This window comes from Lytechinus variegatus, chromosome 19, assembly GCF_018143015.1.
Source record: "Lytechinus variegatus isolate NC3 chromosome 19, Lvar_3.0, whole genome shotgun sequence".
In the NCBI taxonomy this organism is placed as follows: domain Eukaryota; kingdom Metazoa; phylum Echinodermata; class Echinoidea; order Temnopleuroida; family Toxopneustidae; genus Lytechinus; species Lytechinus variegatus.
Genome location: NC_054758.1, coordinates 9,499,436 through 9,571,524, shown reverse-complemented (window position 1 = coordinate 9,571,524; position 72,089 = coordinate 9,499,436). Strand labels below are relative to the sequence as shown.

Genomic DNA, 72,089 nt, shown 5'->3' with positions numbered 1-72,089 from the left:
CAATGTGAACATGGTCGCAATGATGCAAGCATTCTCCGCCCCTACAGAGCAATCAATTACACCAATCTAAACCTATATAACTCAGAACAGGGGGTTGAGACAGCTGCAACAGAGTGTGTGCCTATCCCAAGATGCATTTCATGAACCATTTTATCATTGACTCATCACTGACTATGTTATAAGCTACTGAAATCCTCAAAGCTGATTGGCTGAGAGCAAATTTGTGAGTGAATATCCCTGACAAAGTATCTTGTGCAATGCATCCATGATGTTACCTGGAGGAAGGATGTGGATGTGTGTACTGTGAATTGAGTGATTTTTTATGAATAAAAGGAGGATAAATAATTTCTAGCAGGTAAAAAAGGTGTGAATTACATACCATGAGAAAAGAGGGGAGAGAAGTGAGAGGAGAGAGGAGAAGGGAGAAAAGTCAGAAAAGAGATAAGAGAGATGAAAATAAGAGATATGTAAAGAAGAGAGTGAGGGAAAAGAAGGATAGAAAAGAAATATAGAGAAGAGTAGGAGGAGGGGGTAACAAAAGTTGGGTGAGGGAACAAAGTAGCATCAAAGAAGAAGAAAAAGAGGAAAGGAAAAAGAAGAGGGAAGAAATCAAGATCCAGAAATGTCTGAATTCTGTTCATCATCACCATGGCAATGGAGCAGGTGCATGATTTCTTCTTCTTTTTTTTCTTCTTCTTGCTTCTTCTTTTTTGAGACAGACATGTCACTTGGACAGTGAGATGTAGTCTAGATACAAGAAAAACATCCCAAGAAAATGCAATGTTCAGAGAAATTACATTTTAAGAAAATTGCAAAGATTTAGCATCAATTTTATAGAGCTTGTTTTAAGTGCAGGTTGAAACCAGAATTGTTTTCTTTTAACAAGTGCACACAAAGATACTTTAGATTGCATAGCATTTTCATTTATTTGAATGTACATTAAAAGAGCACTGTTGATTTTCATAATGCCCTGCTCTCGGACGTATATGTAAGTGCCATGGCCGGGATTGGAACCAGATACTCTCGTGTCTAACCAGGCACCTAAAACCACTCGTCACGGCACCCCAATCATTAGTTTATGATAAAAGGCGGTTTCAAACCGCCTCGATCACAAGAATCCCCGTTAAATTACGAGAACTTTTTAAGGCTAAAAAATACCCGTTAATTATTCCTGCATTCACACCGCCCCGAAACACATCCTTCGGGATAAGTTCCCGAAGTTACGAGCATGCGCAGTGTGGTCTGATAAGCAGGCAAGGCGGGAGATTCAAAATCACTAGCCCAGCAGCCACCCACGCCGCCGCGCCCAACGACACGCTGGGATAAATGTTCCCGTAATTTGCTTTCACATCGCCAAAATACCTGCGACCTTGGAAAAATCCCCACGAAAGTTCTCGTAATTTCGCCAAGTACCTACTATTTAGCGGGTATTTTCTTTCGGGGAGATTACGCGTAGTTTGCTTTCACATTACCAAAATACCTGGTATTTTCTGATCGGGGTAAATTTCCCGATCAGAGAATACCTGGAACTGGCGAACTTCGAGGCGGTCTGAAACCACCTATTGTGAGTACAGATAAATGGTAATTTTGATACAAGAGAATCCTTTAGAGCTAATGATGCAGTGCTCAAAGGGGCCACAGAATGATTTTGAAAGGGGGGGGGGACAGAACATGAAAAACTCACAAGCAGTTGGTACTTTTTACATTTTTGAACAAGGTTCTAGAGGTTTTCATGAACTCATATTCACAAGATTTTTTTTCTTCCTCCGATACAGGTGGTCACACCTAAATCAAAGTTTGATGGTATGTTTAACATTTATAGCAATCAAATGAAAATAAGATACATCTATATTCTTCTCTAGTGTCCACTTAAAGCCTTGTCAAGTTAGATTTACTGCCATACCAAGAGACCAGTACTAGCTCCATAAATTTGGGTAGCCATTGAAAAAACAATTTGTCCACTACCTCTACAATATTTAAAAAAAGACAAAAGATTTACAACTACATACATGTTCAATACAAAGCTCAGGTCCACCAAAAACCTGGTATTGAAAGATTTATGACATTGTACAGTAGTTTGTGAAACTAACCATTTTTGGACCACTTTTAAAGCCACCAGATTGCATTACATAAAAGCGGAACATATTTTATGGGTTTATTTTTCCAATTCCCAAGAATAGATATCAAATTGTAAATAAAATGGTGCAGTCATCATTCATTCCTTCAACCAATCGGTAGATTATATTCCATTGTATTGAATTCAAAGATGAACAACAAAATATGGTAGGCCTATGTGACCAAACAATGCAGGGTAGGAGATCATTTTCTCAGGGCTACAGTATATTATTTGTTTGAAATTCTGGGGCTATTTCTTTCATTTAAAGGACATTTTAGTGCAACAAGCAATTATGCAGTAAATGCAAATACCATTCTTCTTTATATGTTCGAGGTGTTCTTAGATACTGTTGTGGCAGATCTTAGGGCTACTCTGGAAAGATTAACAACCAAAAGCATTACATTTAGAGAATTTCAACATTAGGGGTGATTTTAGCTTTAATGGGAGTGAAATTGCCCAATGCCCCATGTATTTCCCTACACTGCCAAACATGTCTGCTAACAAAGCAACAATAAGCATCCATTGTTTTGAGTTTCATACAGACTACGCTACAGTAACTAAAAAGGGAAACGGAATTAATTCTTTTTTCAAATGAAAATAATCCAATGCATTACTAAATGTAAATGATATCATTCTTTAAAAACTATCGCCAGACCTCCCTGTAACCCGAGCATTCCCAAGTGAAAGTTGAAATTGGCGGATTTACGCCTGTACGCCAACTCAATGACAAGAAACCAAGCCAATGAACTTGGAAGAAAACAACCAACTCCAAAAGAACTTCCCTTTATGGCCTTATTAAATCCAGCCAGAAAAACATGGATCCATGTCATGAGTGTGTGATGTTGCCATGGTAACAAGTATTTTAATCACCAAGGGATATTTGGGTTGACTTTTGGGGGCAGGAGCAAGGAGGAGGGTTGTTGAAAAAACAAAATGGTTTGACCCTATAGGTCCTAGTCAAAGGAGGGTGAAGTACACATATAACGCAGAAAAGGGCACTAGAAATTCCACTTTCTCCATGCTTGACAAGTTTGATTTTGGTATTTTATGAACCAAGTTTCCCAATATGTGAGCACCCTTCTTGACCTGTTACTATTATTTAAAAAAACAAATTGAAAGACAGCTAAAAGCGTTGTGGCCCAGTGGATTAGTCTTTGGACTTTGAAACAGAGGGTCGTGGGTTCGAATCCCAGCCATGGCGTAATTTCCTTCAGCAAGAAATTTATCCACATTGTGCTGCACTCGACCCAGGTGAGGTGAATGGGTACCCGGTAGGATTTTTCCTTGAACGCTTTAGCGCCTATTAATATGGCGGCTCAGCTACAGCCGGGGTAATAATATGATACCAATTATCAAAGCGCAGTAGAGTATATGCACATAGTAGCTGCGCTATATAAATGGACCTATTATTATTAGTATTAAAACAAAATAGAAAATATGCTTACTGTCAAGGATAAGCATTCAATGTAAGTGAAAGCGTAATATCTCTCCAAAAAAAATTCTGTAAGCTATAATGCTATAATACCAGAAGGATAATACACCAAAACTTCTTTTCAAGCGACAAATTAGACAATAAATGGATGAATGATTTCCTAATATTAGCTAAGATCTAAACCAACGAACAGCTTGAAAATTATTCAGAAATTTCTTTTCTGAGACAGCCACATCAATTCAATTCAATTTTTCAATTCAATTTATTTATTAAACCATCATCACATACAATTACATAAATACATACAAATATAAATAATCATACAAATACTAAATATAACAATAACATGATGGTTTGGTGACCCCGGAGAAAGCAGAGCTTATAAAAAGGGGCCACCGAGTTAAAAAAAAAAAATGTACACTGAAAATATATACAACGAATAATAATTAAACTAGGTACACCGATGCAACAGCCAAAAAAAAAAAAAAAAAGGTGGGGGGGGGGGGGGATTATCAATGAGATAAAAACAAATTAACTGAAAGTTTTTTAAGTACGTGTTAATAATAATTTTCAACGAAACTGAGCCCAGACCGATCAAAGCTATTTCGTTATTACCAATGACATACCATCGGTCGATTTAGAGTCAGTTTCGTTGGTGTGACTCTATCATTAATATGAATACCCCATCAAACAGCCCTACTACAAAGACTACAGTGTCCCACAGTATGTGCCACAGTGTGTTCATAGTGTAGAACACAGTGTCAAATCACCTTCACAGTTCACACTGTTAATTTGACCATTTTAACAGTGTGAATCACATATCATAGTCCACAATGTGAACATGCTGTGCAGTCAAACTGTCAAGGTGTCCACAGTGTGAAAATATCTTACACTTTGATCATTCTAACAGTGTGAATAATTAATATTTTCACATAGTCGACCATGTGAACACTCTGTGAGCGGTCACACTTTTGAGGTGTCCACAGTGTGAAAATATCTTACACTGAGCATTTTAACAGTGGGAATAGTATTTTCACTTAGTAGACCATCTGAACACTCTGTGAGCAGTCACACTGTCGAGGTGTCCACAGTGTGAAAATATCTTACACTGAGCATTTTAACAGTGGGAATAGTATTTTCACTTAGTAGACCATCTGAACACTCTGTGAACAGTCACACTGTCGAGGTGTCCACAGTGTGAAAATATCTTACACTGAGCATTTTAACAGTGGGAATAGTATTTTCACTTAGTAGACCATCTGAACACTCTGTGAACAGTCACACTGTCGAGGTGTCCACAGTGTGAAAAAATCTTTACACTGTTGAATTTGAGCATTATCACAGTGTGAATAATATTTTCACATCCACTCTGTTAACACACTGTGATCACACTGTATTCTTTCCAGAAGGGAAGGCTCATCTTTTCAAACAAAGAGAAGATGAATAGGCACACAATATTTCCATATTCGTTTTTTATATTAGGTCTTTCTCTCTTGACCCTAGACAAACACCCAACGACAAAACAGACACAATAAAGCTTCAGATCAAATTTGCTAAAGGAAGGCTCTGTATTTGCCGTTTGTCACCTCCCTATCACAAGTATGATTGTGTTATTACAAGCCTATTCATAGAATGAAAGTGCACATTTTATTCCAGCAAGCTTTTTAACCTTCATGATCAAATGTCTGATTTTTCTTACGTTGTTGAAGGTAACTTTCAAGCAAGAGCAAACCTTATCAAAATTCAATGATTTCATTGTTATCTAATGATTAAAATCTCAGAGATTGAATCTGCTGACAGCTGATACATACTTGTATGTAGCCATTTCAAACTTTTAATTTTCAATTTATGCGGAGAGCATAGTATATCCAGAAATTATTTGAAAAATTCCTCCATGAAGTCAGGTCATAGTCATGTAGGCTCCCTGCACAATTATAATCTTAATAATTTATTAAAATAATAATTATTTGTTTATATAATTCATATAACTGAAAAATATACTGATATAATTCATGTAATTATTACTATAATCTTAATATTTTCATGCTTGTTATAATTTGTATCCACGTGGAGCATGGAAACCAGGGGCCACATTCCTCTTCTCTTTTTTTCTTTCTTTTCAATCATTATCTAACCAAGCAACCATATCCAATAAATAATCCTTATTGATTTTGAATATCAAAAATATGACGAGATTTACCCACTTTATTTAGAAACAGTGTTGAAGAGCTTTTTATAACACCACAAGATTCCTGTGACCCAGCGCCCCCCACCCCAATCTCATGAAATCCTGGCTCTAACTCTATTCACATCAGAATGAGCTTTCCCCCTCTCAACAACAACTCAAATGCCTCTGACTCTGTGCACGCTTGGATACCACCATACAAAATGCATAGCCACAAAATAAGCTCTCTCGAAAACCCCAAGAATCATGCATGGACCAGGCAAGAATGGCACTAATGCACCCAGAAGTCAGGGTTTTATCGACTCATTTATTCACCGAACGTGTTCCTAGGTCTGACAATTGCACAGTCAGGGAGCCATCAGAGCTGGCTCCTCTGCGCTTCAGGTTGACTGGTAATCGTGCTATTTCACCAGAAAATCATGACTTTTTAAAAAAGGAGGTAGGCAGTACCCGGTCGCTAAGATTCAAATCGATTCCTGTGTGCATCAGGGTGGAGTCGAATCTGACTATTTTCTATGAACCGCCAAATACACTTCTGAATGCTAATTACTTATGCGCAATATATAAAACCATGAAAAATAGAATTGAAAGGGCGGTGTAGCCAACTGAAATGTTTAAACGGCTTAAAATCCCATGAGAATTTCCTGTCTATCAAATCTTTGCTTATTGTATCAAGAAAAAATACAATTGTTGTATTTTGCTTGGTATTATGATTGTTAAACGAAGAATGCATAAAAGATATAATGCAGGCGACAAAAAATTATTTTCTCCACAGAATAGATTTTGTGTTGACTTAGCCAGTACAACTTTATAAAGAATTATTCAATCAATCTGTTATTCAACTGGTGAATGAGTTTTTTTTTATTATAATAAGAAATGCCCAAACATTTCTGATATTACTGATCACTAACATCATATGCAGACAAAAAAATATTCATTAACCACAGAAAAGTGGTACTCAACAAATAATTTCCAAAATCAGAAATTATCTCCAGGTCCAAAAGTCTTTTCAAAGTGAAAAGTTAAATATTTGATTTAACACCCCTCTAGACAGCTTTGATGGAACATAGAGATCATGGCTTCTGTGTGTGTTTTCTTATTTGTGTTAATTTTATCTTTTTTTCACAACATGGTTAGAATATAGTGCCACAACATACTGAATCCTTACCCGGCCTTGGGCCAGCCGGGTTGGCAACTTGGAATTATTTCAAGTAGTCTGATGTTAAAGTAAGAATTCTAAAAATAATTTGTGCCGGTTATTTTCATTTTTCAGTTATAATATTATAACTAACCACCATATTCTTGAGGTCTACTCAGATCCTGGCTCAGAATTTTAATGAAAAGAAAGAATGCACAACCCAAAACAAAAATAGTGGATATTCTGCATATCACAATTCATTTCAAGCATTCCTTGGGGAAAACAAACACCCAAATTCTCATGAATATTTAAAGAAGTTAGTGTAAAATACACCAAGCAAATTACTGCATCAAATTTTCAAATAACTCCACCAAAATATCAAACCGTTGACACATCTAATCATTTGCTATTTCTTTTAGAACTCCAGCCGAAATGACATTTCAATTTCACGCTTTTCAACATTCGAAGTGCAAGGGGAATTTAACATCAAATGAAACATGAAGAAGTTGGACCAACATTTGCCAAGGCACTTCAAAGAACCCTACAGTTAAATTTGATAATCAAAACATCATTATATTTACGAAGAGAATGAATATATGAATAAAAATAAATATAGGCTTTCTCTGTATTTCGCCTTTCCAATTTCACGCTTAGAAACCCCCACGCACCCTATGGTCTAGGAGTATTGAATTTGTTCCGCCCCTGCGAGTATGTTTGCATCCTCTCAACCAAGGGATAATGCGGGCCACGAAGGGGGTGGAAAATTGCCGCCTTCAGTGACGATAAGACCAGTTATAAAGGAATAAAGATTATTTTTTGTGAGAGAAGCAAATATCTTGCTCTCACATTCTCCATTTCACACCTTTGTTCATGACATTAGTTACAACATTTGAATACTTAGCTCAAAAGTCAAGTTGAAATCAAATTTTATTTTTTTAATACCAATACACTGAAACTGACATCAATGTAGTTAAGTGAATTCTGTATTTTGACGTTCTTGCCACATTGGTGGTGGTGGTGATTTTTTTACCTGATTGCTAAGAAAGCATGAATGCTTGTAAGCAAGCAACCAGAGGACCAACGGCTTAAGGTCCTCTCCATAGGACCTGGTAGGCTGGTACTGAGGATTAATGCCTTACCTAAGGGCACTAGCGCACCAAGTGGGAATCAAACCCGGGTCACCGGAATACGAATCCCCGCTCTACCAACTGAGCTATCACGCCTAAAAAGATGACAGTCAAATGATTTCCTCAAGAGCCAGTATCCCTGTGCCTAGTCTTTAAGAATCACAGATTTCAGTAGTCAATCGATTTTTACCAGTTTTGTTTAAAATCAGTTTTCCTTAAAATCATATATGCACACCAAAAGACCTTTTTCTTTGAAAAATGGTAGTCAATCGATTTTTACCAGTTTTGTTTAAAATGTGTTCTCCTTAAAATCATTATGCACAATAAAAGACCTTTTTCTTTGAAAATGGTGAGTGGAAAAGTTTGCCATTCAGTTGAGTGAAATAGTTCAAGTACAACAAAACGTCTTCCTGTGCATAATGTCCACAATCATAAATAAGATGATCAAAATATAAATACCATACAGCGACACTTTTCGAATCGACTATTAAACCTTTATTTTCAACTTTTAATGCGAAAAGTTCAACTTGCAAGAGAACTTACAAATAATTTGGTTACGTGGGAATGAGCACGTTCCACCAATTCGTCGAACAAAGGAGAAATAAATTTCCATTTTTCTTCCAAACCAGGACTAATCCCCTTACAAAGGTACTTATTAACGCCCCAAATGCACCTAAAATGACACAAAGAGTATAATACTTCCTGTTTATGAAAAACCCTACACCATGAGTTTATAAATGTCAATCTTCATTATATATGCAGAAATAAAGCATCAATAAAAAGTGCAGACATGAGAGTGAAAAGATGAACAACTTTGCACCACTTTGTATTTGTTAATGTATAATTTGTTTGTTTGTGGTTTAAAGAAAAAATAAATATTATAAACTAAAAGAGAAAAAAGAAGAGCCAATAAAATTTGCTCATTCATGCTTTAGAAGTGTGTTTCACAGTTTAAGTGTTCGGTATGATTTATCATTATCAACTATGTATAGCTATCTTAAACTGCAAATGAGTTTCTGGATTATATAAGATAGTATCTGACATATATATATGCAAAATGTAATTTTCATGAACAAAGACAAGTTCATGTTATGCTAATCATAAAAAAGTACTATAAACAAATGCAAAATGATGTTATTTTTACAGTACATACAGTATGCAAAATTTAGTGCCATTTACATCTATCCACTTCCCAACTCCCCCCTTTTCTATACAAACCCCCCCCAAAAAAAAAAGAGAGAGAAAGAAAGAAAGGAAGAAAGAAAAGGAAACAGATAAATACACATGTAACTATACACAAAGATAATCTGTCTTCAAGGAGAATTCTTTGAAAAAAAAGTTTATGTGGCGGCGCTGTGCCACCTGGCTCTATGAATACCCATGCATGCGCTCCAGGCTATAAACCGATACTGAACGCTTCTTCGTGTCTCCCTTCTCCTCTTCGGCACAACAAAAAGAGCCGCGAGGGCACATTACGCGTATCTCCTTTCCACCCCTGCGAAACCCCAGCACCGTGCCCCACGTCGGGGATTCAGAGTACTCGTAATCGCAAAAGCCCCGAACTAAAATCAATACATGTGGCGCTGCTAGGGTGAGGCGATTATGAGATAAAGCATTGAATCATATTAGGAACAGATAATTACATGTTTTGTTTTAATACTTGCTGTAAGTACTGCAGCACTGTTTTTATTTCATTTTTACACAAGCAGTTTAGCTTGTTTTAGGCCACATGAGCTTTCATTTAGACCGGAAAATTAAAGTAAGATGAGAAGAACATATTATAATTGATTTGATTGGGGAAGTGTTGCAGGCATTTCTTATTAAAACAATTCATTAGCCAGCAAATAGACCAATCAATTTCATTTCAGCTTCAACTAGAGCGCAAACCTAAATATATTTCTTTTCATATTTGTATTGAATTCCTATTTTCAATACATCAAAGTATTGATAATGGATGCATGGACATAACCATGCATACGTGTGTCTAAAATGTATATACATGTAATTGTAAAATCTATGTAATAATTGATTATGTTGTATTATGTTGAACATGTTGAACGCAGAAATAAATTTCAAGCAAACAAAAACAAACAAACCACAGTGGAGACCTCATAAGTTCCTTCATTAATTACTGTAAAGTGTAATTATCAAAAAACAAATGATTTTGATTGTTTAGAATGTCCTAGCACTGATCAATGCAGTGTTGGGGTCAAATACTTTCTTCAATTACAATTATGTAATTGAAGAAGAAATGTTCAATTACAATTACTTTTCAATTAAATTACATTTTTTTCAATTTCAATTACCAATTACTTAAGTCAATTACAATTTCAATTACTTTCTAGAAAAGTCATACCCGAAACCAATTTTTACTCTGTGCATATTACCACCTGTTTCAACATAATTTTAAGTTACAGAGAAACTGAAAAGATGAAGGCTAAGGTTAAAGCGCACAGATTCTGTATGTTACTCTCTTTGAGGCTAAAGCATTTGACATGAAAAAGGTTATGAAATTAAATCATAAATTAAGTGAGGTTTATTGTAAAGTAACTGAATGTAATTAAAAGTAACCGACAATAATTGAAATCAATTACATTTTTTCAATTACAATTGAAATTACTTTCCCAGTCAAAACCTCAATTACAATTACAATTACTCATAAACGTAATTAATTACATTTACGTCATTGATCAATTACCTTGTAATTGAGCCCAATCCTGCCGATGCAGACACATCATTCAAAGGGTTAATAACTTTTAAAATCTAATCAAGAGTGTAGAATAATGAGTATGATGAAAGCCATCATACAAAACAAGCAGAATAATAAAAATATAGTTGTATAACATTCCTATCGCAGCATACAAATGGAAAGCTGCAAGAAATTCTAACAGAATTATCAAAGGAATCATGATTCTATAAACAAAAAAATATCCCTTCGTAAACAGAAAATAGGTGTGGAACTCATGCAAGTCGCAGATCTATCACACTTGAACTGGAAATTCACTTTGAAAAATCAAATTGTTGAATCAAAATGCAATACACAGATGTGATGACAAATTGGTGTGGGAACTTGAAGGTTCTCAAAGTAAAGAATTTTTGAACTGAAAGGAATTGGTTTTGAAATTCTGACAAATAGGCCTGGGTATAAATTTGCAAAGGCAACCTAATAGTTCAACAATTTAACTAATTGATTTGCAAAGATTATTGAGCACTCTTTGCTCCCTTATGTTACTGTCAAACTAACTGAGTCTACATGCTAAATATAAAACTATTTGATTTATTTTTGTTGATTTCTGGATTGAAATGTATTCCCTAGCAAACAGATAATTGATAAAGTTAATTCCTTTGAATTAATCAAATCAAACTAAATTTTGACGAAATTTCAGCCTTGATCGTTTTTATCAATGATTTGTGGGACAGCTTTTGATTGCATGATGTCAAAGAGGAATGCAATTTAATCATTTTATCACATGATGATGTCCATCTTTAAACATTCCATTTTCCCCAATTTAATAAAAGTAGTTTAGTTCTTTAAATAGTACATATACATGTACCACAAAAATTAAAGGGGGAAATAATAAACAAATATATGAAAGTAAAAATATGCATATATCCCCTCTGCATAACATAAAACAAAATATATACAAGGAATTTTTTTTTTTAAGTTGGAAAATTTTACTTTTTTGCAGCGGGGGGGGGGGGATAAAGCAAGAAAAATAGTAATACTTGAAATAAACTTTTTTTGCATAGGATAAAACAAATTCGTTTAAGCAAATATATTAAAAATAGGCCTATTCTTAAGATATCCCTTTTGCATACATGTAGGATAAGATAAATATGTGTAAGAAAAATATAGTAAATATATACACCTTTTGCCAAGGATAAGATGTGAAGAGATATTGGCTGTAAGTACCATGAGATGTTTGAATGTATACAGAAGTTGCATCACTTGCATTTACATGGTAGTGTGGCAAGCGACACAAACCAAAAATGCAGACGAAATAAAGATATTAAACAGATGTGAGTGTCAGACAGATAATGGGGTCAGCTGATCTAAAGTATACAAACTGAGCCTTTGACTACTTTGACCTTTGACCTTGCCTTTTCCTTCTTTCCTGAGGATGATTTTTTTTTAAGGTCAGGAAGAGAGGGATGGGCAAAGGGAGAGGAACAGATTTAGAAAAGTTTTCTGGGGGAAGAGATTAGAGAACTTGCTTGGATTATCTTATTACTCACTAGATGTATTATCTCAGGAGTAGGATAGTGACAAAACAACATATAATCTATAAAAAAAATATACATAAATGAACCAAATGGTAAATAAGCCCCCAAAAAGGCAAGAAAACAAGTTCAACACATGTATGGAAATATAACAGCATTTTTATGTCATCATTATATCAATGTCAATTGTCTTTGACAGATATATGGCGCTATACAAATGCTGTGCATCATTAGCAATATCATAAAACTTGAACTTGACTCTATTAGCCATTACGCTTTGTCAGAACTGTAGACGGTAAATGTTTTGGAGCACAAATACTACATGGAATGTGATTTAAAACATATATGGACATTGACATATATATATGTAATACCCCTTTCATAAACCCAATTAAAATGAATTAGGCGGCTAATAGCAGCATAATTTGGTCGTAAAATTGGAGGAGGACAAGAGTTATCCGCATTACTCTGATGCTGCTATTATCCGCATAAAAGCGGCATCGGGATAAGATTTTGAGTTTATGAACGCATTTCCAAATAATGCGGATAATTGCCATGGTGCGGTCACAAGGTCACCCTTTTCCAACACAACCGCATCGGAGGGGGCGTGTCCAGTTGTCATGGCGCTCGTAAAAATGATGCGGCTTATTTTCGGAGTTAATGAACGCAATTTTTATTGAATTATCCGCATTACTCTTAGGCGGCTAATTGGAGGATAGGTTTATGAAAAGGGTATCAGAGGGTTGGGACAGGGACCTTGAGCCATGTTCATACACATCTGCCCCTATCTATTTCAGAACACATTTTCACTATAAGTCAGCATTTACATATACATGTATAAACAAGTGGATACCTGCATGAAAACTTGAAAAGGGGCTTAAATTCCCCCAACATCATAATTGAAAAAAGGCAGGGGGGCTTGGATACCCTAACATCCCCTCCCCTACACTTAGGCCCAGCCAAGTGTACTTTCGTCAAATGTCATGCTTAAAATGAGAAGAATTGATGATGAGGATTAGATCACGACCTTAGCTGAGAGTAACAGAAAAGTATGAATTCTCTGTGAAATTGGGTCATTAAAATTGATGAGATATGTGAGGGAATCTGACAGTAGAATGGATGATAGGCCAAATCTTTCACCTACCCCGTATGTTCACAATATTTTTGTATTAAAAAATGAAGTGCAGCAATAATACTGAAGCAAAATTCCATACTTTCATTTTTTAAGGATTTAAAATAGGCCTAAATCTAGAGTACCTATAAATAGTAACCAACCCAAAATTGAATTTGTTTTGAATCCTGATATTTAGGCCTACTCTTAAACCTCAAAGGATTAAGATTTAAATCTTTTAGCTTTAAATTCAAATCCACACAGAGGTTTAAAAATATATTTAATGGTTGGCAGTCACTTTTTACAGTAGTCTAGATCTGGACATTAGTAATTATTTGTTTGGAAAAACAAGGAGATACTTAGAAAATACATCAGCCCTCTCTTTTTTTACCTTCTGCTACTAAGTAGAAAATTAAAAGTACTAATGTCCACATCTAGACTATATTTACAGCTGATCTAGATTTATTTTAAAACCTTGAAATTTACAAGAGTTATGTTCCCCTTTTAGCTACTAGATGTTCAATAGTCAGATTATCTGATAGCATGCTCTAAGCCACACTGTGAAGGTAACACAATTCACAAATGGCTCGAATCTAAAAAAAAAATTAAATCAACAAATAAAGAACGTCAGGTTAATGAAGAGAAAATTAACAATTTCCACAAAGATCTATTAAATTACCGCAGTGTCAATTCACAATGATTGGCAGGTAGCAGTCCACATTATGGCCTTAAAATGAGAGGAGGGATATATTTCATTGAAGTCCTAGGGGACCCTTCCTATTTACCGTGTTTACACAGTGACACGGCTCGGGGGTTCGACACGCGAGCCGTGCTCAACACGGCAATTTTATGCTGTGTAAACGCGATCAGTGTGATCCGCGAGCTGTGTCGAACACGGCTTTTTTGATCCGCCAAAATCGTAGGTTTCAACCCGCGAGCCGAGTCAGACTCGGCAATTTTTTCGTGTGTAAACAGAAAGCCGTGTCGAACTCTCTTGACCAGGTCACTGCGCGCGCTTTCACTTTTGGCATTGTTGTTGTTCGCACGGACAAGATTCGATTCCGGCGGTGAATTTCCCGCGTTTAATTTGCGACGTCATAATTCTTCTTCCGTTCGAGATCCGCGAGCCGTGTTGAACTCGCCTTTTTATATGTACGTATAAACGCGATCTCTGATCCCTTCTTCGCAGTGTTCAACCCGGCTCGCGGATTCAACACCCGAGCCGAGTCAATGTGTAAACACTGTATAAATCAATTAATGGAAGGACAAGGGTCCATTTTCAAGTGCAAAGAATGAGCTATAAATATATTTTGACACCCCTTTTCCCCTGGATTCCAAGTTGTGATGTTTTTATGACCTCATAAAAGGCAGAGATTGACTCCTTTTCCCAATGGGGAGGTCCTTTGATCTGTCAACAATCGCACTGATGGTCAACAGAGGTCAGACACCTAAACCCTAGATGATACAGGTATCACATGCAGGCCCAAACTTTTTGTGTGTTACTTTTGTGTGGCACTTTTAAAAAATTCATTAAAAAAAAGGATGAAATGGGGGGGGTCAAATGTTTACTACCAGAGGATAGGATATATCTGACAATCCATATCTGGCCAGGAAAAAGTCCCTCGACCCCTCCCCCCCCCCAGATTTAAAGAATAAATCAGCCATTATAAAGGAATCTCCTGAGGGATCAAATTCATCACCTGAAACAGTAAAATAGCCCTTATCCTTCCACCAGTCAAAATATAGTTCCAAAGTTGGTGATTTTTCTTCCTAATTTGGGGAAAAAAGTTCATTAATTACCAAAAAATATAATCAGTGTTAGATGGACAATCATATTCGTACACCTTGACAGTCAGCCATAAGATATCATAATAAAAAATTTGAGAATAGTTTGGCTTGAAAGAATATCTGTTGCCTTCCTGATCATAATAATAGCCCAGTGCGACATAGATTACACTCCCCCTAAATAAAACCATAAATTTCCACTCATAAAGATATGGATGTAATTTAGTGGTAAGCATTTTGGTGTAAATTTCTAATTTTTAAAGCACATTAACTAGTATGATTTTGACATTACTTATTCTTTATTTGTACATTTGTATATTTCATATTGATATATATACTGTAGAAAAACAACAGTGATGGAATGCACATTTTTTCTAAGGCAAATATGCACACATGTTTGTGCTTAATTCTATAACAATATCTAATGAATCATATGTCGATTTTTCAAACATTTCTGAGATTTTTTTTATCACGTAAAAAATCAGTTAATTGATAAGCCTTGGTCATGAGTTGAAATCAAAGTTACCTACATGTATGTTAATGAGAATTGCATTTAAAATGGGAAAAGGTATATAGGCAGACTGCATGAGCAACCCTTCCAAAGTAGGCCTATAGGGGGTGTTGCAAGAAAATATTTGCGATTGATTGCAAATATTCTGTTGCAATTTTACAATCGATTGACCACTTTTAACTATATAGCAAATCAATTTACACTTCTTGTTTCATGGAGCAGATTAGCAATCAATCGAAAATTTACATTTAATTGCATGGCATATCATGCTTCATTTGGGGACTGAAAATTGACTTGCAATTCATCGCAAGTTTCTTGCAATACCCCACTAGACTTTTGTTTAAAATGATTACTTCAGGAGAAATTAAATTGACTGACTGATGATTTTCAGTTTTTAACACCATCATATTTTCCCTGACACAATTCTCCAGATGTTAACCCTATCATAAGTTTATGATATGCCTCCTGAGAAATGACCACTGAGACCGTTCACACATTCTTCCAATATTATTCTCATATTTCTTAGAAGGAATTTTAATGAAATATTTTACAACATTCAGAGGGCAGAACCCTAATCACAATAATTTATGTTTCTATAGTTTAAAGCATGATAATGAATATGTAAAAATTAATTCAAGTTTGCTTTTACACAATTGTACCGCTCACATTATCATTTTGAAGCAACTTAATGTTATTTACTCCTATCCGTTCACTTTCACAATTGATTTCTCATGTATAGTTTCTGTTTGTTTTTTATAAGCCAAACTTTTTTCCATTATCTAAATATTGTATGAATATGTTTATACCTTGTATCAGTATACATAAATACTGTATGTATAAAATAATAAGTAAAAAAAACATAAAATTGAATATGGAAAGAATGTATAGCATTCTTTTTTATAACATTTATGCATGTTTATTCTTTATTCTCTGAAATACAACCCTAACATATATTTCTCTCATTGAGACAAATCTTCCAATAGAATCACTGAAATCACATGTGTCCGCCAGTTAAAAGCCAGAAACAAAATAGTTCAAAGGTTGTAACAACACTTATGTAAAAGAAATGGTTCCTCCTAAAGGAAATCCCTTCTTCTTCTACCTCATTTATGATATAAAAACAATAAATCAGTCCCTAATGGATCATTAACTATGCTATTGACCCCATATATATGGTCACCGTCCTTCCCCTTTGCTATAAATTGACCCTCCAGAACGAGCATTATTTTTTTATCCTAAATCTATTTCAACTTTCTCCTGTATAAGTGACTTTCTCAGTCACTATACAATGTAATTCCATCCTGTCATATATACATGTAGGCCTAGCTGCATTCTAAACTGTAGGCAAAAGAGAGGTTATTCTGTAACATGATAACTGTGATTTATGAAAACAAATGTTTTGTTTCAATTAATACTACCAATTTAAAATCTTGCCTAATTTCTATAGCGGGCCATGTTTTGCAATTCTAATCAATTCAGCTCCATAATTTCTCTTCCCTAAAGAATCAAACTGCAACTACAAGAATTATTCTTTAATTCATCAACTAAAACCATATATATCTCCATGCAAATACCCCTTTATCAAATAACCAAGGTGATACAGAATACACTGTACTTTCATCTGATAAATTGGGAACAAAAGTGCTTTTTCCTTTTCCGCAAAATCGGTTCATTAGGCATCCCCCCCCCATAGTGCACTATACCTAAGACAGGTAAGCAGGCCTACACCAATAGTACATGTACAGCATTTTATCCTAGTCCATCATATACTATCGGGGACGATCGGGAAAAAGGAGCCCTCGGAAATTATTTGAAATGTACTTCTACACTCACATGCCTGCCTCTGCAATCTGCGACGGTGCACTCAATATGTACTTCAGTATCCTTCTCAAGAGAAATACAAATTACCAAGTAATTGCGAGGAATTGAGAGAATGGCCCATGCTATATGTGCGGGGAGATGCGGAAATTACAAGCAAAGTATTTGTACTTTTGGTTTTAAAACCTGTACTTTAGATCTCATGGGAGGTGCGCTGTCAGTGAATGTACGATGAACCGGAATGTACTTCAATATTGCACATGAATTGAATTTCTGGAAATTTGCATTGTAGGAGTGCAGCTCCCTGTAAATTGCGAGAATATATATCACAATGAACTAGTCTATAAGTAAGGCATTGTACTTATATATAGGCCTTTAATTCAGAACAAACAGAAATAATTTCAAGCTATATTTAACAGATGACAAAAACACGTAGATGAATATATCCAAACATAAAAAACATACAAGTATTCCATGTTAATATATAGGACTAATTTCCGTGGCTTAATATTATGGCTGAGAGTAGGAATATGGGGACTGTATGTGCCAATTGTATAACATTTTTACAGCTTTACATTTTTTTAACTCACTTTAGGCCTATAGCAGAAGAGGATTCTTGTCTTCAAAAACACAAATGTATTAATTCACTGAAAATCTTATTTAGACAATATCAAATGTTATTTCATGTTGATACATAATTTATGTTAATGTTGATAAATATAGGATTATTTTCTGCTGCTAATGGATATTGATATCAATTGTTATGCCCAACTGGTGCAATAAGATATTTTGTTTTGCACATTTTATATCATAGGTATATTTCTATATATTTTTTTCGTGTGGTACTGTACAAGAGGAGTGCCTTTTTCACAAAACAAGAAGATATTCATCATTAAATCCTATTTAGATAATATAATATCTTTTAAAGAGAATTGAGCAAACTTATCCAATCAGTAGTTGAGCAGCATAATGCATGCAAAGTGTAATAATATTTGTTTTAATCTGTAGGTTGAACAAAAGATAAAACACACAGATAACCATAATACACATCTGCTGATCGACCAGAGCTAAAATTGAAACTATTATTAATTTCCTTGTTAATTATGTTTGTGCAGCCATAAATGTGCTGTAGCAAGATCTAGAGCACATGGGAGTGTTTCACAAAACAAAAAAGCTAGTGATTTTCACTGACAAATTTACGCTGAGCCAATCAGAAGCAAGGATTTCTAGTAGCTTACAACAACAGTCGGTAAAAATCACTGACTACTTTGTTTCATGAATTGCTCCCAATATTTAGATAAATATCGCATGAGCAAAGCAGCACTGATCAAAATCATGATAAGATTCATAAAAATATCACCCGTCCTGTTGAGTGAGATAGGAGGATCATAATACAGCGGTAGAATCTCTCTGTATGAAATCTGATTTGTGTGCACACCTATATAAAATATCGATATAAAATCTTTTCAATGCAAAACGGTGAAAATCTGTCCATCTTTCACTTCTGTGCTATTCAATAAATAACATTCATGAAAGGAAATATATGATCCGAAGTGCAAAGATATTGTCTGCTTCATAAACATATCAAGTGAAAATCGAATGAAATCATACTCAATTTTCACACAGGTGTCCTTTGATGTCAATGTTGCAATGTCTTTTGACTGAAAGGTTTTTTTTCTTTCTTTCTTTTTGGTTATTTTTAACAGCTTTTCAGTCATATATGACTAAGCAAAAACGGGAATAGCAGAATTTTTTATAACTAAAGGATATCACTCCAAATTCAAAGTTAAAAATAAAATCAATAATCTATTTGATGAGAATAATCACTCTACAAAGTAATAATGTACCTTTCATGTCAAAATTGTCATAAAAAGATGAACGGAAAGAGGTAAAGAATATGTTTGATATAAAATAATGTAGAGATCTAGACACAATAATTGATTGATAAATAATAGCCTTGATTCATCCAATTATTAAGGTTGAAGTTAATAAATATATTTTGATTCTAAATCTTAAATAAATTTTGTTGGCAAGTAGAAGCTAATTAGCTGATTCATCAAAAGAACAACTGTTGCAAGAGTAATTGTCACAGAAACAAATGCAACAAAATGTTACATAACACGAGGACATACAGGTGTTGTCATCACATAAAACTACATTCTAAATTTCAAGGATTTGAAATAAATCCAGATTGACTGTGAATGGTGTGACCAGTCTAACATTGGCTTTATTCCTAATACCAAAGATAAACTTTTAAGCCTCAAAAGATTTACCATAAAAGATTCTAGCTTTAAATTCAATCTGCAAAGATTAAATCCAAATCTAATATTCAGTGGGTTATTATTCACAACTAATCTGGATTAATTTGTTAACATTATACAGTGCTTGGTAACAAAGTATTAAGCGCTATATAACCGTTGATAGGCTACTATTATTATTATTTTCATTATTATTTCAAATCTTTGAAATTTCCTACACACACGACACCACCAGTGTTTACAAAGGAAGACATTAAGCATTTTACACTAGTGCAGGCCTGCACTAGTGTTAAATTTATGGTGTTGCTTCAGAATACATTAGTGTTATTGTAACACAGTCTGTTTATGTAAATGATATTTGGTGTTAAGTTGAATCTCCATAGTGTTTTAACACCTAGGTGTGTATTCCTCTCAAATACTGACTGGTGTTATTTAACACCACAGGTTTTTTTTACAATGTTCATTTATATGTATTCCTAAAAATTATTATTTGACAATGCAGTCAAGACAAACATGATTAGAAAGGGGAAAAATCTGCTCCAAAAGAATTAGAAAAGATGACTCAACGGATTAAATGTGCACCAAGTCAGGTGCATAGGTCCATGGGAGCATCAAGATTGTACTTTTCTTTGTGTCAAAAACCCTTTCTCAATCCAAGGCAGCATAAATAATGCTTTAAAACAAAACCAAACAGGTCGACTCGACCAAACCAACATTTCACTTACATCCGACTTCATGGCTTAAGTCAACTCAACCATTGTGAGCCAATGCAAAGTGACACAGACCAATCCATCTTTATTTGGAGAGCGAAATTGCGCTCATCATCTTCCATGCTACTCCAGAGGTCTTCTGGAATATGTGCATCACTTGCACAATCTCAAAATTCATACATTACATATTTGTGTGCATCCCTACAGGTACAAGTAGCTCAAAATGACTGTGATTCAATATTGACAGATTCTGAAATATCTTTAAAAATCAAATAGGTAATATCAAATTAGTAACCAAAAAAAAATTATTTGACCCATGAAAATAACATTCAGCTACATGTACCTGGTAATACATGTAAGTAGGCTTATACAAAAAAGGGCAGCAACAATTCCTTCTCAAAATATCTACCAGCTACTTACTTTGTCTTTGTACCTAATTCAAGGTCAACATTTTTCATTGCAGAGCAAAGATGACAGAATTACCCAATATACATGTACCCGGTACAGTACATGTACAAGCAAATAAGCAGACATTTTCAGACTGCATACAATAGGCTCAACTGACCTATGGCAAGACAAAATATCACACAATAAAATCTGATACATTTAGTAATTAGCATGCTCCAGCACTATAGTTTAAAAGGAATCTGAATATAATCACATTCAGCTCTTTGTCAAGTCGTTTAAAAATCTTTGCAAATATCTTTATATCCCACTGAAATATATGGAAAGCGAACAAGACTCTGGAGTGTTTGGGGGTGGGAGGGGGTGTAAAGCTTCAAATCGTCAATATACTTAGGTTTAATCACAAGAGACACTTATCCCTCGTTTTGTTGAGGTATTGCAAGCCAGAGGGGGAAAGAGTAACAGATCTTGCCTAATCTCTGCGTTTGAGATGATATCATCACAACTTGGCCAGCAGGTATTCGTAGCACGTATTTTAATGAGTTATGCGATACACCGACAGGGTAACAAATATTAGTCGAGAACGAGATAGCGTGAGGGGAGCCCGCGATGGGGGAGTATTGGGATGATAGTAGTGGTAGGGAAATAAACATGAACAGAGAGGATAAAGGTTTATACAGAAGGAATGTTTTCATTAGATAGAGTTTTCAAAAAAAGATAAAATATCAAAAAAAAAATATCTAAAAAAAAACCTGAATCATCCTTTAATAGTTAAGGATTTTGTCACTTCAGGCACAAGTTTGGAAGATGTTTAAATATTTTACCCGAATTTCATTTTCATATAGGCCTAACAATATTTACAGGATAAAATATGAAAAACTATTGATTAATCAGGAAATTCTGTGAAATAAAATATGTAAAGTTATAGATTTATCAAGAAATTTCTACATAAGTCTGTAACTCCTGGATTCATGATAACAGTCAATCATACTTTTTATAATCTGAGAAAACATCATTTTTAGAACCAACAAAAAATTATTAAATGCACCTAAACATCTTTGAGAGTAATGCGACATTGATGGTCACAGTCTCATAGAATTAAACGGTGGGCAAGGGAAGATTGTGTGGCCTACATAAAAACAGAACAGGTACTTATGTAGCGCTTTACCAAAATATGATCAAAGCGCTGTACATGCATCAAAAGAAGTCAATAGCATCAGAATTTTAAGGAGTTTTAAGGCTTAGAAATTCTGATCAGAAAAAATATTTTGATAAAGTTGTGTATACATATGACAAAAAGATCGCTTGAGTATTGGATTTATTTAAGTGTATTAACCCCAAGTCAATCTCTATGCTTTGCAATCAAAATATCTTTTTCTCAGCAATCCACCATTTTCTGTGGTAGGCCTACTGGTACATGTTTTTTTTTGTTGGCCTCCTAGCAAAAATGTAGGCCTACATGTGTAAGTACACATATTAGCTTAATAACATTTATATAATTGTTATTTAATTTTATTAAAAGCAGTTTCTTATATGGCCTGTGTAACAAGGTGTATGGAAAACTGATTTTTTTTCTTCAGTAGCACTGCATGGGATCACACAAAGAATATGGTTTAGAAAGAGAGGAAATAAGGCTTCTAAACATGATTTTGACACCATTGCTAATATTGTATCATTTTTTTAAAGTAACATAAGTATATTTCTTAAATTATTACATTCTTTGAATAGGTAATATCATTGAAACAAAACAAAATGTGATGAAATCACTAGTTTAGAATTTATGGCATTTCACGATTGCCAAAAGACTTATTGATTTATTATGTATTATTTAAAGAAAATATTAACTTTGATTTATATCTACTTTTTAGACTTTGTAAGAAAAATAGTCTGCTAATTTGAGGAGATAGATCAGATTAATGAAGACCTTTGATATTTGAATACAATAAACCTTTATGGGCACTAGCAAAAAAATGGGGGACTCGGGTCTTCAGGGTACTTGACCAAGAAAAAAACATCCATCATCAAAAATAAACAAACAGTGCATTAAAAAAAATGGTAATGAGAAAGAGTGAGACATGATATAATTTTCAGAACATTTATGTCAAAATATATCAAAATAATAAACTTCAATATTTTGGCATTTTGTATTTACACCACAGTAAGGGCTAACAAGTTAAATGATGTTCTTATCTATGTGAACACTGCTTGAGACTGGAAATACATTTTAAATGGTTTCAAAGTCGCAGGCTAGTTTCTTTTCATTCAAAACATAACTCAATAAATAACCTGGTCTGGCAAGTGTAAATTTGATTTGGAACCAGAAATTGGATGTGATTAGAAATATGTAAACAGTTTTCTTAAAATAATTTCCTGTCTGAGTAATAAAAGAGTGTATAAAGTCAAATGTGACCAGGTACTGAGCGATAGGCCTACATAATATGTAGCTTTAAATCTGTTCATTTATGGTGTAAAGTGAATTATAACTTGTCATATTTTTTTTTATTTGGGGGTTGGGTGGAGGCTTCAGAAGTTCAGGAAGGATGTGTAAAAATAGAAAACACATTTTAAATCCTAGATCTATGGTTTTCATGAATGATAGGGGTAAAATACAATAAGTACCATTTAATGTGAGATGGATTTACAATTGATTTTTTTTCAACATGAACAGTGATGAAAGAGCATCAATACTGATCAATATGATTAAGAAGGATAGTTTGGTCGTTTGAATTTTTGATGGAAGTATTGTTTATTTTTGTTTTGAGAATTAAACACAAATGATTTGTTTAAAATAGACCTGCAACTGATAACAGGTATTAACAATTGTTTTGATAAGAACATTAAATTACATTCAAACATGATTAATTATTATTTAACATTATATTATATACTATTATTATTATTACTATTACTATAACTACTACTAATATCATTATCGTTATCATTATTTCATTATTATTATCATTATCATTATCATTGTCATAATCATCATTCAATATTTTAAGTTTTAATTGCAATTTGTAAATGATAGAAAAATTATAAAATATTTTTTGAAATAAGCAGATGAGGTATCAAAAAAAACAGAGGGATTGACTAAGTAAGAAGAAGGAGAGCTTTTAAGATTTCCAACTCTAGGAGATAACCATAATCATTAATAGGATTGTCTGATAATATTTAAAGGGAAATACAGAATCATACATACCTACTTGTAATTTCATATTACAAGCAATAATAATAGTATTTTTATGAATAATGAACACCCCAATGTAGTCCCAACAAAATGCAAAATCAATAATTTTTTAAACTACAACTATTTCATTCCTTTTTTATTCTATACATTCAAATCACATCTACCAAGAATAAAGACCTATAATAGGCCCAATACAAGGATAACTTAGTTACTCAAGTGATATAAGTTTATACTAAGTAATCAGGTGATATGACAAAAATATTTAGTACAAAGTTTGGCAAAAAATATATAACATGAAAGGTTTTTGACCCTATAGAAGCAGAGCTGGTGAAAGTGGCATCTTAATCAAATTCATATGATAACATAACAAGGCAAAGGAAGTTATATAAAACATCAAAGCAAGAATATTGATGAAAAAATCATACAAATAAAATTACAATGATAAACAAAAGATTAATTAATCTATCTAAAATAATAACTCTTCTCATTCACTAATGGATACAATCTGTTTAACAGTTTAGCTAAAAAAAACAAGTCAATGATATAAATATGAATTTACACTAACTGAGATTATCCATTGAGCAAACGGAAGTTTTAATGCCGTTTGAATGAGGTCTACAAAAATGTTTTTGAAGAGCCGCGATCGGTACCAACGGAAAACGAGCGAGTATGTCCGCCGAAACCCTTGGCACATGGAGACATTGGCGAGAGACGTGGGCTGGGCATGTTACGCGCCGCGGAGCATATCATAAGGGGCGAATGGATGGCGAATGATGTAAACAAGAAGTAAATAAAGAAAAATCGTGCCAGATAGAAATAAGACACTGAAGCTCTTGGCTAAAGTTCAAACTGGCACTTTGTGAGGTTTTGAGTTTTAAACATCATGCCAAACATCCAATATCTGACCTTTTATAAGGGAAGGGGCGATGAAACTATTTTTGACCGTGAGCAATCCCGGCGATAATACACCTTGCGGGAAGCTCAGGCACAAAGTGGAGTCACAAAACGGTGATCAAGGTACTGTACACCTGCGCAGAATCCTTCTACTAAATTATGTCCCAGATTTAATCAATAAAGTCTTATAATCTAAAGCAAATTACAATATATTAAGGAAAAGATAACATAACTTGGACTGTTGTGTTTGTGAGAGTGGCGTAACGATGGGTGTCATTTTTTATGATCATTCAAATGAAAATGGTTGGATGAAGAAAGGGTAAAATTGGTAGGAATACTTACGAATCATCATAAGCAAAGTCCGCGGACAGGGTATTGAAATACAGCGCAAAAGCTGCAAAACAGCATATCACAATGTCATACATGTTGATATTATTCCTCACACATCCAAACTACACAATGGCCTCCAAATCATCCGAATTCCTTGAGCGAAATACATCGAAAATAGCTCATATTCGACAATGTTTTCCAATCCCCGCATGCACAAATCTCCGTTGCACCACTGCCGACGGTTTCCGTAGCGCAAGTGTTTGTTGGCGGCGCGGGTTCGTGTTTCGCACGCGTATAAATTTGGCACTTGGTCGTCTGCTAAAATTCGAGCGTGGAATGTGAGATTTTGCCTGCATGTCGTGTAAACAGGAGGGGCGACATTCGATAACGCTGTGGACCGAACGCCCTCGCGGGCAAATGCATACAGAATCCATTATGGGGAGAGGGACTTGCTCGTTCCCGAATGCTAATAAGTATGGGGATTCCTAGTTTCAAGGCCAAGTTTAAATTTTTGCACAAAGAGAACAGAAAATGTTGCTATTTATCAACATTATCAACATCATCCACGGGACCATCCGCACCATATTCATCGTCTTCATCGTCATCATCATCACCATCATCACCACCACCATCACTACCACCATCATCACCATCACTATATACCACCATCATAATCACCATCATCTTCATCATCATCACCAGCATCATCACCATCGCACCACCATCATCATCATCATCACAATCATCATCACCTAAACATCATCATCTTTATCATCACCATCATTATTATCTTCAACATCACCATCATCATCATTACCATCATCACCATGATTGACATTACTATTATCCTTTGCTAAAGATTATATTTATACTTTTTATAGGCCTATATTGTTTTTTTTCATCATATTTACATTTATTTCTCACCACCCCATCCTTAATACTCCCCTCCCAGCTTTTTATATATCGTGACTGATTTAACATATTCAACCTTTCCTATGGTAAATTCACGAAATGAATTTGATTCTCGATGCCAAATCACTATTTCATCATTTTCAATATTTATATTCACCTACTTAGTTTCATTACCTTCAATAACCATAACACCATCACCATCAAAATCATCTCATTATCACCCATTTTTTCATTTCTTTTTGTTATTTGTGGTTTATGCATGGGTTTGGCCCACATTGCATGTATTAGCTAGATTTTTTTTTATATTTGGTTGTTTTATTCAACAAGGCAAACGGATCATATTCAATGTTTATACCATTTGATGACCACCAACCACCCACACTCCCCTGCCCCCCCCCCCAAAAAAAGAAAATATAAGAACATAAATAACACTCTTTTTATCATCATTATCGGCGTCATCGTCGTCATCATCATTGAAATGAACCCTTGTTTTATATATATAGTCTTCACTGAGCCCATACCCATAATCTTTAGGCGCCATCGGAATCCTGGCCCCGCCGTGCCCCCTTACCATAATGTTATATCGTCTTTTTCTTATATTCCCGTTTTGATATCTGGCCCATGCCCCTTACAAAAGCAGGTTGTTGATCCCGCTATATTGATTTAATCAACAAAACCAATATCCTTTTTAAACATCATGGAATCACTTGATTTTATGAACCCGCGTCCTTCTCAACTTCGACTAATCCGATGATCAATGCATGGTTTAACATGTTTATAAAAGGTGTATCGATTTACGGGGTTTTGATTTGTGACTGGTGCCGTGCCTTGGTTTTGACTACATTGTCATATAATTTATAAAGATCCTGTCACATCTCAATGTTTTAGCCAGCCTACACCGACGTACATAAACCAAGGCAAGCATCTTTAATCCCATTTTTAATATAAAGATTTGCCTTTTTAATAACACATCTGACCTTTACATTATTATGAAGAATGTACTCTTGAGGTATGTGAGATGCATGTGAATATATAGGATTTTCATGTCCATGTAGTTTTGAATGCCTGCTGCATGCGCTTTTTTTCAAGATAGGTTAATGCATATAGCTATTACAGAGAGCTCGATGGTTAATGAGACTCCTTGGTCGAAATGAAAGGTGGAAAAGGACCTCCCTGATCTTAAGTACCCCAAACTTAAGCCATACGACTTTGTCCCAGAACAATTGTGGTTTTACCGTTATTTTGGTATCACGTTCATGGCTGCATTATGCGCGTTAGACATTAAAGGGATTAAAGACCAATTAAAAGGCTTAACAATGTCAAGCTGGGCGAGTGTCTTTGCTCCGAACTTCTTCGTCTGACAACAAATCTTAATGCGCTGAAGAACTTCACAGGTTTGACTACAAATGTCATGGGAGTTCAGAGTGGCGTCACCGGGGGTGGGGGAGGGGGTATATTTCTGAACAATAATTTTTTCGGAAGTGATTTTAATCTACATTTCATTATAAAAGGAAATTGTATTTCATAAGAAAGTGAAAGAATATATTTTCAATTATTATCCTATAAGTTTAGAAGCTTCGATTAATACACAAATACTTTGGATATCATAAATATCATTGCTTCTTTAAGCAAGGTGCAATCATGCACTATTGCATCAACTCACTTTTAAAAGTCAAGTCCACCTCAGAAAAATGTTGATTTGAATCAATAGAGAAAAATCAGACAAGCACAATGCTGAAAATTTCATCAAAATCGGATGTAAAATACTGAGAAAGTTATGACATTTCAAAGTTTCGCTTACTTTTAACGAAATAGTTATATGAACGAGTCAGTTACATCCAAATGAGAGAGTCGATGATGTCACTCACTATTTTTTTTGTTTTTTATTGTTTGAATTATACAATATTTCAATTTTTACGAATTTGACGATTAGGACCTCCTTGCCTGAAGCACAAAATGTTAAAATAATGGAATTCCACGTGTTCAGGGAGGAATGAAACTTTATTTCACATGACAATGACGAGAAAATATAGAAATATTTCATATTCATATAATAAACTACAAAAGAAATAGTGAGTGATGTCATCAGTTCCTCATTTGCATGCCGACCGAGATGTGCATATAACTGTTTTGTGAAACGAAGCAAAACTTTAAAATGCCATAACTTTCTTATTTTACATCCGATTTTGATGAAATGTTCAGTGTTATGCTTGTTGTATTTTCTCTATTTATTCAAATCAAATTTTTTTGGGGTGGACTTGTCCTTTAAAAGTGAGTTGATGCAATAGTGCATTATTGTACCTTGCTTAAAGAAGTAATGATATTTATGCCGGTAATTTATGATATCCAAAGTATTTGTGTATTAATCGAAGCTTCTAAACTTATAGGATATAATTGAAAACATTTTTTTTATACTTTCTTATGAAATACAATTTCCTTTTATAATGAAATGTAGATTAAAATCACTTCAGAAAAAAATGTTGTTCAGAAATATACCCCCTCCCCACCCCGGTGACGCCGCTCTGAACTCCCATGACATTTGTAGTCAAACCTGTGAAGTTCTTCAGACATTCAGACATTTTAGGAGAGTTTTTTTTTTCTTTGTTATTATTCATTTATTGGTGATTGTCATAATGAAAGGAAACAGATTCGTTTAGTAGAAGCAAAAATCTGCTCGCGCCTGTAACCATGATAATAGCTAGGTTTGCTGCTGCTTCTGAAGTAACCCTTCTGAAGGGTTAAGGGTTACTTCAGAAGCAGCAGCAAACCTAGCTATTATCATGGTTACAGGCGCGAGCAGATTTTTGCTTCTACTAAACGTAGAGGGCGCTCTTCAATTTTGGATTGAAGAACATCTCGGTTAAAAGTGCAAACCATATATATGTATACTAATTAGTATACATCTCTATGGTGCAAACATATCCTGAATAAATTACGGGGTGTTGAGACCTCGATTTGTCATTCTATTATGCTGATATCTTGCATATTTTTGAGGTACTAAAAATGTATATCAAAACTTTCTCAACTTGAAGTTAGCAGTTCATGTAATTTAGAATTTTAATGACTAATATTGCTGCTTGAAAAATTAATGATATAAACATTATATGAGCTACAGCTTTAAAAATGTATCAAAGTCTCATATTGTAACTGGGAAATATTGTTCAAGAGCTAAATGTTTGACCGAATATTTGATACATTTTGGCAATGGTTGGTTCAGGTAATAGCTGTTGAATATACTTATTATTTTAAAATAAAAAAATACTTTGGTAACCAATATAAATAACTAGTTTTGTATCAGAGACATTTCTAAGCCAGAAGTTAAATCAGAAACCATTTCTATGAAGTTAAATTTAGACAGTGTTGTTTCATAACAGTATGCAATAATTGGTACTCAATGCTTATTTAATTCATGCAGAATTTGTATACAAATTAAATGCAGAACTATATATAATTGTCATTATTTTGATGAAGCTATATTATTTGTGCTTGTATAATTTTGTAAATATTGATATGAGAAATAAAGAAAAAACTTAGATCTGAAATGACTTGTTAGATCATTATCATAATTATCATAACTCAATCAAAACAAAGTTAATCCAGTGAACATATCTCTCTTTCGAAGAAATATTTTGATGGGGAAGAGGGGGTGGGATGAACATGCATGAAATCATAATTAGCTGGTAATTTTTCACATTTTAAAGATATATGGAAGGGTGGGGTGTAGTCTGCAGGCACAGACCCTGATTTACACTTTGATCAACAAGTGTGTCTCCATGCAAAGACTAGCACATACAAAACTTGCTGTTTCAATTCAGGGCCTTCACTACACAAGGCATGAGTAGGCTGCGATTCAGACCCTAACTTGAGTGAAGGGTTTACACAGCAGACGGGGGGGGGGGTTGAACATGGATGAAATCAGAATTAGATGGTAATTTTTACATTTTCTAAAAACGTGAGGGTCTGACCCCCCATCCACCCCCTCCCCTTCCAGTTCTGGGGCCCATTGCATAAAACTTTTTACCTGAGAAAACTCAGGTTGTTTTTACCGGAGTTTTTGCCCTGTGCTAAAGTCAATGGCGGAAATCAGACTAACCTTAGTTTTCAGTTTTTACCAGAGTTTTCTCAGGTAAAAAGTTTTATGCAACAGGCTTCTGGGGCCCCTGTGCACAATGTCATGTGGTTTGTGCCATAGAAAGTTTATATCATTTTACATTGCTGCAAACACATACATCGCATTTCTCTGAAACATATTAATAACAACCTCAAACACTAAGGAATTAGAGTTAAGATTCTTTTTATTTACAGCGCAGACATATACAGAGAATTGATTTGATTTGTTAAGCGAATAACATGACAGCAAATACTCAAAGAAATCTACAAGCATTCCATTGTAATTCAAGTTAATATCACTCATAATGGAACTAGAGAATTAAAGAATAACAAAACCACCACTGAATTTATGATTTCAGTGAAAAACTATTTTTAAAGTAAATATCCCCCTTTCATTGATCAATCATATTTTCTTTCTGTAATGAAAAAGAAAAAATGAAATCAATCAATTATCACTCAATGTCATGGCAGCGGGAATGAAGATGATTCCAAGAAAATCATGTTTCTTGCTGGATCTAAGAACAGATTGGATGTCTATCGAACAAACTTCAGGTGGGATAATAATAATAGTGCACCACGGAATAGATTATTTTGAGATAGACAATACTACATTATAATGATGATGATGATTATTATCATTATTTCTCTATTATTATGATTATTAGTATTATTATCATTATCATCATTATCATAATCATTACTATTATTTCTATTATCATTATTATCATCATTATTATCTTTATTATTATTTCTCATTTAAAAGAAATTAATGACATATTACAATATATACATATATGCAAATGTAGCATAAACTACATAAATATAAATTTGATAAGAATTTTAAGGAATATTCTAGCTTTAATCACTAACAGATGGAGAAAATCTAAAGAAAATAAATAGGAAAGAGCATTACCTGCAACCGCCAATGAAAATGTATTGCCATGGAAATTAAGGAAAGTTTAAAAGTACATTGACCCAGTGTGACATAAATCAGAACACAGAAAGTTCATTAAGAAACTAGAAGTAAGATTTCAAATCTAAATATACATATAGACCTATTTATTTCACAGCATGAAGAAATTTGTCACAGTTTTCACTAAAATCAAGGCAGTTAACCTCTCAAAAAATTGAATGTCATTCATGAACGTTTACAGTCAAAGGCATAAAATGTCATTCTAAAAAGAGTAATATGTAGATTATCAATTATAATCATATAGAAGAATTGGATGTGTAATACTGTAATTATAGAAATCTTTGTTCAATAGCATTTAATCAAAAGCAACTGAAGCATGCCATTTCGGTAAAATCTACATGTACAAGTGGTGATCATTAATACTATGAAAAAATAATTACAAGAATGTCAAATTAATGAATTTTTGTCAGCTCTAACTGTGAAAGTTCAAAAATAATGTGTCGAGAATAGTTCTTAACTTCTTGAATTCAATATTTCTTCACGTAAATTTAATTAAATATCAAATACAAGGTGCTTGTGACAATTTGATAATATTGCATGAATGATATTTTGGAAATATTTACACACAGTGGACGGAATAATATGTATATTTTAAAGCAGCAATTTTCAGGAAGTTAAAGTGTAATATATTGCTTAATAAAGTATTTAAAAACCTCAATATACATAAGCAAACAAACAAGGCATCATCTTTTGGAGATTATATCTATAGGCACAATGTTCCGGTGGTATGTAATAATAATACTTTCAAAGAACACTTAAAATTATCACGTTGATTTGGACGGAATGGTTTGTGATGAAAGCACACTGTATATAAATCAATGTCATATTTTCAAAAGCAAAATCTTTGATTGATACACTTATTCACTAATATCAAATGGAACTTCAAGGATATTAAAGAACTAACATCATGTGAATTTATTTTTTTTTATATGTAAGTAACAAGGCACTACCGATATTTTGTCGATCGCGTCCACTAGTAAAATAACTAGATATATACTAATCTCTGCTGCCATGCTATATAAATATATGTATATACAGAGCTCATTGTGAAATATCTGCCACATTACGGAACATCCCATGAATTTTGAGAATATTGGAAATATCACTTAAATTAGCGGATATAAACCTCAAATTGCTACAAACATATAAATTTATTCACAAAATTAAGATTCCGCTAATTCCGGAAGTGCTAAGTGAAAAAAGAAGCATGCTATGCTATCTTTGGTGTATGAAATATTGGCAGATATATTTGTTCATTAACTTGTTTGTATGTGTTTATAATTTCATTCAAATTGTATATATATGACAAGCGGCCTTTGAATTGGGAAGGAAATGTCATAAAAAAAGTGAAATTTGAAGGCAACATCCAAAATTTGCTTTGAAAATGTTGGCAAAATTTGTTCATAAGTCTTCTAAAATTGACTTAAGTCTATCTTTAGGTACACAGTCAACCTTAAACAATCACTTTCAGCAGCTCAAAAGCTATCCTAAGACGAAAACATCCCGTTTATCAGTATGAGGTGCCACGGTGAAGTAAATTCAAATTTCACTTGAACAAATTAAACTAACAGGAGTGTCATTAATTCAGTAAAAAATTGATCGTTAAAGAATAATGCTGATTAGGAACACAGTTGTCTATCAAAACTTTGTAAACATTCATTGATAACGCAATTAATACATGTATGTATGTAAAGCAAATCTGTGTCACCTATTCAATTAATCATCACTGTTTATCTGCACCGTGTATACATCGACTAAAAACAAGGTGAGTGTTTCATAAAACATCGTCAGTGCCTTTTACAGACAAATTTACTCTCAACCAATCAGAGGAAAGGATTTCAGTAGCTTATCACAAATAGTCATTGAAAATCACTATTTGTGTCATGAAATGCTCCCCATATCACAAATGATTTGCAGTCTTGAAATTCTAACCATTACGAAAATTTCCCGTTTGATTCTCGACCTCACTTCGGACTGCAAACTGCGGTCGCATACCCCGTTTTGCGTTTGCAAATCTCAAACAACTTTTCCAACCCTGATAAACCCATCTTGGCCAGGTAATCCCCTTGTCTCGATTTCACCACCACGGGCCAGCTAAACGAGTGTTGAGCCAAGGACGAAATGATAAACAACAGCTGTGCTATTACGTAAGACTTGTCTGCCTGTAGAAGGATCTTCGGAATGAAATTATTGTATTCGATATTAATCACGTTTTCAAAGGCATATTACATTCAGACATCCAATACTAGTCCATTTTCAATTTCGAACGAAGAAAATCGACCTTGAAATAAGGAAAGTATGCGGAATAAAAATTACGGTATGCTTAGCATGCAAGGACCGCGATGCATCCCATCTAGTTTCTGTCCGTACAGCAAGAAAATATGGGATGCATGCCGTTCACTCGCGCAACGATACAGTCTTAACGAAAGAAAGGAAGGAAGGAAGAGAGAGAGAAAGAAAGAAAGAAAGAAAGAAAAAGAAAGAAAGAAAGGAAGAAAAAAGTTTCTATCAACGCGTGTATACATGGAACTCCATGCACTCAACAGAATGCAATCCATCGTGTGTGGCCCCCTGCTGTGACCGTTGATGCTGGGGTGTATTATCTTCGGACCGAGGTCAAGAAACAGGTGTTTCTATACTTAAATTTCATGCTTGTTTTGAGAAGAGATTTGATGATAAGGGAAACTTGGGGTATACTGCTCTTAAACGCAAAATTTTCGTCATGCCTTCAACCCATATACATTTTATTTTTCCTACTAAAAATTATGCTGCCCTCGCTCGCTGAATATCAGCCAATCACAACAAGCACACTTTAAATACCATATATAGGCATCCAATGTAAGGAATAGCAGTGAAGCATATTTACAAGGCAATTTGAACATTTAGCTGTACATTCTTTACACAATAATGATAAAATAAATATATTCATATTGTCCATATATTCTTAACAAATTTCATAGTAGAGGTTGCTAGCCCAGAGAGGGCGCTCTCATCCTCGGCTATCGGCCACCCTAACATTTGTTTGTAAAGCACTTCTTTCAAGTAATATGTCAGCCTCCTTGTTGTTTGTGCACTACAATAGAAGCTGGAAAATGCCCACGAATGGTGGATCATACAGAGATAATATAACCAAATAGCGCTGTCGTTCATACAAGTTCAGTTGGAAAATGTTGATCTTTCATTTGATCTGTATAATACTAGTAACACAAAGTACATCTTCTGGATTATTTATATATGATATATAGGAATGTATGCATAATAATAGTTCCAAATCATCTTTCTGTAAGATATATTGAATATTCTGTCTACATCAGACTGGCCTTTCTTGGTCAATAGATGGAGCTATGCAGATATATGATTGTCTGTGTCAGTGCAGCACATCACCAGTACCATCTCAATGACTTTTACAAAATCACAGGGCCCCGTAAAATGAAGCTTAGCGATTGATCGTAAGGATGATTTCTACGATTGATCGCATTGAGTATTGTGCATGATCAATCATAGAATTCATCCCCTGCAATCAATTGCTAAGATTTATGATAAGAGACCCCAGTGATCTAATTTATTGAATATATACAGTATCTGAGATGATAGTACTACAATCAAAGCAGAGGTACTTTTGAAAACAATTATCTGGACCCCATATCACAACACTCTAAAATCAATTATACTCAGGTCTTAAGGATTGATTGTACATTAAGCTTAATGTAATCAATCATGAAAAATAATGTACAATAAGTGCTCTTGAAGTTTTGTGTTACCTGCCGAAGTCACAACAGTCCACTAATGATATATATTTCTTCTTGAAGGAAAGATATCCTGAAAATATGACACATTCATCAAATAAAACATATGCCAAAGCTTCATTAATTTCAAGCCTTTATTACTCAATTACTACAAAAAGCAAGAATTTTGAGGATGAAGATTAATATTTACAAAGTGATTTGGGGCAATTTCTTGTACTGCAAAAATAAAACTTTCTTCACTATGACTGATTTTCTGCCATTCTTGGGTTTGTGCTTAAAAAGTCATTTGAGTTCCTTTCCAATAAAGGCTCGATGTTTCTAGTAACCAGGTGCACCTTTCACAAACCTAAGCAATTGATCATTTTGTTGATTAGTATGCTTGATTGCACATAGTGATTAATGCAATCAAGCACAAAGATCAGCCCTACAATCGATCAATGAGCTTTGTGAAAAGTACCAATGATAATCTCCTTCTTGTTTTTGAAAAATCAGATTGGTTCCCTTCGAAAGCAAGTTCTCACTTTTGGGTCTACTTCCTCTTGAAACTCCCTTTTCCTTAAGCATGTACACACACACGATGGCAGCTACAGGAAAGGGGCATCTTTCCTTGCTATTCTCCACTTCTGTATGAACCTCAAGAAAGTTCAGAGAACTTATGTCTATTCCTACCCATGAAATCTCTTAGGGGGTGCAAATTGTTCTCTCTAAGAATTGTTTCCTACATCTCGTGCGAGAAATTCCTCAGGAGAGCATACAAACTTCATGTCCGTCTATTGCTATCGAGTTTACTGCAAGAACGCCCTGATGAAATCGTTATACGGGATTCTCCCCTGCAGGGATTTATCATAGTACGTAGTCAGCTGATAGAACTCCTCCTCCGACAGATTGATGCTGAACTGGCGCAGCGTGTCGCGGAACTGGTTCGTCGTGACGACGCCGTCCGCCGTGGGGTCGAGGAGGCGGAACGTGCGTCGCATCTTCTTCCAGTTGTTCACGATGGTGTCGCGGATTCGGAGCATGGCCTCCATGGTGGCGCCCGTCATGCGACTTTCAGGTTTGATCTGTAGATTAAAAATGAATTAAAGTAAGTGAAAATCTACATATAGAGTATAAACAATAATGATAATAATGTTCTGTACTTGTGTAGTGCTTATCATGTTATCATCTCAAGACTCCGTTTGCTTATATATTATATATTATTCATAAAAGAAACTCTAGCGATGATTGTTCCTTAAAACATCAAAATGCTTTGTGACAGATGCACTGACTATAAATACTCGGACAATAATACACTTCAATTATATAGCGCCTTTTCATCAGATACAAAGGGCATTAAAGAACGAAAGAATAACACAAACGCGAATAAGGACTATAAAACATAAGAAAAATAAGTACAAATTATGACATTATATGAAAACCGTACAGAAAATTAGAATAGAAAAACAACGCCCGAAATAAAGAGAATGATTTACTAGGATGTATAACTTACTACAATCTTTGACTGGTGTATCTTCTCTCTGGTTAATAGTGTTCTATGTTCAGGCTCCTCGTTGATCTTCTTCAGGTTCAACATAAAGTGTTTCAAGAACTCCAGATATGAAAACCTGATTAAAAGTGTGATAAAAAAATGAGTCAACATCAAGAACAGATATATAACATGAGGAGCATTGCATATGGACGACAAGAACATACCTGATGAAACATTGAGTTTGGGTGGTCATCATGTTTAACATTTTCCTTTCATTATGAACAAGAATACTTCAAACTACTTAATCATTCCCAGATTATTATGAATGATTTGGGTGTCATATGAGTTAATCGATTGGATGTGTATGGTTATGGATTTGTGCCCCAATTGGCTCTCCATATTTAAACCACAACTTTAAACCAGGGTTTAATTTAAACCCGATTCAGAATATGGGCCCAAGGGTGGTACTCTGATAATAAAACCTACACGTAGGTTTCAAATCACACTTTTATGGAATGCTTATTTTTATAATATTTTTTCCATATTCATGGCAAAGATAATAACAAAAATTAATGAAAATTCATTATATTTTCCATTCTTCTCATTTTACAACACAATTTATTTTTCAAGCCAACTTTTTGCTGCAGAATTAGACAATTTTTTACTTGGCAAATAGTTTTAGAAATGGCGCTCCATAAAAAGGTGGAGTCTACAATATACATTAACCCAGGGTTAACCAAACCATGGTTATCATAATACCATCCCAAGTGGTCTCAAATGTAAAAGAGATTCACACATTGTAAAATGATCTTCAAGTAATGCATGAAATCAGGAGATTTGTACATTTCTTGGCTTTTTCGAAGTAAGAATACTCACTTTCCATTTTCTTTGAGATCAAACTTTGTCACCAGCTTGCTGAAGTCCTCCACGGTCATCGAGACGTTAAACTGTGACAAGATTTCTGAGATAAGAACATGAAAGAAAGACATGTTTATTATTTCATCAAAATATTTAAAATATACTTTGCAACATCTGTACTAATACCAATAGCAACATACTAACAGATGACGTCTTTGTAAAAACTCTTGTTTGAGCATAACTTTCCCATTAGCACCATCAAACAAGCCCCTGATCCTGCTTGAAGCAGGAGCCAATCCCATCACCTTCAATGAGAGTAATTATTTGCTGTATAACATAAATGACATCTTTTAAACTTTCCCAATAGTAATATGAAGCAAGCCCCTGACCCTGCTTGAAACAGGAGCCTATCCCATAATCTTCAATGAGAGTAATTATTTGCTTTATAAGATAGATGTCCTCTTTTTGAAAAACCCTGTGTGTTAAGTCATGCATAACTTTCTGTAAAGCTTCATTAAAAAGCCCCTTGATTTGCTGGAAGCAGCAGTCTGTCCCAACATCATGAATGAGGGTAATTATTTGCTCTATAAGATGAGAAAGTGGATCCTGATAACATGATTGGTTGCATGTGAGGATATAACTTTACTTATAATTGGTGGTGAGCAGTCATTATTAAAGTATGATGACCAGTCATTGCTTTGAGATGAGGACAGTTATCAAATAACAAGGGTCCAAATTACTAATTTATAAAACAAAATAGCCATCATTTTGCTCAGGCTTTGGAACAGTCCAAGAGGGCATAGGCATTGTAGAACTGTTCTAAATGTACCCGATTTTACAACTGTTCTAAAGGTACCCAGGCCCCCGTTGCATAAAAGTTATCATAAAGGTAACTTTGCCGTTCAGTGGTAACTTGCATGGAATCCTTGATTTTGATTGGCTGTTGATCAGCATTACCATGGTAGTTACCTTTGGATGACAAAGTTACCATATTGGTTAACTTTATGGTAACTTTTATGCAATGGGTCCCTGATGTGTAATTCTTACAAATGACATGTATTATTTTTGTAATCCATCCCATCATCATCTTCAATGAGAGTAATTATTTGCTTTATAAGATAGATGTCCTCTTTTTGAAAACCCCTGTGTGTTAAGTCATGTATAACTTTCTGTAAAGCTTCATTAAAAAGCCCCTTGATTTGCTGGAAGTAGCAGTCTGTCCCAACATCATGAATGAGGGTAATTATTTGTTTTATAAGATGAAGAAGCAGATCCTAATGACATGATTTGTTGCATGCGAGGAGATAAATAAACTTATGACTGGTCGTGAGCAGTCATTAGTAAAGTATAGTGACCGTTTATATAACAAGTGTCCGAATTACCATTTTATAAAACAAATACCCATACTTTTGCTCAGGCTTTGGAACAGTTCAAGAGGGCATAGGCATTTTAGAATTGTTCTAAAGGTATCTGGGCCCCGTTGCATAAAAGTTACCATTAAGGTAACTTTGCCGTGCAATGGTAACTTGCATGGAATCCTTGATTATGACTGGCTGTTGATCGGCATTACCATGGTAGTTACCTTTGGATGACAAAGTTACCATATTGGTTAACTTTTATGCAATGAGTCCCTGATGTGTAATTCTTACAAATGACATGTATTATTTTTGTAATAACCTTACCTCTGAAAGCATCTACCTCCACCTCGCCCGAGTTGTCGAGGTCGTGGAGCTTGCAGAGACGGTGGACTTCCTGCCAGTGTTTCTGGATCTGTTTCTTTAGCCTGTGTTCCGCGTTCTCTGCGTTGACCAGCGGGGTCATGGACCTACGACCTGCAGGCGTGAAGGACTGGGGACAAAATAACAGAAGAGAAAGAGTTATTATTGAAATTGAGCTAAGTAACAATCTACTACGCTGTTACACTGTGAGATTGGGGTGAATAAAAGTGGAAGAAAAAATCACATTCTGCTTTTACACAGTTTATTGTATTGGAACAACATCTTTAAGTTCAAAGAAATCTAAACAGTAATACAGTTATGAGAAAATAATAATAAAGACCCAAACTAAAGCTAACAATGAAATTGACAAAACCCTACAAGCTACAGCAGAACAAAGCAAATTTTATACCTATTCACCACTTCCTAGCTGAGTATTTTCCTTTGAGAAAAACTCAAATTACCAGGTTCTGAGTAATAGGACACTGAACAGGAACAAACAAAATTTAGTCTTACCATCCTGCTCAATGGTGTCATGGGTACTAGAGGAGTTCCAGGTCCTTTCATGATAGATCCAGGTCTACTTCCTTTGGTCTGGGAGAAGCCTTCATCCCCTTCCTGGAACACATCATCTTCCCATTCGCCATACTCCTTCAAGAAAGCCTGGTAGTCCAGGTTCCCGTACGAGTTGAGCTCGAAAGAGGACCACAGTTTGTTGAACTATGAAAGGGTTAAAGGGATAACAAAGAAAATACGTCAAAATTGACAAATAGTATATATTGCGAAAAACATTGATTTCTTCCATATAAATTTTGAATTGAAAATACATGTCTGAACGAGTTGTTCGGAGGAAGGTCAGAGTAAGTCTGTCCAGAAAGAACGCTACTCCGACCTCTTTTCTGACCTTACTCCGACTGGCTTCCTCCGACCAAACCATTCTGCGTCTAAACGAGGCTATTTTCTGTACAACCATGCAAATCTTCAAAGATCATCTTACAAGCATTTTATAGAATTCATGATACAATTCACAACTGTCCAAGTCCAAGTGATTGTCTGTTCGCACACTCCTGAACTCAGTTTTTTTTTATACAGCAGGGGTATGATATAATTTTTTTTTTCTGTTAATTGTAACTTAGTGAGAAAACATAAAGAGCTTGACCCCACTGGTATTCTTTTTCATTGTACAAACCTTTATAATTTACGAATTAAATTTCATTGATCAGAGATATACTTTAATTAACTAAATTTATTGCAGGGAACCCATACTAATAAGCTTTGCTTTCCAGTGGGTTCTTTTTTTTTAATTTCTGCATATGGTATTTTTGTGTTATGCTTTACATTGTAACTTTTGTTAAATTTTGGAATGAAAAAGAATGCAATCAATCAATCAATCGGCTGTAAACACTAACAGAAGCTTCTTAGTATGTTGATATAGGAGAATCTCATACCTGATCTATGCTCAGTCTAAAGGCAAGCTCATTGAGGATGGCGTTGAAGTCATCACGAGCGACGACGCCAATGTTGGCGTAGTCGATCTCGGCGAAACGTTCTGCGAAGCGGTAGAAGCGTGCCTTGACCAGCTGCCTGAGGTCTTGCTTGATTTCGTCCATTGTCGGCGAATGGTGGTTGTTGTTCTGGGCGTCGCTCTTCTGGACAGACTCGATCCAGTTCTGAGCAAGCTGAAAAAGGAGATAGAATTGGTGGAAATTACGGTAAAAAAATGAATCTATTCATCTCAATTTACTTTCATGACGGCAGAGCACAGTTTCACGTCCAATCCAGGAAGTTTTTTCAGCTCTTCTGGAATTGGTTGATTGTTTACTTCAATACTGTATTAATTCTCAACATAACTATAATAAATAAATGCCATTTGGGTGATCCCATCATAGGGACTGATTTTTTTTACATTTTGGTGTCCCATGTGCATTAGGAATTTTGAGCTATTGACACCACTAAAACTGTTGTGAAAATTATTAGATCTTTGTTGGCTACTAAATATTGAACAGTATGCCAAGCATGTTAATTTAATGTATCTTAAATGAGACTTCACTCTAGTTTTATGTTGGCTTGGATGGAATATACATGAAGTTTGAAGCTCCTTACAAGGACCACAGATATGTAACAACTTGGCACCATATCTTTTGGAAATTCCAGTATATACTGCTGAATTATTGAAGAATTTTGCTATTTTTGCTAATCTCATAAGATACTAGTACATATAAAAGACGGTAATATATGGTCTTTGCAAACATGAGATGATTTACCTCTTGTTCATTGGCTGAGAACTCTTCAAGGAATGCTGGGTAACTGATGGTGAGGTCAGAGTTCACCCGCAGCTTGCTCATCAGCGACTTGAACTGCTTGTCTGTCATCTTGAAGCAGAAGTGGTCCAGTACTCGACGGAAATCACCGGGACTCAACCGACCCCGCTTGTCCTTGTCAAAGGCACCAAATGCCTGGAAGATAATATAATTCAATTTTATTTCCCCTTTTTTAAACCCACCAACATGAAGACCTTAACATGTCAAAGATAAAGCAATGCATAATAGTATTCAAAATAAGCGATTGTAAATAATTTCCAGCGACAGAAAATGGATATAATGCCATAAAGTCAAACCTACTTTAGTGATCATCTGTATAGGACAAGCCAAAATTTTTTCCCCATTTTTTTAACACCTACCAGAATTCCAGGGGTGCTGCCTGTGAAAATTAATACATGCAGCACCCACTAGGAAATCATTTTCCCCATTGAAACATGTAACACAGAAACCTGTCCACAAAAACCATTTGCTCATAAAGAGCACTTTTTCTTGTCTCCATTTGAGTGGTCTTTGAACAAGATTTTTACTGAATAATGAGTTGGAAACTGCAATACTATCAAAGGTATAAATCAATAAGCTTATGTTCTCTAATCACCATATTTAGCAGAGATTATATTTTAGCCCTTCTATTTTGGCTAATGACATGGATGATGGATGTAGGATGTAGGGGGGGGAGACCCCTCTTCAAACCTTGCCCGGCGACTGCACGATTACACAATTATCAAGAACATTGTTGCATTGAAGCAACTGTTTACAACAGAAAAAAAAAATTATCCAGCAGCTGTGTACTTTATTATGTGAACCAAGTAGCTTGACTGTGGAAAAAATGAAATGAATAATTAACTTACAGCTTGTAAGGTTGAGACATTCTGCTGCACTTGCTTCCTCAGCTTGCGCAGGGCCTTGTCAGAGGTAAGACCGGAGAACATCTCGGGACGGACCTCGGGTAGGTTCTTCTTCTGATACCTCTCCTCTCGTCCCTCATCAAATGCCTTCAAGAATTCCTCATAGTTCAAGGTGCTCTTGTTTGTGGGTAGGCCGATCCTGACAAGAAAAAGCATATGGTTTAGGATGAATGTTGGAGGTTTGGGGTTGACAAAGGTGAGTGTGAAGTTCATACTGAAAGTCCATTTAAAAGAGTTCTGCATGTTAAGGGTGTTGATATTGTGTCTTTTTTATTACCATCATTACTGAAAATGGTGTCTCTTGAAAGCAGAAACACTTATTTACCATTAAATCATCATCAGCAGTAGTAACACCAGGATTATCATCAGCGGCAGCAAATCATTACCATCAGCATTATCATCATAATCACCATCATCATCATCAACCTCTACAAAATATGGTGACCGCGCTTTTTCTTCAATTGCCCCTTCCCTTTGGAATAAGCTACCATCTTACATTCATAATGCCAAGTCTGTGAATCAGTTCAAAACCCTACTCAAAACCTACCTGTTTAACAGATAATTCACAGTTGTGGGTCGGTCAATTGAGGTGCACACCAGTTTTGAGTTTTGATTATTACAATAGTTGTATTACCTGTTTCATTATACCCTGCCACTCTTTTTTTTTTTTAAACCCAAGTACAAACCATAAACAGAACACAGTGTGCTTAGGGACCGCATCCATATTGTATTGGCAGCGTGCACCCCGCGAGCACACCCCCGCTGCGGTAATTAGTGAACAGGATGTATCTCCCCGCTAGACGCAGCTAGCGGCGGCGCGCTGCTCAGATTAAAGCAGATTAACAGGAATCATTAATCCTAGATTTTATCATTGCAGCTTCTCGCCGCTTCTCGCAGCTTGCACGCGGCCAACTTGCAGGCGAATACTCGTACTCAAAATGATGTGCTTTCTAAATCCGTTGGTGAAATGTGCGCGACCGATGCGGCGATTTTCTTGTCTGCCCGACACGAAATGAAGGTATTAAAGTAAGAAATATTGAGCTAAAAAGTGTCTTAGATTTTTAGCAAAATAATTCTTATACATTTCGAGGTGGAAAGATTCATATTGATATTAGTTTTATATTATTTCCGTTGCGTAATAATGATCTATTTCTTCCAACAAAGTACGATCATCACTTATTCTTAATCCGACCCCGACATGAAATAGGACATAGTAACTTCTAGCAATGTAAGATCATCGCTTGCGTGTTTGTTTAGGTCCGTTCCGGCACGAAATGAAAGTATAAAAGAATGAAATATTGAGCTAAAAAGTGTCTTAAGAGGTTTTAAAAATATTTTTGGTACGTTTCAATGTGGAAAGATTTGTATTCATGTAACTAAACTTTACGAAATAATTATGTATTTCTTAGAACAATGTACGATAATCGCTCGTTCTTGAATTCGACCAGACAATCAATAATACAAGATATGGAATATTAATAGATAAATGGGTCGTAAATACTTTTAAATAGTTTGAAGGCGGAATGAATCTAATTACTCTTCGTATAGTAATCTACGGTATTTTCCCAAATGTATGATTATCGCTTGCCTGTTTGTTTCCGCTCCGGCACGAAATGAACGGGGAAATTAAGGAAATATTGAGCTAAAAAGTGTTTTTAATGGTTATAAAGATATTTCTGGTACGTTTCAAGGTGGAAAGATTCGTATTCACATTGGCGGCGGAAGCCAAAAATTTTAGGAGGGGACAACCAAAAAAAAAAAAAAGTTCTCAACCAAAAAATTTTAGGGACGTAGGAAAATAAATTGACAAGCAAAAAAAAAAAAAAAAAAGTCATCAACAACAAATTTAGGGGGGACCGTCCCCCCTCCTAAAATTTAGGGGGGGGGGGGGGTCCCCCCCGCCCCCCCGCTTCCGCCGCCTATGCGTATTCATATAATCAAACTTGCGAAATAATTATGCATTTCTTTGAACAATGTCCGATGATCGCTTGTTCTTGAATTCGACCAGACATTTAATAAAACAAAATATATGGAATATAAATGGGTCGTAGATTATTCAAAATATAGGCCTACTTTTAAATAGTTTTAGGTCCGTTCCGGCACGAAATGAAAGTATAAAAGAATGAAATATTGAGCTAAAAAGTGTCTTAAGAGGTTTTAAAAATATTTCTGGTACGTTTGAATGTGGAAAGATTTGTATTCATGTATCTAAACTTTACGAAATAATTATGTATTTCTTTGAACAATGTACGATAATCGTCGCAATTCGAACAGATATGTAATAAAACAAAATGTATGAAATATTAATAGATTACACGGATCCTAGATTATTCGAAATATACTTTTAAAATGGTTTTAAGGCGGAAAGAATCTAATTACCTTTCGTAATAATCTACGATATTTTCCAACAATGTACGATTATCGCTTGCGTGTTTGTTTCCGCTCTGGCACGAAATGAACCGAGAAATGAAGGTATAAAAAATGACATATTGGGCTAAAAAGTGTCTTAAATGGTTTTGAAAATATTTCTGGTACGTTTCTAGGTGGAAAGATTCGTGTTCATATAATAAAACTTGCGAAATAATTACGTATTTCTTTGAACAATGTACGATAATCGCTTGTTCTTGAATTCGACCAGAAAACAAAATATATGGAACATTGACAGATAACATGTGTCCTAGATTATTCGAAAATAGTTTTAAGGCGGAAATCAAATAACTTTTCTTTTCTTCGAACAATGTACGATGATAGCTTGTTCTTGAATCCGACCCGACATGAAATGACGCAAAATATTTGGCATGTTAATAGATAAAATAGGCCGTAGATTTCTAAATAGTTATGAGGTGGAAAGCATCTGACTGCCTTTCGCAATAATCTACGGTATTTTCAAACAATGTACGATTATCGCTTGTGTGTTCATTTCTGCTCGGACACGAAATAAAGGCATAAATGTACGAAATATTGAGCCAAAAACTGTCTAATAAATGATTTTATAAATACTTCTAGTACGTTTCAAGGTGGAAGAATTCATATATATCTAATTAACCCTGCTTAAAAATTAACTATTTCTTCCACCAATGCGCGATAATCGCTTGTTCCTGTTTTAGAATGATATAATTCGCCTTGCCATTAATTTGATGGTTCAAATTACAAAATTTGTGATTTTATGCCATAATATTTGATGCAAAAGTATTCAAGTAATTTCATTTCATTTTACATAATCATTGGATTATTTTGTCGCAGCAGGTGAGTGTAATGGTGCTTCTTCGCAATTCATTGTTTCCATACTCGTGCAATGTATACACAATCAATTTCTTGATTTCTTGAAGCCCATTGTAACGAGTAGTCTGAAAAACGCTCAAGCGCAATGAAAAGAGCAGGATCTTTCGCAGAATAGTTATGTCCGCTACGCCCATGACCCTTCAATGATAATTAATCAATATAATCTACGTCGGATACTTTCTTTGAAAAGAACTTGCCGCGCATTATATTGTGAAAGCAAATGGCCGCTTTGATCTTTAATGACTTAAACAGCACCATTGTTAGGTATTTAATCAGTTAATCTTAAAAGAGGATAAGAAAGAACATCCTGTGGAGTCTACTTTTTTGCCCTCTTATAATATTTTAATGCTTTTAAAAGTCATCCAACACTAGAATCTTTTGAAAAATTGTTCGGCGATTTCATGTAAACGGGGGGGGGGGGGGGGGGCTGGGTGTCGAAAATTATTAGACCTATAAAATCCTGGGCATGTTGAAATCAACAAAGTATGTATAGCCCTTTGGTATAATTATGTACACATATATTTTAGGGCGGTAATGTCAATAGGCATCTAAAAAGAATACCTTGTTAGAAGGCGGGATTATTAGAACTTTGATTATAACTTACCTTTTGTATCGGCGTGGGGATACAAAATCTTTGCAAATTGTTAACATAATTAAAAGAAAGATAAACTTAAAAATCGGGGGGGGGGGGTATACAACCAAGTCCATACTAGTGAGGGCGCTAATAGATTTACCCGGGGCCACAATGCCTAGCTGCCCTTTCAGCTACTTTAAAAGATATGCCTCATTATATTGCTATATAACTAAGATCAGATTTCATTTGGCCTTTGTAAATGGTGCAAGCACGAAAACACGACACGAAGCGCGCTTGAATTTTCTATAAGGCATATCTTCAACAATTTTGATAGTTTTGACATTTAGAGAACGTTCGTAAATAATCAAATGAATTAAAGCTTCCATTTGTTGGGGGAGCCAGGGAGAGGGTGGGGTGTATGACATTTTGTGTCCCCTACGCTTAACTGACTTTTGGAAGGACGTGTTCTCTCCCCCCCCCCCCCCCGACATGTTTGATGTCCAACTACCCAAAACATATAATGGTCGGCTTGGTCGCTATTTTTAAAATCCCGTTCTTTAAATTTTCATGATCTATACTTTTCATACCTGTTTTTTTTTCACATCTTTCAATTCATTGTATTTGCGTTCTTTTCTCCGTTTTTAAACTTTCTTTTGCTCTCGCGATTTTTCAAATTACATTTACAAAATTATAATAACCCGAACCACTTTTGAAATATAATGTTCGTCTGTTTATTGCGTGCTCATTGTAGTTTCATGTTGGGGTTATTTTTGCACCATTTGGAATAACGTCAACCTGGTCAGGCTTCCTGCTTTCACTCCTGTTCAAAGAATTCTTGTAATTGTTATTTTTGCCAAGAAAAGCACAAAGGTCGTCCTGACAAAAAAAAATGAGATGCTAACGTAAATGTTTTCAATGAAGCTCAGGGTCAATGAATTCGATCATGGGCACTAATCACTCCTTTGTGAAATGACGAAGTGCAAGTTGCCCGAACTTGTCACAATAGCTCTAATTCTATAAGGAATTAAATCTATTGTTCCTTCGCATTTTATCGTTGAGAGGATAAAAGCACATTTGCAACATATTTTGCAGCTCTAACCTTGTTGACAAATTAGACACAGAAGAAAAGTGACGCCTATTGGACAAAATTGTTAGAAAAAGACGAGATGTAAAATAATCATCAACAATTGCGTATGCATCAATTAACTAGAAATTGCACGAAAGTGGCAATGATTCTGCATGGAGTGGAAATAGAACATGTCGTCCCTTTTTCAGTCCACGTTCATTTACCGCCATGTGCTGTGTATATAGAGCAACATAAAATTCTGAACGCAAAATATATTTTGTCATATTATCATTATATATGTATTACTCTTTTTTTAAATCCCCTTGCCCGCCATCCGGGGTAGGAGGATGGGCGGCGGCAGGGTAATTTTGATTACGGGGAGGAGTAACTTTTTTTTAATACTTAATTTCATATCGGGTCGGATCAAGAACAAGCAATAATTGCATCTTGTTAGAAGATGTAGATATTATTGCGTCGTGCGAATTATATTCTTTCTGTTCCAAAAGAAGTATATTTTTAATAATTCAAGATCTTTATGAACTCGATATTTGTCAATTTTATATCGCCATTTTATGTCGGGTCGGATCTCTTTCCGATTCGAAACCTTTTAGAAGTATCAGCTAGATCGAAACTCTGTATATAGGTATATCTATGATTTTCTTAAAGTAGACCATCATTTTATAACGGGTCGGACCAAGAACAACAATCGTATGTTGTTGGAAGATATAGGTATTCATAGCCCAACAAAAATCAATTATTTCCACATCGAAAGTCTTAAAATATATTTTTATTGACAGAGGATATCTTTTAACTCGATATTCCATACTGTAATACTTTCATCTCATGTCGGATTGGATCAAGAATAAGAAATTTTGCGACTTTTATTCCATTAAAATATTGCCTTTTCGACTTTGTCGGGAAAATTAGTCATTTCATTTTTTTCTGACAGAACATGGGTTCGTCCATATACGGAAATATCAGTTATTTAAATCGTTTACACTCGCATTAAATTTAAAATCATGCGTGATCGATCCTGCATTAATTTGAGATGTTTGTAACTCCATTTCATTTGCCTTTCCGATATTGCCGGGAAAGTGTCATTTATGTTCTCAGAGAACATGAATTCAGTCCTAAACTGGCTAAAGACATATGAAATTTATCTTAAATTTTTTGCACCTCAAAACAATCGCTCTTACATCAACACATGATCAATCGGAAATGATGGCGAAAATCAAAGAACGACAGAGATATTCCATGCATCCAACAATGGAATCGGTTCGCGAAATACGCAGTAGCACCCATTCATCATGTTCATAATAGAGGGTGAAGAGTTTCCTCATTTGAATAACAACATGCGGCACTAAAAAAAGGATTGTCACATGTATCAGTTCCCATTATGTGTGTAATGGCCCTAGCCTATTTATTCACAAAATGTTGCTAAACTAAAAAAAATAGGCCTCAAATGATTGGATTTATCAAATACTGCAGTATGGAAATTACAATGAGTATCATACAGTTTCACTTTTTTTTTTCAAAAGTTTGATGTTTTGTATGGGGATGTCATCTGGATCCCAAGCGTTTTCTTTTTCTTCATTCAATGTTTTTTTTAATAAGAAAAAAAACTATGGACTACTAAACCGCACATCCGGGTTTTTTTATTATTGTTCCGGCTCGAAATGATATAGAGCGATCAAAAGACGGCGTTTGTAATTTGCATTCGACCCTTAACGCCCCCGCAATCCCCCCACTCTGCGTGTGGTCTTTAGCGTCACTAGGGAATTGTTAACGCACTATAGAAAACTGGTGGATGAAAGGCTGATCGGATTTAATCCCGTGCCTAGAAAGACGATCCTTGATACTGAAAAGCACTGATTTTTATACCGAGACTTAAACCTCGGTCACATTTGATCTACGGCAGCCGTAAGGCGAATTAAAACAGCCGTTTATTCATTTGTTTTATATACAAACCACCTATATGCAGCTGGTTCAAAAATGTTAAAACGGCTGTTTCCGACTCGCCGTACAGCCGCCATAGAGCAAATGTGACCGAGGTATAAATGGTAAAAAAAATTGACAAGCAAAAAAAAGTCTTCACTGGAGAGGGGTCACTTATGGCTCGTCAGGGATCACTTTGGACTCGTCAGGGGGGGGGGGGCAGGGATACGTCACTTGCATGTGTTGTGACTCGTCAGGGGGGCAGTCTGCCCCCCCCCCTTATTAGGTACGCTAATGGTGCTGATCGTTTACTTTGGCCGGTTTATTAGGTCCGGTAAGAGGTAAAGGGTTGGAATAAAAATTTTAAACGTCTCAGATTAATTGAAAATCGTTCGAGACAGAAATTATTTCAAAATTGTTTTGATTTGGAAATTATATTGAAATAATTTAATTTCCTTTGAGAATAAACTCTCTCCTAAAAAGAAGTACAATTCACGTATCTTTTCAATTAAGTCAGAAATATAAGTCCTAAATACATTAGATAAATGGTCTCAACTCTCAGATCACAGCTCATGATCGATCGGAACGTATTTCAAAATTGTTTTGAGGTGGAAATTATATAGAATTTGTTTCAGATACCATAAGCTCTTTTTCCTGAAATAAATATTATTCGCTTATCTTTCCAATAAAAGGGAAATACGTTGGAATAAAAGTACTCAACATCTTAGTCTTAGATTAATGCACGATCGTTCGAGACGTATTTTTGAAATTGTTTTGAAGTGGAAATTATATATCATGAAATCAATTAAAACCTTCCAATGTAAACTTTTATTCTCCTGGAAGAAATACAATTCGCGTATTTTTCCAAAAAAGTCCAACAGAAGCAGATTGCGTTCCCAATAATTTTCTAGAATCAAGAGTGCCTACAATATCAAAAATTCGGCATAAGTTAAACAAAAAACCCAACATAAATATACCCAAACAATTTATACGATGTCAGAAACAAAATCGAAATGTCAAAAAATCAAAACAAAAATATCATAAAAGGAAGTATTTCAAACCAACATAAAAAGTAAGGCAGTATGTCTAACAAAAGAAAAAGAAGTAGACATTTTGTTGATTTGCGATTTAGCGTGTTTAATGATATGGCGTCATTATCATTCTCCAAAATTTAGTTTGCCGTTGATATCAATGTTCGCACTAATTTAGTTACATTCGGGCATCATATTGTGTCATTTTATCTGGCCTCTGTCAGAAAAAATAAATGTTCTAAAAATATTAATCTTCCCGTGGCAAAGATGAATAGGCCTATATACCCCTCTAGTTATACACTCTTGGCGGACATTATCCGGCGAGTTGGATGATATAGGCCTATTCATACCAAGATGTCTCAAACTATGGCCTTAATAGAGGTAAAAAAAAAACTATGCATGGGTACAATTCGTGCAACTGCTCGATCATTAATATTCTTTTTAAACGAACGGTTTGTCTTGCGCTTCTTGATTTTCATGCTCGGGAATTAATATTTTTGTCAGTGCCAAGAAGCAACGTTGACGTTCGGATAAAACGGGATAAAATAGGCGTGTAATCCATCTGTATCCGGTCCCAAAATCATACGTTAAAAAGTCATTAATTCAACTTATTTTTCATGTGTGAATCTTCCGTGTCAATCTCAATTCGAAAGCTGCAACATTTTCGAAATCGGCAGTATTTCTATTGATGGCGTTAATTTTCAGTTCAGTTCGTTGACAACGGAAACTATTGAGAACCATCGACTTATCGAGATCGAGAATTTTTGTCATATTCATAATTATGCGCACGTGTTGATCTGTAGTACTCGGTCGCCATGCGACACGATGCGGCCGAGCATATTCTACCGCTAGCTAGCTGTAGTCATTTCCAATAGAGCGTGCTTGCATGAAGTGCTTCGATACGGACATAAAAGAGGAACGCCTTTCATTATCATGCTTTTAAATATAATAATTTGAAGTCGAGTAGCACGACAAGTGGAACTAGTACAGGCACCACGACGTACATGTTTACTCTTCATTCCGGGTCTTCATTCCAGAGCGAGTCGCGGAATTGAAGGCTAGCCGTGGCCGGCGCGGGGTGAGATTGCCTTTGCGAATTTTGATAGAAATGGGGGGCAGCGACAGCGCAGCTAGCGGCCGCTAGCTGCCGCTAGATGCAGCGAGCTGAGGATTAAATCTATAATCAAATGTAACATAAAGTATGGCAGCGAGCGGCAGCAGGCACAGGGGGAGCTGCGAGAGCGGATGTGAGTTCTATTGTGCTTTAATTATCGCAGCTAGCTGCCGCTGGCCGACGCTATTATCCCGTCTTAGAGTGTGCAAGCGTACGCTCGCGGGGTGCACGCTGCCAATGCAATATGGATGGGCTCCCTTAGAAACAACAGTAGTAAGCGCGTTATAAATGTTATGTATTATTATTATTATTATTATTATCATTACCATTACCATCATCATTATTATCACCAACGCAACCATCATCATCATCATCACCATCATCATTACCATTACCATCACCATCATCATCATCATTACCATCATCATCACCATCATCATCATCATTATTGCCATCATCATCATCATTACTATCACCATCATCATCATCACCACCACCACCATCACTCTACCACCATCACCATCATCATCATCATCATCATTTCCATCTTATCTCACCTCTTCAAGAACTTTTCCAAGGTATCATCATCCACCAGATAGTTATGACTGAGGAGGACATCCTGGAGCTCTGTGATGGTGATCCGACCGGTCTTGCTCTTGTCAAGCTGAGCGAAGGCCTCCTGGAAGGTGCCGTACTTGTCTCTCATTCTGTCCTTGAGATCCTGCAGGAGCTTGTCCACCGAGATGAAGGCTCCCTTTGACGCTTGGTTGATGGTGATGTTGATTCTAATGAGTCAAATGATGGAAATTCTAATCAGACTTTTTGAAAGCATTTGAATGCAAAATAATACATTTATTTGACCAAATGCAAACAAGATCATTAATAAAATAGACAAAAATTGGTATCGCAATTCTAATCACACTTTTTGAAAGCATTTGAGTGCAAAATAATACATTTTGTTTGACAAAATGCAATTAGGTGCATTAGGTGTTTGATATTCAAGACAATTGTGAAGTCCTGTGATACTTTGAAAACAGCTTTATTTTCTTGTAATTAACAAGTGGAACACCTCTGATGGCAGTTTCCTGGTGGTCCCATCTGTTTAGACGTATATGAACATAAACTGGCATCTCAGTGTTTAGCTAACTGAAATAGTCAGTCCAAAAAAAAACATTAATTCATATTCACTCATACTTTTCCAATACACCTTGCCACTTTGAACCCAGATGATATGTAAATGAGAACTCGGCAGGATGTGGAAGTCATTGTAGCTTGTCTAGCATTGTGACCACCTCACACTGTGACTGGACGGAATACTCCCTAGGGAGTAGAGAATGTCCATATATTGTGAATGCAGGATGACCAATTGAATCCGATGAGCGGAGTTATGATAAATCTGAAAGCGCTAATCTTAGCACCTTGTATAAATACCCATATTAATTATTACAATCAGTAGCCAACAGAAGTGAGTACATCCCTCATATATATGCCTTATTACTGAGCATAAGAAAATGTGGGAAACGATATGTAAACATTAGATAGCAACTTTGAGTTTCTGACTATTGAAAAAAATCCTCAGTCCCACTCACTGTTTATCAAGTTGTGCTTGATGGTGGCTCTCCAGTGTATCGGAGGATTCCTGTGTGATGCGTTTGCTGACACCTCCGTCATCTCCCGGAGCAAATTCCTTGCCCATCATCTTCAAGAAGTGTTGATGGTCGATGTAACCCTTGCCATTTGGATCGTATCTGGATGAAAAGTAATATCATTAACAGTACATTTATTTGAATGTGCATTTAATTTGCAGAGCTTGAAAAAAAAATGCTTGTGCAAATCCAAGGCTTTATAACTTGCTTTCGTTGAGGGAGCATGTTTCATGAAAAGTTTTGTCAGTGGTTTCTCTGACCAACTTGCTCTCAATCAATCAAATGGAAGGATTTTGGTGGCTTATAACATATGTCAGTGACAATCCCTGAATACATGTTTCATGAAATTCTCCTGGATTCTTAACTGCAGACCTGCTTATTCTAAAGAATTTGATTCGCTGAATAAAAATTGGGGGAGTATGTGTCTAAATTTTATCGATCTCATTTCATCAGAATCCAGGTGGGTGTTTCATAAAGCTGTTCGCAAGTTAAGAGCGACTTTAAGAATGACTACTGATCCTTTCTTATGGCGAATGGTATATTCATTAGGGATGGGTTTGCGCGTAAAAAAGGATCACCAGTCATTCTTAAATTCGCTCTTAACTTTATGAAATGGCACCCAGTACATGTACCTTCATTTAATATCTGCAATATGTTTTTTTTTTCACATCGTAGTATTAAAAATATGAATTGGCACATGAATGTTACAATAGTTTACAATGAAAATACTTTCAAAATATTGCAAAGTATGAGACCCATTTTCATGATGAACCATCGATGCAAAATTAATTATTTTTTAATGAATGAAACTTTCAACATACTCACATGGCCCAAAGCTTTGTAAATTCATCCTTGGTCATCGGTAACATGAAGGTATACAGAAGATCTCTCAATTCTTTCTTGATGATGACGCCATTGCCGTTCTTATCGATGGACCTAAACGCCTTGGCCAGGTCGTGATACTGTCTCTGGGCTTTAGCAGCAAGGATCTCGTGGACTTGTTCTGCGGCAAGCTGGGCGGGGTCGATTGTTGCGTTCCACCTGTGGAAAGAGGTGCAGGTTTATTTAATTACCATTCCACAAAAAAATGTAATATGTTTATACTTTACCTTTCTTGTAACAAGCAAAATTTCACAGAAAAACACTGATCCCAGCCATGGCGTAATTAACTTCAGCAAGAAATTTATTTGCATTGTGCTGCACTCAACGCAAGTCCCAAATGCGCGCTGTTGATTGGTTGAAAATCAAGTTGCGCATGATTTTTAGAGTTGCAATCGATTGCAACTCTTTCTGCAACGGGCCCCTGATGCTGTTATTTTTTCTCCTTTCACACAAGCTTTCTTGTCCCCATTGGTTTCACTCTCTTTGAAGAGTGAAGAAAACCATTTTATAAAATTATTCTCAGACAGTTATGAATGAATTGATCACTAAATGTTCTGACAAAATTGAAACAGTACTGTTAGAGATTTGTGTCACACGTGGCTTTTAATACATGTAGTTTAACCACAACTTAAGACCTGGGGCCCCATTGCCTAAAAGTAATACCACTATGGTAACTTTGTCATCGAATGGTAACTTGCATGGAATCCTTGATTTTGATTGGCTGTTGATCATTGTTACCATGGTAGTTACCATTGGATAGAAACATTACCATAATAAAAAACTTTTATGCACGGGGTCCCAGAATTTATAACAAACCTGATTTCAGAATACAGGATTAAGTCTTCACACTAACCTGTGATCGGAATCTAACCACTTGTGACCCTCCGGCGAATCACGGACTTCAAAAAGGTCTAAAAACTCCTGGTAATTGAGTCTAGTCTTTTTGGAGATGCCGAGGGCACTCATAAGTTTGTTGAACTCATCTTCCGTACTGATGAACATGAGCTGATCGACAAGACGCTGGAAATCTTGTCGACGGACAATGCCATCATGGTCGTCGTCCAATTTGTAGAAAGTTGATCGCAAGTCCTGAATGAGGAAGATGCACAAAAAATAAAAGACAATCATATTTTTCATCTATTTTAATTTAGAAGAGATGCTAAAAAATACTTTTTGCAGACAATGCCATCATGGTCATCATCAAATTTATAGAATGTTGTGATCACAAGTCCTGAATGGGAAAGGTGTAAATAATTTTTTTCACAATTGTTTTCATCTATTTTAGTTTTCTGAGCAGTCCATCAAGTTTTTTTAAAACCCTTGTCCAACTCTTTCCCAACGGAAGGGCTTGCCTAGATCCATGACCATATATGAAGTATATTATTACTTCCTATAAATGAAAATACTTCTATTCTATAAGATACCCATTCCGATTCATGCCGGACAAAGCTCAGTGACTATTTTTCAAACTGATTACTAGGACCAATTCCACATAATAATACATGCAATCACTTGTAAAGTTAAGCCTTGCAATCAATTTTTAAGCTTTGGGTCACCTGTCTATGATCACAGAAATTTGGTCTACTGTGTGTTGGGTATAAAGTTACGAGTAGGACAAAAAAATCTTCATCATCAACTCACCCCAAAGGCTTGCCTCATCTTATCACCAAGGTTAGCGAGCATCTCCTTTGCAGACATGTGTTGACTTTCAAGTTTCTTCCACCAATGATTAGGGGATCGGGTGATCTCCTGTCCCGGGCCACCGATCCTCATGTCTTCAAAGGAGTCAATGAAGTCGGTATAGGTGAGGGATCCCCGGTCGAAGCCAAGCTGTTTGCAGAGCAGGGCAAACTGGTCGTCGTCCATGTACATTCCGAAACTCTGAATAACCTGAAAATATATTTTAACAAAATTAATGAGATAGAGAAGTGATTTGATTACTCTGCAGTGAATGGGTTGTATCTTTCAATTGTGAAATATTGACATATTCAATGCAAATTTGCTTCACACAGAGAAAGTATGTGCTAGGAGTCTAATATCTTCTCTTTAAAAGTGGCATCAATATCAGTGTTGCATAGATGGAATGATTTGACTTTAGCAGTGGCCTGGTGGCCCAGGGCCACCAGAAATGACAATTGTACCACCAACTTCTGGAAAAAATCCCACACTTAGTTGAATGACTGGGCTACCAAAGTTTCAATACATTGTAATGTTTGCTAGTTCCTGGGGCCACCAAATTTGCTTTTCGGGCCACCAAAAGTTTGAAATGATTTTGGTAGACCGATCGAGACACGAAGAGAAAAAAGTCGTCTGCAGGCTTGTATAATATGATACCTTAGACATATGCAACGTTATATTTACTATGCAAAGTTATGGCAGCGGTGAAAAATTTCCAGGAAAAAAAAATCCAGATACAGAATGTCATTATTTAAACTGTTCAACTGAAGTGGCATTTTTACCAACATTTGAAATAGATTATTAGGGAAACAAATCAAGGCATGAATTTGGCAAAGTTCTTGGTAAATCAAGTCTTTTGTAGAGTTATGTGTAGTTTTTAGACATTTTTTTTTTTAGTACCTCCCTCCCCTCTTCTTGCCTCGGAAAGGCAAACAAATTACTGAAAATGTAGACTAACCTGTCTGAATTCTTTCTTGGAAAGCTTGCCCCGTCGATCCTTGCAGTATCTCAAGAAGTTATCTCTGAGTTTGCTTGATTTTTGTGCCATACGGTCCTTCAGCTTTAGTATGACCTCGTCAGCATTCATGAGTGTGGTGCGGTTCAGTGCGTTCACTTGAATTTGGTGCAATCTTCAAAGGAAAATAAAAATAAGGATTAGAGAATGGATGAATATGTTTGTCTCAGAATGACTTCATTGGCATTCATCAGTTTGGTGCATTTCAGGGCATTCACCTGAATCTAGTACAATCTAGACATTTAATTTCAAGTAGGGTTTAAAGACTGGATGAATCGAATGTCTAAACTTAACTAGATAAGCACAGTTGTAGCAAGCTATGATTATATGAGAAAGTTTTTAAATCAAGGTTTGCTGTCACCACATATCATCAGTAAAAAAAAAACAGACAGTCACTTCAGTCTTTTATAAGATCAGGCACTATGACTGATTAACCTTGATGTAAAATGTTACCTATGTAATAGGTTATACCAGCTTGGCATTAATGCGGCGGAAAACTGCGCTGCCATGTTCCTACAGGAGTTACTTCAATAGAAACATAAATCAGCCTTTTATGAGAGAGGGACTAAATATCATTCTAAAGAGAGAAATCTAACCTTGTATCTATATCCACTTGTCTTTGTTGTTCATTGAGGTCACTCAAGACTTGGATGTGGGTACTGGTGCCAACCAGGTCACCGGGTGACACTTCGACCTTCAACATCTGCAGGAAATCACCAAACATGATCTTGCCATCTGTTTCTTCACATCGCAGCCACATACTGGAGAGAGAGGAACGAGATAAAAAAGCATTGTTACGTCACTTCGGATCTTAAGAGACTAAAGATCCACTTAATCATAAGAGTACTAACATCACTTTCAGTTCAAATAATATTAATGATATTTGTATAGCACACAAACCCACCTTATTAGGTGCTCAAGTTGCTTCTATATTACCACGGCTAAGTCAGCAATTGATTCCGGTGCGCACAGCTTTTTGAGGAATTACTTTCTGCCGGAACCCATTTACCTCACCTGGGTTGAGTGCAGCTCATTGTGGATCAATTACTCGCTGAAGGAAATTACCCCATGGCTGGGATTCGAACCCATGACCCTCTGTTTCAAAGTATAGAGACTAATCCACTTGGGCACAATGCTTCATGGACACATGCTCGGAATAATCTACAAACTGGTTCATAATTACAACCAGTGTCATATATATTTCTGAAAGACATAAGCGATGATTAACGACCCACGCTTACTATTATCATAAATGCATTTATAAATACAGAGTTCACTTACTCTTCTAAGTGATCTTCTGCGACCGGTAGCACACATTTGCTGAGGATTTTCCTGAGCTGGGGCAAGGAGATGGCTCCGGTGCCAGCAGGGTCAGCCTGTTTATAGAGGGCGCTGATCGATTTCCAGTGCTCCTCGATCTTCTCCCGCAGGATCTCTTCAATGGTCTCCCAGGCGAGGTTGGCGGGCGCGACGTCATTCCATCTGTGCTCAGAGTTCAGCCACTTGTGACCCTCCTAAAAAGTGAAAAGCATTTCCGTTAGCATAGGTGAAATATGCCATTCTTATGCACACAAATCCCATTGGGATATCACAATTCTATGATGGAGTAATTCAAATTGCATAAGAATTACAACTCGAGGTATATCACATTCAAGGCCTGAGATTAGTATTTGATCCTCACATTAGCAAGAATATAATGATTAACATTCGTTAACTGTTTTGGGAGAGGAATTGTTGGAACTAAAATTATCCTAACTCTGTGTTCAATGTAGACAATAACAAAACTGTGATACACTGCTTCAATAGCTATTGGGTAAAACTTCACTATTTATGCAATATGAAAAGTTGTAAATATCAGACTTCTCTTGATAATTAAGCAATTATTCAATTTCCCCAATTTTTAGCCCGTTGTATGATTTTGAGGTTTAATACTATTTCTATGAAAAGTGAGAAATAAATATGGACAATAATGTATCAAACTTGAGCCAGGGGATAATGGTGTTTTACCCAAGGACAAAATGTTTTCAATGACAAATGCATTCAAGGACAAAATACATTCCAAGGAATTCATATAAAAAGATTGGATTATGAGCCATATCACTGATGATAGCTTACCTCTGTTTCTCTGACTTCAAAGAGTCCCAAGAAGTCATGATAGTCGATGGCATTGTTTTTCTCAGGGTCAAGCTTCTCTACGATGACCTTAAATTGGGCATCGGTGAGTCGTATAGTGAACTTGTCCATGATCTTACGTAATTCTTTCCTTGTCACCTTTCCATCACGATTCTACGAATGGAGACAAATAGTACTGAATATGTATTCTTGGAAGAGTATGCTATTGGTCAACGGTATTGGATGATAATAGGAAGTGGTAATGGGTGATGCATAATGGTTATTTGAAATAAGCAATGGGTATATGGTAATGGATAATGGTTGACAGTAATGGGTATGTCAAGGGTATGGGAAGTGAGTAATGGCTAATGGGTGAATCGTGATGGGCAGAGGTAATGGGTAGTGGAAAAAGTATAGAAAGTGGGTAATGGGTGATGTGTTGATGATAATGGATGATAATGGGCAGAAGTAATGGGAAATGTACATGGCATGAGATGTGAGAAATGGGTAACGGGATGATGTTAACTCATTGAGTGCTTCATGCACGCTACGTATCCTACTATAACATGCCACACTCGTGCTCGCACGCCTACTATTGATTGCTTTGTGCTTGCATTGTTTCCTACCCTCGCCTGCTTCGTGCATGACTGCGCACATTCGGAATAACAATCATTGTTACGCCGTTTTGCATTGTATTGCGCATCGCATGCACGCCGTAATTAGCACTATTGTGTGCAGTGTGAACTCTGCTTTCTGACAGATAAACTTACTCACGCGGTTTACATTCGACTTTTTTGAGTATTTCTACATTTTTTACAAGATATGGCTCCGCCTCTGAGAGAGAAGAGACCTAGGTTTTTGATCCATACAAAACACTCCACAAAATGGAACTACTTGATACAACTCATATTTTAGCGGTAAAGATAATAACCAATCCACATGAGGACATCATTATAAGGGGTATGAAATTTCCTACAACTTTACTACACAATATTTTGTGGATAAACTTATCATTAGAGAGTTACAAGCAATTGTAATCATGACTATTGGAAGGAGTGAATACGACTCGCGATCCCAAAATCAATGTGGCACAGGGGGGTTTTGTGGCTGGCACAGGGGATTAGCATCGGATTAGCACTGTGGCATTGGCTTAGTAGTGTGCGTGGCATGTTAAGAGTTAATGGATGTTAATGGGCAAAGATAATGATTCATGTCAATGGTATGGGAAGTGGGTTATTGGTAATGGGTTGATGTTAAATTGATAACAATAATGGGCAGCGATAATAGGTAATGTCAATGCTATATGGTAATGTGTTAAAGAGTAGATGGTAATGGATGGCATAACATTGATGGTAGAGAAGTAATGGGTTGATGGTAATGGTAATATTAATGGGTGACATAAGTGGTTATGCCAAGGGTATAGGAAGTGAGTAATGGCTAATGGTGATGAATGATGATAATGGGTGGAGGTAATGGGGAATGTAAATGGTATAGGAAGTGAGTAATGGGTAATGGGCTGATGGTCAGGATGTGGTGCTATTTCTGAATAAATGCAGTTTAACTTCAGTAAATCATTGGCTACATGAAGAAAACAACACCATTGTTAAAAATAAAGCAGTTAAACTTATGCCAATCATTATACATGTACACTCTAAATTTGCAAAAATAATGAAAGAAAATCACTGTTTAAAATGTAAATTGACAACTTAAATTGGCAACACAATCAAAACAACAAATTCAGTTTATAAAAAGGTAAATCACATTTTCATTGAAATCATGCTATTATCATACAATTTGACCAATATACTATCCATATTAACTTTCTTTTTTTAAACTGTGAAAATTAATAGAAAATTAAAGCTGTTGCCAATTTGAGGACTGAATCAGTGAATAACCTTGACTTACCTGATCAAATGCCAAGAAAGCTTCTTTTATGGAGGGATACATGTTGGTGACATGCTTGTGAAGCAAAGATAAGATCTCAGCAGCGTCCATCTCCCCATCCCCTTCTCGTATGGGGTTGACCCTATTCACACAACAAAAAATACATATTTACAAGAGTTTTTATTGGAAATTTGAAAAATCATAACTAAGACTAACCCTATTCACACCACAAAATATACATATTTACCAGAGTTTTGCTTGGAAATTTGATATTTACAACAGAATGTTTGCACAAAAAATACTTGCTTACAGCAGAATGTTTGCACAATAGCTTAAACCAACCATTATTCAGATTGAAACTATCCACATAATTAAGATACATGTTCACAACAGAACATTTGCACAAAAATTAATACCAAATATATTTTAGATTGAAACGATACGCACAAACAATACATATTTACAACAGCAATTTGCACAAAGGTTTAAACCAATCATAAAATTCAAACAATATAAAAAGTATTTCAAAAGAGAGTAATGCAAAAGGGTTAAACACAATTATAGTTAGGATTGGGCCTATTCTTACAGTCACAAAATAAACATGCTTACAACAGTTTCGCACAAAGGTCTAAACCTATTGTTGTTTGAAAGAAAAAAAAAAGGAAATCAATGAACAAACGCCTAAGTTATGAAAATACAATTTGTGTATGATACTTGTTATTTTGGGGAATCTTGATTGTTGACATCTCAACTAAGTGTTGAAAAAAAAAATGGAAATTATTATGTTTTGAAATGCAGAAATCAAATGAAATTTATTGAAGATACTAACCTGTGGTTCCACTTGATTGGGATGGTCTGTCCGTTCCCTTCTATCCGAGGATCAAGGAATTTCTCCAGGAAGTGCTCCCAAGGAATCTTGTGAGAGGCCTTGAAACCAATCCTGAAATGAAACAGAAGTAATAATAATAATAATACTCCTCATTTATATAGCGCTTAACACATAGGAACAACGTCTCTAAGCGCTTTACAGATATATTAATACCCCGGACATTGGATCCTTGCATGCTCACGTACAATGTATGCCCTTCTCCACTCCCTGGGGAGCATTCCAACAAGAGTTCCAAGACTCAATTGCGAGGCATACTACATAGGCTTTTGCATCCTACCAGGTACCCATTTAACACCTGGGTGGAGAGTGGCAGTATGGATTGATGCCTTGCCAAAGGATGCTAGGCTATGGTGGGATTCGAACACACTACCCTGTGATTACTAGGCAAGAGTCAGAACTAAATTACTGTGAACCATATGTCTGTCATAAAATTGGGATGAGGAAGTATACCAATGCCCTTGTATTCTTCGTATTCTAATTTGCAACAAGATTTTTTTTGCCATAAAAAATCACAAGATACTTGGCTAAATCAAGATGAACTTTTAGCAGAATATATACATGTATATGTTTTATACAAACAATGGCACGATAGCAATCACAATATTATTTGAATATATAGAGTATTTTTTGTTACTATACTCTTACCTTTCCATAAGTTGTGCAAATAGCTGATCTGACATTGGGAGCGTGAAATGAATGAGAACACTCTTAAGATCATCGAGGGTGATGAATCCGTCTTGACGCTTATCAAACGCCATGAATGCTTTCTTGATGTTCACATAATTATCTTTCATCTGTAAGAGAAGAGATACACAACGTAAGAATGATTAAGTCAATTGAATGACTAACTAGAATTAACAATTCATCATTGTATTTTTCAATAACGTCAAATGTGTTTCTAGTAATGTATCGACAAAAGCAAAAAATATTTGCTCTTATTTCACAAATGATAATAATCACTATTATCATTACCATCACCATGATAATACGGTAATCACAGTCACTATTATCATCATCATCATCATCATCATCATAACCAACATCAACACCATCATCATCATCACCATCACCATCATCATCATCATCATCACCATCATCATCATCATCCATCATTGTCATCATCCATCATCATTACCATCATCATAATCATCATCACCATCACCATCATCATCATCATCACCATCATCATCATCACCATCACCATCACCATCATCATCATCATCATCATCATCACCATCATCATCATCATCCATCATCATTATCATCATCACTACCATCATAATCAACATCATCATCATCATCATCACCATCATCACCATCATCACCATCACCATCATCATCACCATCATCATCACCATCATCACTACCGTCATCACCATCATCATTCATCACCATCACAATCAACATCATAAAGACAAGGACAGGTAAACAATTACCCTGTTTCTGAATTCTGCTTCAATTTGTTTATAGCTCATCCCTCTCACTGCATCATCTGTTCTGTTAATGATTGCCATTTGTTCTACATGCTTGGCTCGGTCATCTTGCCGTTGGTTCCAAGTTTGTGCTAAAATATCACACACAGAAAAATATATGTCTAGATTACAATCAAGACTGAATGATTGATTAAATATCAAATTCATGTCAAATTTCCCATAACGATACCTTTTTATAGAAGATTTGTACATTGTCTTTTGTATAGCATATTTTTACATAGGACTGTACATTACTTAATGAAAAGCTTTTCTCTTGTGCCCAAAAATGCTCTTCAAATTTGTCAAGCAAAATTATTCCCTATACATGTATTTTATTGTGGCTTTGAAAACAATATAGCCATGTTTTTTTTGCCTCCTATAATTGCAGGCTTTTTAAAAGGGTGCTTACACCTCACTATCTAGTCAAGAAAAATAGCCATGTAGGTTTGTTACATCACTCACAACCAAACCTTTACAACTACTTTTATCCTCCTTTGAAAGATTCTTTAAAAATTCCTTCCTTTATTCATGAAAATAATAATTCAATAAAAAACTATTCAACAGTAGATGGCAAAGTGTAATTTTAAAAGTAAAGACAATATTTTTTCCTTGTACATGCATTACAATCAATAACACACATGTATTGGTAAACTTGTGTTAGTCAAATTTCTATTAGTCAAATACTCCCCTAAGTTGAAGTAATTTCTTTACCAGATTATGCAAAGCATATTTCTGTGTTCTAAATAACGTTGCTTTAAGCAGTTACAAGCATTATTCTTGTTATACATTATTTTCACAACTTTGTATTGGTCAATTACATACACAATCCATTACTATTTGTAAATGTAATGCAGATTCTTACCAAATTTTCCATGTTCAGGGAAGGCCTTTGAATGTTTTTGGACCAAGACACCTAATCTCTGTAGGAACTCATAGTAGTTTACTATCCCACTATGGTGGAAATCATATCTAGCCCACAACCTAAATGGTATGGAAAGAAACAGATGAAAGAAAATTGAAAATTCAGATGTTGTTTGAAGGTTTGCATGGTGGCATGAACAATTGCTGATCTGGGTCATGGTACACCATGTGGAGTGTTATAGAAACAGTGGATAGAAGAAGAGAAGTGGATAGGCGAGAAAGTGGAGATTTGAGAGTAGAGTATTCTTTCCTGAAGACAGACAGTCAACCTGTCCGAAACGTCGAGTCTCTCTACTACTCATCATCTCTTCTCGCCGACGTAAGCCAGCATCTCCTCATCAGCTCTATTACTCAAGCTGTTCTCACTCAACATTCCTTCTGGTTTACAGTCCTTTTCAGGACTATTTTCAAGAAAGAATACTCTACTCTCAAATCTCCACTTTCTCGCCTATCCACTTCTTCTCTTCTTCTATCCACTGTTTCTATAACACTCCACATGGTGTACCGTAAACCACATCAGCAATTGAAAATTCATAATGAACAAAATGAGTTCAAAGATTAAAGTTCACCTATTGATTACCGTTGTGCTAGCTCAGTTGGTAGAGCGTCCGTCTCACTACCGGGAGGTCGGAATTTCAAACCCCGGCTGCGTCAGGCCAAAAGACATTAAAAGATGGGAGATTCTGCTACCGTTTGGCGCTCAACGATTTAGGGGATATAGCAATGTCAGTCTATGTAGCCCACAATAAATTGGGCAAAATGAAACTTTGGAGGATTCTTATTTCGGATTTCCAACAATGAAATATGGATTTCCATTTCAATTTCCACAATTCTTCTATTGCAATCTATTTCCTTTTTTTCCAAGAACACTTAACAAATAAATACCAATGGTACTAACAATCTAATAAGTTTAAATAAAAGTCAATAAATTACCACCAAAGGGTTCATATGTACTGTTTAATGAAAAAAAATGATTCTGAATAATTGCTAAGAAATTTCATGGCATTCCAAACGGATTTTGGATCTTTTTTTCAAGCAATATTTTATAATACATTGTCCCACATTTGGTCATCTGTGTCGGTGATCTTTAGTGTTGTAATTTTCAGCTCAGATTTCATAACTTTACAGAGTTGGGTTAATGTAAATAGACCAGAAGCTACAGGTAGATCTAACAAGATATTGTGATAATTTACCTTGATTTTAAAGACTTTCTAATGAAATCATTTGTTGCAACTACAAGTTATTTAGCTTTAAATCATTGCATTTGTTATCTCACCTATCGTATTGTTCGTCCGTCATTCTAAAGCAGTAGTTTTCAATCACTTTACGCAGCTCGTGTTTCTGAATCCTGCCATCGCGGTTGTAGTCGAAGAGGCGCAGGGCTTTCATGAAGTTTTTGGTGTTGACAGCGATCTTGTCCCTGAGCTGACGTTCGATGACGTCTATACCCATGTCAGCAGGAGATTTCGTATAGCTGTACCTAATGAGGAATAACGAACAGATACGTAAACTATTAACTACTGGATAATCATTATATGGTACGGCTTAGAACTGGATGCCAGAAAAAGAATGTTCCACAAATCAAGGCCAATATTCATGAATACATGAGTGGAATATTGGCTACAATGAACAGAATAGTTTTGATAAGCCATCCAATAAAAGTATTATATTCAATGATTTTTACTCATTTGACTGTGCAATATGACACAATATTGCACAGCAAGTTTTGTACATAAGCTTGTACAGAAATAATGGCAAACTTTACTCCATAAGTACTTAAACTAAAGAAAAATCATTTCTAATGTCAGTGATACCACTGATAATTGATATTAAACCTGAATATCATTAGCACGAGCCATTTCATACAAGAATTGTTTTCCATTTTGTGTGCACTTCCTCCACTCCTTGGGGAGTACTCCAGCAAGCAATACCAATATCAAATTGCTAAACATACTTCATTTGCTTATTTATAAAACACAGGCTTATCTACCCTACCAGGGACCCATTCAACACCTTGGAGGAAAGTGGCAAAAATCAACAATGACTCACTTGTATCCTGATCCCATCTTCCAAGATTCCCTCGAGACGGCTCCGGTGTTTATGAAGCGGTCAAGGAACATGCAATAGTTGACCGTTCCATTGGTGTTGGTCGGAACTTTGGCCATGACAGAATTGAACTGATCGGTGGTCATCGGCAGACAAAAGGTGTCGAGGACACGCCGCAACTCGCCCTTTGTGATGGTCAGGCTCTGGTCAATGTCATAGTTTTGGCATGCCTAAAAAACGAGGAGAGAAAATAGAACACGATCTTATTCTCCAATCAGAAACATGCAATACAAATAAGTATTGGTAATGGGTCTTGTGAAATCAAGAAATTACATTCTTTCAAATGGCTCCTTGACTTTTGATTAAAAAATGATTTCAATTTCCTCTTAAAATCAGTTAGCGAATTAAGTTTTATCATTTTGTATGAAAGATTATTTGAAATTAACAAAATATGGTGTCTAAAAACAAAGTACTAATGCATAGGCTAATTTTTATCAAAAAGACAGCAGTCAACAATCATTAAATGGGAGGGGGCAGTCATAAGCACAAAGGCTTGAAAAGGACGCCCCTCAAGTCATATTTAAAAATCACAATAAAAGCAGGGCCAAAAGGAAAACACATCAAGCATGTCAAAAAGATATAGGTTCACTCTGACTGTTCAAACTGGCTTTAACTTTTAATACTAACCTGTTTGAGATCTGTATAGAATTTCTTGATTTGCTCTCTCAGGATCTGTTCAACTTCAATCACACTGAGTTTGGCATCCAAAGAGGCACTAGGGAGAGGTGGACTGAGGTTGGGACTTGATGATGCAGCTAGAAAATAAACCCAACAAATAATGATAATAATGAAACAACTAAAAATCATCTAATTAGATTGTACATAGAATTTTACAATAGTATTGAAAAATATATCACACATACTTTACAATATTCCATATCATTTGTTTTTGCTTTGTTTTGGGGAGCAAGTATTCCACTTTTGGATGATAATGTTAGGGGCTTTATGATAAAAGATAGAAAGTAGACCAAACAAAAATCATGATATTCAAAATATAGAAAATTACATGATACTATGAAATTGCATAATTATACAGCCCCCTACATATACATTATAATATTGACAGTACTTCTATGCTAATGGGGATATTTAATCAAATTTAAAAATCAATGTTCAAGGATAAAGCCATAAAAATTAATATTACTTATGGCCTGAAGAATCATCTTTAGAATGAAACCATCCACCAGAATAAAAAAGGTAAACTTCAGTTTTTTTAACTTAATCTAGAAAAAAATATCTTTCAACATTGATAAAACACCCCCCCCCCATTAAACTCTTAACTTACCTCTCCCAGAAGGGGTCAATCCAAGGTCAAACGACTTGCGTGACAACTTGCTCCCTGACCTTGAATGCTTGGCTGTCTTGAGGATCTGCCTTGGGGTGAAGAGGATACCTGTACCTGGGCGCAGAGTCAAGTCTGTCGGTTGTGCGACTTGACTCGCCATCTTGCTAGAAATTTTTTTCTTCTCGTCTTGATTTCGTCACTTGCGGTGTAATTTAACTTCAGTTAAAGTGACAAGTGTGCTTTGAAGACTAGGGTAAAAAGAGCACTTGATTATTCCATCTAAAAGAATAGGAACAAAAAGAAATACATGTAAGTAATGATGCAACATTCGATAGTGGGTAGATTTAATTTCAAGTCAAAGCTCTTATGATTAACTTATGGACAAGGAAAAAAAATATTCAACTTCAAATTCATTTTCAAGCCTCAAGGCAAATCCAAAGTGAATTCTAATACGAGATTGTTTCATTGTCATTGACTTAGTCAATTTATATTCACACCTTAAAACACATTCATTGAAATATAACCTAAATAAAGATTAAGATATTCTACTTCGTTAACATGTTACTTTTTGTTAAAAAATAATTAATAGGCCTACAGTTAATTTTCATGACATTGTTTTGATGATAAACATGACTCTAGGCCTATCTAACGTTAGAAAGACAAGATCTTCAGAACATAGATCTTTCTATAAAGATTTGATCTGTTTCTTCAAAATAGGCTTAGGATTATAGGATAATTGATAAGTTATAGAATCTAGTCTCGATCATAAAATTCTCGACCTAACGTCGATCGCGTTGATCAGAGATGTCAACCATAAATAACCTTTCGTACGCGGAAATAAACACATGGGACTACAGCAGCGTTTACAACATGCACATCGTCAAAAACTTATCACAACTCTGATGACAGCAATTTTTTCATACATACCTTTGTATCAGGGAATCATTACTAAAAGTTATCCTCCTCCATTAGCAAAATCATAGGCCTAATCAACACAGTTTTAATGAATATTTCAGAGTTCAACTTCAAGATCGCGACAAGTTCCTTTCCCCGCGATCGTCGTCCACTCATGCATTGTGTATCGTTGCTAGGAAGTTAATTGTGTGTGTGTTAATGGGAGTGTGTGTACGTGTAATGGAGATGCGGTCGATATTGCGTTGCCAGCGGACGTAGTCTTTAATACACAGACACGACTGAATCTGTTTCTGTTGCACAAGTTATAACGAGAGAGAGAGGGAGAGAGACAGAAACAGAATCAATGTCAATGAGCGAAATATTGAGGGGACAGAGACCACGACTATGGGACAAACTTTATAACCATTTTGAGCTGATACTCAGAATATACCATATTTTGCCCTCTTCTCTTTCCTTAAGTTTTCCCGGTCCAATTTCTACACAGGGGAGGAGGAGGCCTATATATCAGTCAAATTAGCAATACCTCCATCTACTACGCCAGCGCCAGTGATGGTGATCATAAGGATGCAAGGGAATTTTCTCAATAAACGTGTTTTTTTCTTCAAATTTCCATATACAAATAACAAAGAAAATACAGAGTAGGCCGACGCAGTGGCGTACCGTGAGTCACGGCATGGGGGGGGGGGCACCAGCAAAAATTTTGAGTCACTTAATGAGCTGCTCAGTTGCCAGGTATACAGACACATTTCAAGTACAGCGCGAGCTGAAAATTTTTGTTTATATATTGACCCCAAACAGGGAGATTTTAAGGACTATATTTAAGGAACCCATTACATATCTCACCACAGTCATCTAATGCGAGTGCTAAGCGCTGGCTGATTTTGTTAGAATTACACGAAGCTCTTGTAGTCATTGTAATCATGATTATTAACATACGCGTCTCAATAATCAAATATTGCGAGCGCGAGCTAAAAATTTAGGAAATTCAGACCTTAAACGGGGCATTCTAAAGTTTGTTGGTAGAAAATCACTATACGCATTTCATTAACCAAATGATGAAGCGCGAAGCGCGAGCTGAATTTTTTTGATATTGAGATCAGGAAAAGGGACATTTTAAGGACTGATTCTAGGAATTTATGGAGAGCAGACATATCTCAGTATCTCACCAATCCACTAATGCAAACATAACCACGGACAAGAAATGTTTTATATATTAAGACCTAAAATGTGGCAATCACTTTAAGTAGTCATGAAAAAGAGGCATACTAATGTACACAAAACAATAACAACTCAAAGTGCGAGGAAGTATGTTGAAAACGGGAGGTTTTAATACAACAGGATTATATATCTCGCTAAAGTTTAACAGACAATGCGAGCACCAGGAACAATGAAGACATAATCAAATTATGTTACTAAAGTTGTGAAAAAAGGTATCTTATGTAATATAACGTGATTATGATATAATATAACATCATAATAAAGAATAATTTCTTCTTTCCCATTACGTTTCTCTTCCCCTCTCCCTATTTTTTCTCCTTTTCCCCGTAATTTTTTTTGGGTCAGCCGATGGGGGGGGGGGCGGCACGTGCTCCCCATGCCCCCCCCCCTTTACGCCACTGGGCCGACGTAATAATAACAAGGATGTGTTTTCTATAACATAACGATTTAAAGGTCAAGTCCACCCCAGAAAATGTTGATTTGAATAAATAGAAAAAATCAAACATTTCATTAAAATCGGATGTAAAATGAGAAAGTTATGACATTTTAAAGTTTCGTTTATTTTTCACAAAACAGTGATATGCACAACTCAGTGACGTGCAAATGAGTGAGTTGATGATGTCCCTTACTCATTATTTCTGTTGTATTGTATTGTTTGAATTATACGATATTTCTTTTTTTTTTTGCAGAGTTGACAATAAGGGCCAACTTGATTAAACACACACACGACACACGACAACAGGAAAAAAAAATTGAATATTTTATAATAACAAAATACAAGAAATTGTGAGTGATGTCATCAGTCTCCTCATTTGGCATACCGACAACGATGTGAATAGAACTGTTTTGTGAAATGAAGCAAAAATTTAAAATGTCATAACTTTCTTATTTTACATCCGATTTTGATGACATTTTCAGTTTTATGCTAAGTTGGATTTTTCTCTTTTCATTCAAATCACCTTTTTGTTGGGGTGGACTTGTCCTTTAAGAAGGTTGTAGGGGTTGCCACCATAAGCTTGACTGTGCGGAAACCCAGAATATTTAATAATACTATAATATACGAGTAAAGGTGCAGACTAAGCGGGGCTGGGAAGGAGTCTATTATGCGTATTTAAGGTTTTGATTCGTGTTTATTTTTTCTGTTTCAAAAAGTAGGGGTGTTTGGTTGACAAAGACAAACAATATTTTTTCATAAAATTAAAATTAAACGTTAAAAAGAAATACACATATCTGATTATGTTTTGCCACTCCCCTTCAAAACAGTCCCTGTAATGATGCATGATCAATCATCAACATCACCATCATGATCACCACCGCCATTCACCTCCTCACCGCACCACCCCCACAGTATCAAAATGCCATGGCGCCACCGTTGCATTCACTGACTTGGTCAAACAGCTAATAGTTGGTCTGCAATTTCCCCGGGGGGGGGGGGCCACTTCCATTCACGAGTGGATACCATGCGCGACCATGGGGTCTCGAAAAGCACCCTAAACACGTCGGTAATTTCCATATTCTGAAAATGCAACCCTTAACAAGTATTGGCGTGTGAAACCCTACCCTTAACAAGTATTGGAAACAAAACGATACTCTTGGAAAATATTCCTTGAAATGAACCCCTAAACAAGTACAGGAATGTGTTATTGTTGGTCCTTTCGGTCGTCGGCTTTACCCTTATTTGGTTTACGACCCACCCCCTCCCCCACCTTCTACACCTCGCGCAAATCGGACTCTAAACACGAAGTGTTGGGGCAAAAAGGACATCCTTTATAAAACATTTTAATTTTGTTTTATCATCCCCGCAAATTCGACCCTAAACACGTAATTTTCATAGCGAAATAGATACCCTTTTTTCATTATTTTTGTGTTTTTGACACCCTTATCACGTTACGTACGCAACGTGCCCTATCGTGAAAAAGACATCCTTTTTACGTGTTTTTTTGGTCGCGCATGGTATCCACTCGTCAATGTAAGTGGCCCCCCCCCCCGGGCAATTTCTTACTTTCAAGCAATTATCATATATGAACATGCGTTATTTTTTTCTCCCAAGGGGGGGGGGCATTTGATGTTTAGTGTCCCCTTTCCAAAAGGTGAGGGGGGACACTTCCCCATGTCCCCCTGTGATTTCCACCCATGCCTCCCCCTAATCATAATGTCATTATCCAAAGTTCCGATTTCATTTTGATTCCATGAGCACAAGGGGGCACTATTCAATTTCAAATGTAGTACACTGATCTGGATACAAGACTGTTGTGCCATGCAGAGTCATAAATTCGGTATGAGTGCAATGCTATTTAACAGAACACTAAATTACTAATTTTTCATCAAAAGGTTTATAAGAAAAAAAATTTAGGAGGATTCAGAAATAATTGGCATATACTTCTGCATAATAAGAGTAAATTGATTGGTCGGAAAAGAAGTCCCACGAGAAATCAATAAACGTGCACAAAATGCGGGACAAACTGAGGCAAAATTATTGCTTCAATAAGTCACAATATTCACGAGAGCATGTTGATTCCGTGTTTGATTAATATCTTTAAAAAGATGATGTTTATTATTTTTCAAATAGGCCTACACATTATTTTAACAATGTAGATGAATTTTGAAAAATTATAAACAAATTTAAGAACGTGGGCCCCTATATAGGCTGAAAAGTTGACATTAGGCCTACCTATATAGCGCATGATTTTCAAAAAGTGGATGGGAGGGGGGGGGGCACATTTTTCCGATAGAAATATGTCAAGCAGAAAAATAATAAAAAAAAGGTTTTCGCCTAAAATCGGAGGTCATTTTGTCCACGGAAAATTTGATAAACAAACAAAAAAAAAG

At 35.7% G+C, this 72,089-nt stretch overlaps 1 protein-coding gene across 1 annotated transcript; it reads right to left on the bottom strand.

The window, feature by feature from the left end:
* Positions 1–34,269: 34,269 nt before the first annotated feature.
* LOC121406372 (EF-hand calcium-binding domain-containing protein 6-like) lies at positions 34,270–68,318 on the bottom strand. Its single transcript, XM_041597413.1, has 27 exons — positions 68,055–68,318; positions 67,128–67,406; positions 66,470–66,597; positions 65,786–66,012; positions 65,013–65,216; positions 63,678–63,796; positions 62,780–62,907; positions 61,989–62,137; positions 61,284–61,394; positions 60,476–60,596; positions 58,574–58,744; positions 57,740–57,972; positions 57,055–57,219; positions 56,402–56,573; positions 55,408–55,656; positions 54,620–54,855; positions 53,710–53,925; positions 52,828–52,986; positions 51,796–52,023; positions 42,180–42,375; positions 41,275–41,466; positions 40,459–40,689; positions 39,527–39,730; positions 38,978–39,143; positions 37,314–37,398; positions 36,459–36,573; positions 34,270–36,030 (listed from the first exon to the last, which is right to left on the bottom strand). Exons 2-27 carry the CDS (start codon positions 67,285–67,287, stop codon positions 35,755–35,757), a joined length of 4,641 nt encoding a protein of 1,546 aa, XP_041453347.1. The 5' UTR covers positions 67,288–67,406; positions 68,055–68,318; the 3' UTR covers positions 34,270–35,754.
* Between the last annotated feature and the right edge of the window lie 3,771 nt (positions 68,319–72,089).

What these genes read in the sequence shown, in the direction of transcription:
- LOC121406372 (XM_041597413.1), bottom strand. Translation starts at nt 67,287, where the DNA reads ATGGCGAGTCAAGTCGCACAACCGACAGACTTGACTCTGCGCCCAGGT. An exon ending in CAAGCACAACTTGATAAACA is followed by an intron (nt 52,024 to 52,827) that starts GTGAGTGGGACT and finishes TTGACTCATTAG; the next exon opens with AATCAACATCACCATCAACC. An exon ending in GGAGGTAGATGCTTTCAGAG is followed by an intron (nt 37,399 to 38,977) that starts GTAAGGTTATTA and finishes TTCTTATCTCAG; the next exon opens with AAATCTTGTCACAGTTTAAC.